The sequence below is a fragment of the Corythoichthys intestinalis genome, chromosome 11 (assembly GCF_030265065.1).
Source record: "Corythoichthys intestinalis isolate RoL2023-P3 chromosome 11, ASM3026506v1, whole genome shotgun sequence".
Taxonomy (NCBI): domain Eukaryota; kingdom Metazoa; phylum Chordata; class Actinopteri; order Syngnathiformes; family Syngnathidae; genus Corythoichthys; species Corythoichthys intestinalis.
Genome location: NC_080405.1, coordinates 5670122 through 5741246, shown reverse-complemented (window position 1 = coordinate 5741246; position 71125 = coordinate 5670122). Strand labels below are relative to the sequence as shown.

Sequence of the window (71125 nt, the reverse complement as noted above, 5' to 3'; positions counted from 1 at the left end):
CGCTTGGTCTGTGGTTTTCTTTTTGTGCCGCAAAGTCCTCCTTGCTGGTTAGAACAGGTGATCGTTTTTGAATTGGCGTGAGTCTCACCTTTTGTCTTTTCTCGACGTTTCGCCCCAACAGGCTTCCTCAGGAGAATGGTGAACGGAAGTGGTCTTGGCTCTTAAAAATGTTTGTCAAAAAGGTGGGGGCCAGGACTTGATCCGTGATTGGTCCATCAGTTTGCCATGTCATTAAGTTGATATCTATGTATGGACGAGAGATGGGGACCAGGAGAACTTCCTGGTGCGCCCTCCATTTGCAGACAGCCTCCATACCAGTGTCCAGTCCTAAAGCAGATCTAATCCTAGATTATAATATTGACAAATTACTGTGAGATTTCGGTATTATAGACCCCAATCACCAACGTCACACAATCACGTGATCGCTGTATTGTGCCGCCATATTGTCAGTCATTGTGTGTCCGTATTGTCAATGATCGTAGTTTCTAAAGGTGGATTCACTTGCAAATTATGGAAGCCCCGGTGCTTTCAGACGCTGTAAACTCATTGGATGAGTTGCATAAAAGCCGTTATTTGGAAAAGCTTCGGTCGATTCAGTCGCCAGATCCATATTTGATGCCCAAACCGATGTTTCTTCCCACCCGCTCCCATCCCGTGCGTCAGAGCTCGTCCTGAGACCACAAATACGTATCTTTACGTGGCCATGCTGATAATTACAACATTCAAAAATGTAAATAAAATATAAAAAATAAATTTATAGTAAGTAATATTTAATAATAATTAATCAGTAATAAATAATAAAGCAATCATATTGAGCCCTTAATGCCGCTATTTTTTGAGAACGGATGGCAGTTCATAGGGAAACTGCGAAAAAGCTGTGTGCTTCATCTCATAGTGCTTTTCAAATTGCTGCTTTTTACATGCGCTACCGTTGTTCGGCCATTCCTTACTATGCGGCGAAACGTCTACACAACGCTCAGAAGCAGCGAGTACTCACTATTTTTGTTATTTATTTTTTTAGAACCTTTTCGCATTTATTACCCTCTCATACTTTTAACCATTGTGGTTTTTTATGTTAGCTTTGAAGCAGTTGACCACATTAGTCACGTAGTGTATTTAAACCGTCCTTATTTGGTATAACTGCATTTAAGTATTTTCTAAAGGCATTTTTAAGACGTTCTGCCTGTATGCATTCAAACAAAACAAGTTTAGCGCGCACTGTGGTACTTTGGGTGTCAAATTCGACTAATGTAGGACGTTTCGCCGATGTAGAAGATTTTGACAGAACACAGTCTCTGAACAGATGAGGCATAGTGGTCTTGTGCTGCCGCCAGGTAAAATAACCAAAAATGTGTTGGTCTACTCCTCCTTAAACACTGTTTTCTGTATCAATCTTGTGTAGTTTTGAGCACGCCATTTGACGTACCTTTTTGCCTCTTCCTCCAACTTCATTCGGCTCAGTTTTCGGGGCAGTTTACATGGAGACTCTCCGAGAATACGAACAATTTCAAATTTGCATTTGCGTCTCCATTTGAACAATGTCGCAATTCCGCATGAAAACGATGTATTCAAGCCAGGCCCTAGGGGGCAGTGCAGATTTACTGGGCGACAGAATGATGCACTTTGACCCCACCAAGCTCCCTCAGCCCGGAAAAAAATATGTCCGCCCACTTGAAGCAATGTCATTTTTCTTTTGTTCAAAAAGGCACATAATAGGCAAATAATATGTAGACAGGAAAAGGGTAATAGGATAACATATTTACAGTTTATTCTACATTATTTACAAGTGTGTCCGCATCCAGATTTTTATGAGGGAGGGTGTCCCAGTTTTTGCTGCCGCTGCTCATTCAGCCACTCTTCTAAAAGTTTTGCTTCCAAATGAAATGGGGCAAAAAGTGGCCCCACCGAAGCAGCTGTGTCCAAACTCTTTCGTTTTGGCCTGCCATAGGGGCAACAGGAGTTAGAGCCCAGACAGTGGCAGCTGAGGTCCCACCTGCACCAGGGTATAGAACGATGACCTGGGGGAGCGAGGCAGCAGCTGGGGGAGCAGGAGGAGCTGTTGGAGTGATGAGCAGCACGGCAGTGGCACTAGCAGGTCGTCTACCCGGCCCGTCCTGTTTGGAGGAAGGACGAACTCATGCTGGGGCCCTGATGTGGAGGGAGGCTTCTCCAGCCTTTCCTGTGGAGCAGGAAGCTGTGAGCGGGTCACAGTGATGCGGTCCTCAGAAGCAAGGCCTTGGGAAAGGACACTTCGCTCCTGAGAGTTCTCCCGTCGATTAAACCTGCAGCCATAAAATGTAAACATTACAAAAGACTGCTAAACTTTTTACTTAAATGTCAATATAAAAAACATTGTGCATACCACTGATTACATGAGTTGACCCAGATTAGTTAGGCGCAAAACGGTATGCATACATATTCTGAAAAGATTAACAACACTGGTTGTTTCCTATTTTAAAAAATTGCTGTTACAAATTACTTCTCCCAAAAAGTAATTGCATTACTAACTCAGTTACCTGAATGTAAAAGTAATTAGTTACTTGGCAAAGTAACTGGTGATAAAATTTTTTTCTCTCTCTCAAAAAAAAAAAAAAAAAAAAAACAGGTCACGCAATGCAAAGTTTTTGGGACAATTGTCTCTAGCCCAATTCTTTACCCTAAACTTAACTAGACACTGGGGTATTGCGGATATTGCGATAACTAGATAGTAACTTTTGTTATGTGTGGAAGTCATTTAATGTTCTGAATCAACCGTTAAAGTTGTTAATATTGCTCCAGTTATTGAATTAGTTCCCTTCTGTCTGCTTTCTACATGTGTAAGTTTTAAAACTTTTTCATCATTTAAAGATAGATTTAAGTCGAGATTTTGCCGATTTAGGAGCATTTTAGATAAAATGTTACTTTGGTTCGCTAGGAAGGTTCTCTACAACAGAGCTTTCCTAAGAGGTCTACTGCTTTAAGATGGCGGCTGTTTACTAACGCATCCAGTTCTTTAGATATGTTGCTAATGCCACTGTCGGTCATTTGCATCTAGTTCTATAATATATGATTTCTACCGTAGCATTATGTGGGCGTAGTTTGTAGGCTAACGGCTACAGTCAGGTATTATTGGAGCCACCTAGCATCGCGTTTGCAACGGCGTCCCCACTCCTGCTCTGCTCCCTCGTCTCCATTAGTCCATCTCTCTCAGACTTTTCTCGCGTCAACCAACATAGTCACGCAGAGTAACGCACGCCTTTCCCGCCTCAGTAACAGTGTTGCCAAGATGAGAAAATTAATTTGATTACTCACCACCGAAAAAAATAACGCCATTATATTCTAACGCCATTATTAACAACACTGGAAACAACCATAAACATTTATATTCTTTGAAATCATAAATCAAAACAATTTATATTTCTCCTTTTATACTCAGCTGTCAAAGAAGTTACGAATAGGCAACATTTTACCCAAACTCGCTTGACAGTAGCAGGCCCCAGCCACAACCACCTTGTTTAAGGATGTTAGAGGTACATGAGCATGGGGGAGGGGGTCCCCAAGCAGTCAGCCGGTTGAGATGAATATTTTATTGGTGAACACGAGATAGTTGATGACGTGAGAGTCAAGGCAAAAGGTGGGTGACGTTAGGCTTGGAGTAGTTTAGCCGGGGCGAAGAGGAGGCTCGGACGGAGGCAGGCGTGGAGTGCGACAATCAGCGCTGAGGCATAAGCAAAAATAGTCATAAAAACAGTAATCAAATGGCTGAATCAAAATGTTGAGATGCAACTGACAGAGGTACGCAGACGAGTTGATCGGGCGACGAGGTGTGGCGTCCACTGGCTTTTAAAGATGGCTGATTGTTACTGCCCGCACCTGTGGCCGCTCCACCCGTCAGACATCCTAACCTGTAATCAGATAAAAACACGTGCACCTGCCCGAGGAGGGTCAGGTCTCAGGAGGGATGGGCGGAGGCCCTAACAAAGGAGGAATGGGACTATATTTCGTATATACAGTATATGTGTACATATACATGTGTGTGTATTTATGTGTTTATATGTATATATACCTTGGGGAGAACAAGTATTTGATACACTGCCAATGGGAAAACCCATTGGCAGTGTATCAAATACTTGTTCTCCCCACTGTACATATGTATGTATATTTATATATGTATGTATGTGTATATATATATATATATATATATATACACACACACAACTATATATTATATAATATATATATATATATACATATATACACACACGCACATCACACATATCGTAATATTTAGAATATGAATTCATAAAGCAATAACGTCAAGTTATAAATAAAAATGGTACTTGCTTGTATAATATCGGGTACATTTTTTTCTTTATTTTGGGTGGAATATATGATATCATAGAATTATGAGATGCACACAATAGAGCGTTGATGATAATAAAATGACAGTACTGCGATCAATGTACTGTAATCAGCGGGACACAATCTCCGGAAAGCAAGGGTTTGAATAAACTCATTATGATAGTTTATGTTAGCTGAACCGTTTGGCGCCCTGAACCATACGGAGATGTACATTCAGTGACGTGCGGTGAGGTTCGTGGTTGGTGAGGCACTGACTCCTTAAGTGTCAGATTTGCAAATATATAACCAAAAAGGGTAGCTTATTCAGTTAACTACTGGTTATTTCATATCTCATCAGCATTCTTCACAAAACACACACACACGGTACATATTACAGATACGTAAAGGTAGAAAATAACGTGCATTTGCGCTACACTCTCCATGTGTTGGAATTTCCATCGCAAGTCTTTAGTTCATACAACATAAATGAGTACAGAGTGGTGTACAAAATCACAGATTTCAATTTTGACCTTTTGTGAAATATTCAGTTGTTTTTAAAACTTGAATCTGATACTTAAATCAATTTAATACAGATTGCTCAACAAAAAGCATGAAAAGAAAAAGTATATTTTATTTAAGGCCAAAATTTAGTTTTAAAATATTAAGATTAAAATGAAAACTGTGGTCTTACCTTTATTTGTAGATGAAGTCCATGCGCCTGCCCTTCGCCACAAAAACCTCAGTTACTTTGTTGTAAAAGTCCTCCTTATTTTCCTTTAGTTTTAAAAGTCTCTCCGCCTCAATGGAGATGATCGCCAGGGAGGAAAGTTGTCCTGAATCGGTCCTATTCTGACTGTATCACATCACCGATTGCTACAATTAGATCGTTCTGTATTCTATTTGACAAGCCAGAAAACACAGTGGATGTGTCCAAATGTCTAGCTAACCTCTCATCTTTCTCAGCAAAAGCGTATAAAAGTTCGACATAATTGCCACGATTAGTAGAGCTTGCCCTCTCATCGTTACCACGAAATGCTAACTCCTGCTTAGCTAAGAAGCAGGTTGCATTAATGAGGTCTTTCAAAATCTCGCGGTTCTCCTTTACCTTAGCATGTGGGTGCTAACGTTGAGCCGCCGCTGTTCGTTCAAAGCCAAATCGATCCTTGAGTTCCCAAAAATTTTAAAGCAGTCTGGCTTTGAATGTGAGTGTACGATCTCTCATGTTTGCTGAGACTTCGTGGTAAATTTTTCATGTCACAATATCCCGTGTTAGTCCAGACATTGGCACAAGTTGAGAACAAAAGGCATGGGAAGCAGTAAAGGCAGTTTTTCGAAGGACAGCCACACAGCCAGTAGTTTTTCTTCGGGTGTACCACTCCGTTTGAAAAGAGCGAGTTATCTTAGACTGTCCCGTAGTTTGAAGCAAACCTTTTAGCTCCGGCGTTGGTCTTCCTCTGTTAATCAGGTCCACTTTTGACTGAAAGTCCAGTTTTGAGAATTTTTTAAGTTTGGATATATAATCCTCTTCCATTTTGGGAGTCCGATGTCGACGTAGTAAACAATACAAAACGGCTCGCCGCAGTGCACTTGATTCGCCTGGCGCCATTACCTGTTGGCTCACGTTCGCCCCCTTTCTGTGCGGCAGCGTACTATCTGCCGCAACCTGTGCCTTTTCACTGCGGTTTTATTTCCCATCAGCAAAACTAAATATGTCGCTAACAAACATTAAACTTTAAGGGTTAAAGACATTAGCCAGACTGTGGAAAATCAGGTCAAATAAACGTATCTGGAAACATTATAATGGCGACATGCAGATGTATGGCAACCAGCACGCTCCAATTCCATGTATCAACCCAGTTTGTTATGGATTGCGCAATCAGAGGTGAGGCTTTACTCGTTGCTGCCGCACCTCTCGTTTCATTTCGTTATTTGAACAGGAAATGGGCAAATTCAGCGATTTTGACTGTAAAAAATGTTTGAAATGAGTCATACATTAAGAGCAAAGGACAAATATTAATATAAATTTGATGCTATAATTATTTTTTTGTCATGATGACAGGTGAGTTTCTGCCTCACCTGCCTCCCCTGACCGCACGTCACTGTGTACATTATAGATATGATGAGACTGTAGTGACCACTACCTCATAACAGAATTGACCTATAGAAATTATGTGGGGAATGTTGTGTTCCGGGTGGAAACTAGAGAGTTAGAAGAGACACGAGCGGCCGAACACGAGACTCATCCAACATAATCTGCTACACATTAGTCACATAGCGTATTTAAATCATCCTAATTTGATATAACTACAGGGACACTAGAGAGTTAGAAGAGACACCAGCAGCGAACACGAAGCACGAACTCTACTCACGAGCTACGAGACTAAACGAGTTAATTAATGAGTATAACAACAAGCATTACACATTTATCTGTTAACAGAGAAAGATATTTTCAAACTTACCGTTCACTAAAGCAGTCGTCCTGACAACTTGCAATGAAGAAAAGCAGTCGTCCCGATAACTTGCAATGAAGAATGAAGCGACGTCACGACGGCAGAGACAAATATTCCCACCAGCTCTGGCCGCGATTTGCGCCTGCGCATGAGGTCTGCGCTGATTGGCTTATTTTTGGCCTTACTTTCCATGAGCCCCGCGCTGATTGGCTTATTTATGGCCTCACTTGGGCTTACTTTCCGCGAGCTCTGTGCTGATTGGCTTATTTTTGGCCTTACTTGGGCTTACTTTGCTCTAACATCAGAGTCCAACAGGCGCAAGCTACCATAATTTCCCGAATATAAGGCGCATCCATGTATAACGCGCACCCCAAATTTACTTCTAAAATATAGGGAAAATTATTGTACCCGTTTATAACGGGCACCCTAATTTTAGCACCAATGAATAGAAGAATACAAGAAAACAGAGCTCGTGTACAGATACAGAAATGTCATTTTACTGACTGGTGAAACATAGCACAAGCATAGCACATTGGTAGGTCAAAACATTACCGTAAACTGTCAATGTGTACGTAATAATATGATTTGACAACTTCTCCAACTTACCAGAATCCATGAGAAAACAAAACAGACGTGGCTTTTGTCACATCTCCGAGGAGGACGAGCGGAGATTTCAAAAGGAGCGTGAAGGTGCTGTATAACCAGGCGCTATGGCGGGAGTTATCGGCTCTGTTGGTCCTTTTGATGAGCTTGTGGAACAGTGGAGCTCGTACACGGAGCGGTTCGGCTATTTCGTGGAAGCTAACGAAATAGCGGAAGAGAAAGTGGTGCCCACGTTTTTGAGCGTTATTGGGCCAAAGACTTTAAATTTACAGAGAAACTTGCTTCAACCCGATAAACCTGTTAGTAAAACATACAGGGATATCGTGGAGACTCTTAAAGGGCAACTGAAGAGCTTTTCGGATTTCGCTCTTAAGTGTTTTACTCAGTTGAATTGTATTAAATGCATCATTCGCTGTCTCGAAAAGTCACATTAAAAAAAAAAAATAATAATTGACCGCGTAGTTTTTGAGTTATAGCCATAGCAACACCATAGCAACGAGGGACGCGCCGTCCTGCCGACCGCTACCTCATGACGCAACTTCCAGGAAGCCTCGCCACCACTCTGAACACGGAAATATAGCACCACGCTATCCTCGCCATATATTGCAAACAGTTTCTGGGTTTTACTCGCAGGATTCGTCATGCCATCTCGATGTGTACCGATGAATTGCTCACAGGAAGACTCGAGACTCTAGGAGTGGTCCCAAAAAAACTTCTCCTGCAAATGTTTGGACCGTTTTTGTGAGCATGCATACAGGTCCCCAGTCGGCTCATTGTTTTCATCATTTCAGCCACGACAGCTTTGAAAACCTACAACAATGCACCTTTTACAAAGACTAAGTAGAACATTACTGGCTTTTTTTGATAAACGAGGGGGACTCCTACTGCCTGTTTGTTGAAGTGTGACATTTTTTTGTTGTTGCTATTGGCCTTTCATAAGTAGATAGGTTGGCTGACATGTCGTCTACTCATGTGATTTTATTACTATATCAATAGGTATTATGTAAATTCAAATGTCCCCAGCACCAAATAGGTCCTTGGCTCATTGTTTTTTGGCCTGTGACAGGGTAGATATAAAGCCTATAACAATCCACCTGCCAGGCCCTAATGTATCAAATTCATCTCAATACAACAATAACTTCTTATACTTCACAATAGCATTAAATAGATGCTGCTTTGACTGGGGCATTATTATTTGATCACCAAGAAATTATTATTAAATTAAAATTAGGATTCATCCAATATTTTCATGCTGCTGTGATTTTTTTTTTCTCCAGGAAGCCAAACATAAAAAATTAAGTGGCGGAAACCCTCAACACGATGAAAAAAGCGTTGCAAGTCAGTCGCCACCCAGTTTCCCAAAATCAAGAGAGAGTGGGTCGAGTCACATGATGACCCAAGTGATGCGGTGTCCAGCGATGACGACTGAAGAGATCCTATGAGGCCTGCCAGATGCTGAATTTCTTCCGTCTACGACATCAGATGACGATGACTTAGGAGAAATAAATGTAGCAAATTTTGATGACATGAAATCATAAACTAGTCATATATACAGTACACATTTTTAAAAAGAAAAATCTAGTTACCTTCATATATAATACATATCTATCATATAAATACATATTTCCCACTGCCATTATCATTTTTCAATGTTGCGCTAGTCCGTTGCTATCCTAACTTTGTTTTGCTTACTAAATTTATGCTTACTAAATTTATGTTCTTTGATGTGTGCCATTGTGTGCTTGGTATAACTTAGCTAATATGTTGTGTCACAATCTGACAGCGAAAGCTGATGTTGATTCAACGTAAATCTGGTATCATTTATTATTGTGGCCTATTGAATATTTTTAATACAATTAAAATATATACCAATAGAATACATTAAACAGTCAACAAAATGTGTCAATGTTGTTTACAATTTATGGTTTTATTTTTTTAATGTAATTCATGCCCTTGTCAGTGCTTCAGCCTCCTCAAGTTTGGCTCTCACGTCTGGGATCTCCTGATGACACAGGCATACTCTTGGAAGGGTAATTACTTGACGGTTTACAGCAACACCTGGAAAATAAAATCGTTTTGTCATTTATTTTGAAAAATCAATAACATTCATTTAGCCACATTTGGGCTAGCTTTACCATATTTAGATCGGTAGGAGCTGTCCCATTACCTAATATCCAGTTTTAGCTATGTGGAGAACATGGAAAAATATACAACCATGTAATCGCATTCTCTCTAAAAAAAAAATCACGATGCTGGATTTAGGCTTACCACTCACTCTACCGTTCGTGAAGTGTCGAGCTGTCAAATGGCGTCATGACGCCATCTGCTGCGTCAAGTAAATCGCCGTCATCTGACGCCTCAGGTTCAAACATGTAGGGTTTATTGTAGTTGATCTTTCCTGGGAGCCTTTGCCATCGGTAGCGTCACGAAAGAGCGATCCTGAATGGTTACCTTTGGTGGAAATATCACTGACATCGTTGTTGCTGCTATTCTAGCTGTGGATAGTCTTCTCTGTTGCGTCGGAAAATCTACGTCACACTTCCGGGTTTGCGAAGGGACCATTAATGGAGTGCAAAAAAAACGCAAATTATCCTTACAATTACGTGTTGATAATGTCATGGTTGTTTTGACGAACTTGTCCAAAGTTTATATTCGTAAAATTACACCAAAATCCGGAAAGGTCTTCAGTTGCCCTTTAATGGACATTTTTCACCCATGCCCCTTGTGATTGCAGAGAGATTCCTATTTCACAGGTGAAATCAGGAAGAGGGGGAATCTGTCACTATGTTCGTATCGGTGCTGCGGGAGCTGGCAGAATATTGTGAGTTTGGTGATGTTTTAGAAGACACATTAAGAGACAGACTGAGAAATGAAGCAACACAAAAGAAGTTACCTCCAGAAAGTGGACTGACGTTAAAGAAAGCCTTTGATGTAAGTGTGGCTATGGAAATTGCTTCAAAGGAGGCTCAACAACTGAACATGACGAGCAGAATACACCAAGTGGCAAGTACCCAAAGCAATGTTGCTGGTACCTGTTTTAGGTGCGGTAAAACAGGGCACCTTTCCTCCACTTGCTGGTGCAAAGAAATGAACTGTCATAATTGTGGGAAGAAGGGTCATGTTGAGCATGCATGTCGGAAAAAAACAAGCACAAAAATAAGGAAATGAATGACATGAAGAAAACAAAGAAATATATCAAAGCAGTAGAGAGTGCCTCTACTTCCGAAGATGAAAGTGACGTGCACACCATGCATGTAATGAGCGTGGACGGGAAGTCAGGGTGTTACTGGGTCACACCAAAGTTAGAGGGTCACCCAGTCAAAATGCAAATAGACACTGGATCACAGGCATCGCTTGTGTCTTACCAAGTCTATAAACTGTGTTTGAGACACCTTCCATTAAGACCATCAGACACTGTGTTCAAAGCGTACACTGGACACAAAGTGCACAGGAAAGGAATGACTGACATTACTGTGCAATGCAATGATAAAAACTGCTAAACTTCCAGTGTATGTCACAAAGGGAATTTTGCTTCCATCATGGGACTACTGTGGATTAATGCACTTCGTGTAAATTGGCTTGAAGTCCGGCAGCTGTCAGACGGTTCTTCACAACTACAAGTCGTCCTGGACAAGAATGAAGAGGTTTTCTGTGAGGAATTGGGCAGCATGAATGACATTACAGTTAAATTGCACATTATGCCAGGAAGCAAACCTGTGTTTATGAAGGCTAGAACAGTGCCGTACTAAGTCGAGGCTGACCTGGATGCGTTGGTCAAAAGTGATGTTTTGGAACCAGTCACCACCAGCGAATGGGCAACACCAATTGTTCCGGTTCCGAAAAAGAATGTCGGAATTCGCCACATTGTGCCACTGTCATTGCGTGCTAAAATGCTTGCGCAACTGCATGCAGGTCACAGTGGTATTGTTAAAATTAAAGAAATGGCAAGAAGTTATTTTTGGTGGCCAGGATTTGATAAAAAGATCGAAGAGACGGTAAAAAGTTGTTCATCTTGCCAGAAGATTCGCAACAATCCACCTGCAGCCCCACTTCATCCCTGGGACTGTCCTCAGGACCCTTGGCACTGTTTCTGGTTGATATCGATGCCCATAGTAAGTGGCCATAGGTAGCTATCATGAAATCAACCACATCGGAAAAGGCAATTGAGAAGTTAAGAGAGATGTTTAGTCGTTTCGGAGCCCCTGCACAACTCATGTCAGACAACGGGCCCCAATTTGTGTCAAAAGAAATGGTTGAATTCCTGCAAGCCAATGGGGTTCAACACATTAAGTCGGCTCCCTATCACCCGGCAACCAACGGCTTGGCAGAGAGGTTTGTGCAGACCCTCAAACATGCTCTCACAACATCACAAGGGCAAAGTACACTCCATCAGAGACTACATAACAACACTTCTTTATTCAGTGTGCTTCTCAGCATATATGTCACCGAAACATCACAGAGATTCCTTTTATACTGTAATACCACACCTACAGGAAGTGCACACTATGGCAACAGCAGTGTGACATAAATATGTCACATCTTTTCTTTAAAAGGCTGCTCTATAACTTGCTTGTTTCATCATGATGAATAAATGTTTCTTCTATGGATAGATACGGTAAAATAAAAGAGAGGCTAGAAGTCGGAAAACCGAAAGCGCACATCGCTGTAGACTAACAAGAGGAACTATTGTTATTTGGGTTTCACTTTCCCGAGGGACAGATATAGTTGACGGACACATAAAGTCTGTGTTGTGTTACATTTGTCACGGTCCGAGTTGCGGAGCTGCAATAAACGTTGACTCAAATGAGTTCAAGCAACTAAATTATGTGCTTTATGAAGAGTGAAAAAAGCAGAATTTAACACAGACGAAATCATTCGACCAATCAGAGTGAAGTATTACCGTGTAACGAGTTATAACAGAATTCACCGGCAGAACTTATGTTGGCACGTTGTCTCGTTCCCGGGGGGTGGGGGTATTTTGTTGAGGGAACAGCCGGAAAGATAGTTATATCCCGCTTGTTGCATGTGAGACAGACCTTGCTACTTTTGTTGCAGCCTAAATGTCAACAAAGCAATGCGGATTAGCTCCGTTGTTTGATACTTCGCCTCCGACTCCTTCCCTAGCTCGCCACGACCGAAACAAAATGGTGACATCACGTACCATAATGGTCGGCAAAGGATCGCCGCATATGTTTCTTCAACACAACATGGCCGTGTCAATAAAAAAAAAAAAAAATCGGACTTATATATATATATATAATATATACATATATATATATATAATATATTTATATTTTTGTCTCCATCCCTGTACCCGTTTATAATGCGCACCATGATTTTACGAGTTGATTTTTGGGGAAAAAAACAACGTGCGTTATATTTGGGAAATTACGGTAGTTGAAGGTTCTGCGCTTGCAGAAAGAACCGCCCAAAACATTAGGGACTTTGTTAGAAAACCGGGGACTCGCTGCAAAAAGGCAAAGGGAGAATATGACGTAAGGGAGAAATCAGTTACAGTTGTGATAGAAAAAATTATTGTTACTGCTGTGATGGAACAAATTATTGTTGCTGTTGTGATATAACAAATTATTGTTACTTTTCTTGTAAGGATTTGTTACTAGTATTGTACTGTTTTTATAGTTGTTAGTTATATTGTTGTTTGGAGTGCCAGCACTTTCTCAATATATATATATATATATATATATATATATATATATATATATATATATATATATATATATATATATATATACAGTGCTGCTCAAAAGTTTGTGAACCCCCTCAACATTTTGGAATTTTCTATTATTTCAACCTGATTTCCTAATCAATCAATTCAGTAGTTTTTTTTTGTTTTTTAACAGTTGTGTTGTCGAGACTAAATTAAAAAGAGTTTTCATCAACTGATGTAGGTGCAAAATTGAACTGTTTGGTCACAACCAAAACCGCCATGTCTGGCGAAAAGTCAACACTGCATACCACCAAAAGAACCTTCTCCCAACAGTGAAGCATGGAGGTGGGAATGTCAAGATCTGGGCTTGCTTTTCATCCTCAGGACCTGGACAACTCCACATAGTCCAGGGAATCATGAATTCTGAGGAATATTGTCAAATCCTAGAACATAACCTGACGCCATCTGTTTTGAAGTTAAAGCTTGGCAGAAGGTGGATCATGCAACATGATAATGATCCAAAGCATTCCAGCAATACAACCAAGGAATGGCTGAAAAAGAAGAAGATTCGTGTTCTGGACTGGCCCAGTCAAAGTCCTGACCTAAATCCCATTGAAATGCTGTGGCGGGACCTGAAGCGAGCAGTTCATGCCAGACGCCCATCAAACCTCTCTCAACTGACTGCGTTCTGCAAGGAAGAATGGGCAAAAATCCCCCAAAGTAGATGTGAGAGGCTGATTAGTCACTACAGAAACCGTTTGGTTGAGGTCATCTCTGCAAAAGGAGGCGCAATATCCTATTAACTGAAGGGGTTCACATACTTTTGCACACATGATATCTGAGTTTTTCTTAAATCAACCACTTTTGTTAAATAAAGAATGACAATATAACTATTTCTTTTGTTTCAGTCCATTATTTGGAATGTCAGTATTGTGGATTTGGGTATAACTTAACATTTAATAAGGTTATTTTAGTTTTTTTTACAAAAAATCTGACCATCGCTGTGGGGTTCACAAACTTTCGAGCAGCACTGTATATATATATATATATTTGTTATTATTCAAAACCTGTTATTTGTTTTATGTGTACATTTAAGTAGACATTTTATTTGTTTATTTACTTATTATTTTTGTATTATTATATTATTAAGATGTGTTTTTCTTATACAACCAAATATGGTGTATTAGTCTTAATTTATTTTTTATTTTCAATTTTCTTTGCACCTGCACTATACAAAATATCATTGGTTAAACTGTTTGCGCGGTATCGGTTGGAAAAAAAAAACTGCACCCACTTGGCCCTTTATGGAGTCAGTTTGACACCAGTGCTCTAGAGGGTGTGATAACTAAGTCATTTCTGAATATTTTTTACTTGCGACCACTCAAAATGTTCACTAGCATCCATCCACTCCTATCCATACGTATATAGTTTTTATTTATTTATTTTGCCCTCTGTGTACAATAATAGCAATGTTGTGCTATGAGCAAAACTAACTATGATGTATGTAATACTATATATATAAACAAAATCCAAATTGGAATATCTCACATCATGTCATTAGAGCCTTGAATATGTTAATAAATCATAACAAAAATATTTTGTTGAAATGTTCATTTTTCTGACAATGGCAATTTCAAAATTTTTACCCCTCTCGCAGTATTGGAGCCAAGTCTGCGCCCTCTTTGTCATTTTTGAATTTTTTTTTTTTTTTTTACTTTCAACCACTGAAAATATTCACTGGCATCAGAAAAATAGTCAACAAGTCACAACAACTAGTAGAATCTTGAAAGAGTATGACAACACCTGGGAAAATGCAAATATTCCATCATTCATCCATAAACGCATGCCTTTTGGATTCATATCATGCCACTTCGTGTAATTACACACATCACAACACCAAGAAAATGATAGAAAGTTGGATCGATTGTCAAGCTAAAAGGACCCGCCCCCGAGATCCCGGAAATCTAGCATATTGTGTGCGTGACGTCCAGGGCCGGCACTAGCTATTTTGGTGCCCTAGGCATAACCCCCCCCCCCCCTCCCCCATCCACCAATACCAATACAAGACAAAACATTCAGGGATTATACGGTGAAATATTGTTTTGAACCATGGTACAAACATTTTCTAAATTAATTATAGTATAATGCAGGCCCATATTTTAAACACAGATACATGAAAACTTTAATATTATACCTTTATAGACATGGACTGATAGGGCACTATATAAACATTCTGGACATAATGTGGAAACAGTATGAAAGGGGAAATCTACATAGCTTTACATTTTTTTTTTTTTCCCAATTAGTTTCACCAGTAGATGCGCGACTGACTGCGCGTGTATGGTGGGCACCACATCTGCTTTCATCAGCAATTTCTCAGCAAAACCTGATTTCATTTGTCCATAGTTCGAATAGCTTCCAGGTGTAAAATGCGCACCACACAAAACCGTGCCGGAGGCCGGGTCTGCAAAATTAGCCCTCTTAGCATGGACGAACTTCACTCATTGTCTGCGTAGTCCAGCTCTTTTTCTCGCGTTCGGGAACTCATGGGTACTACATTGCGACAATTGGCAATTTGTAGACCACATAGCATGACAGGTTTGAACCATTTTAGCGATTTTTTGATAAAACACGAACGCAACTCTCTCGTTGATAAACAACGATGGCACCTGCCTCGACCTCTCGTTTCCTTGTTATAACGTCTCCGCCCCATTCGGCTGTTTCCGGAATACTTTCGGAAATGTTCATAATTTTCGATCTATTTTCTTTAATTGCTCATGAATGTGATTTATGTTTTTTGTTAACTTTATCAATATTTGTTATTTTGCCACATCACGGTTCTATTGATATCTCACAGCACCTTAGTGTTTTAATTCCCTTGAATTAACAGAATTTATATTACTCAAAAGCACAACAACAAACTCCTCAACTAGAACACCAAACAACTAGTGTTTTTTTTTTGTTTGTTTGTTTTTTTTAACAATTTGCAGATACTTTTTGGCCATGTTTTTGGCATAAGAAAATGCCATATTTGTTGCAAATGTTTGATGCCTGTAGCCGGTCAATGCAAAGGCCGCATTGCCCACGTTCCTGGCTTTGTGGCGTGGACACCACTGGGGCCTATGCAGCCGGCTGGGGAGCTCCTGTAGTAGCAGGTTGAATCAATGCCAAGCCAATTTCCTCCAGAAACAGACGGCACCTGTAGAGTTTACGTGAGTAAAGAGGATGAATGCATTGAAGAGAGACACATCCAGCATATGATAGAATATGCACATGGGCCATCTTGTCCTCCGGCGGCAAGAATATGTGGCACATGCCTGCAAATAACACACACACACACACACAAATCAGATGATGTCAGATGACAACACACTTTTGATGCAAAGTTTTGAAAAAGACATAACCTGTGCTTTCCTGGTCCAGGTGATCGACTGCTCCTTTACACTGATTGCAGTCCAAAATCATCTAGGGTTTTTTTTCTGGGACCATCGTCCACCTCCGGTTCCCGGTGCTTTGTGCTCAGGAGCAAAACGTTCTTCTTATTTTTTGGGATGTATGGTGGCCTGGAGGTAATTTGGAGGAGCAGTGCAGGAAGCTTTCCTTTGTTCTTTCTCACCGTTCCCACCAGTGACATTCTTCTTTTCTTCATTTCCTTTTCCAGCTGGAAGGAGGTAAAAAAAGTTATCCACTGTGATGGTATGGCCCTCCAGAAGGTTGCAGAGTTCCAGCACCACACGCATTCCTTGATTCTGCTCCCTTTGCACTCCTGCAGCTTTTGCCTGTATAGATATCCCTGTTCCATGCATATGATGTGGCAGCATCGCAGAGGGTCCATATTTATATTCCATACTTGGCTGGCTTTGATGGGATGTACTGCTTGAAAGAGCAGCGGCCCCAGAAGGAGACCAGCTGGTCATCCACATACACATCCTTCCCCAAGTTGAAACATTTTTGGTGGAGGCTGTTCCACACTGCCACAAGTCACTAATGGGTGACAATTTATTGCTGTGGTGGCGTTGTGGCCTGGAAAGTTAATCATCAAAGCGTAATGCCTGATTGATGTTATCAAAGCGCCCGTGTGCCATTGTGTCTTAAAATAGTGACCTTCCCCGTTTTTTATCCCAAAGACTCACAGTTGCTTCATGTGGAGAGCGGTGCATTCCTGCCAGGATCAGCAGCCCCTTGTAGTCCCGCAACTCCTCCACTGTGATGTTCTTCCAATATAAAGCTTTGTATACAAACCTGACCATTCACTGAACTAATGGGAGGAGGAAAAAATCAAACATTCTACCAATAAGAGTTGAGATTCAGTAAACAACTGCATTTTGAATACAAACTTGACCATTCCTGGCTGAACCAATAAGAGGAGGAAAAAATTCAAACATTCTACCAGTAAGAGTTGAGATTCAGTAAACAACTGCATTTTGAATTAATTCTCACGCTGCAGAGTCTCACATCAAATACCTTCTTGTGCCCTGCAGAAAAGGCAGAGTCCTTTGAAGTGCATGGTCAATCGCTGTCTGCAGAGGCGGCACACAAAAGTACAAGCACACACACATACGCGCACACGCTGGGTGACGTAAGAATGCGCGTGCATGTACAAACGCATACGATTGTTCCCACAGTCGTGTCATACAGTCAGTAGTCACATACGTAAACTCAATTCATACCATCCCTTTGAACAAGCAACACGCGCGCACACACACACGCTCACTCACTCACTCACTCACTCACTCACTCACTCACTCACTCACTCACTCACTCACTCACTCACTCACTCACTCACTCACTCACAAGTGTTAGTGAGTCGACACACTGGCCCGTTCGATCAATCCTCAATTGTTTTTTTTTTGCAAGTAAATTCGTTTGACAATCAGGTAGTTCAAGAAAAATGATAAATAATACTCTAGTGCCCCCTGCTGGATCTATGGTTTTTAAGATTTTCAACAAGCATCCGTTACATTCTGGCTTCAGTTGAGACCCCGCTGAAGCGATAAATCGTGTAATCTTGGGAAATGCACTATAACACATCAGGTGGCAGTGCATCAAAAAACATGAAAAATTGTGATTTATAATGGGAATCAATGGGGATGAAAAGTGGCGCTGTACTCACCGCGTCATGAAAAAACAGTAGGCCTCCCACATATAATAATTACAATACCAATTTTGAAATGGTGGTCCACTTACTGCAACTGCCTTTTCTGCTCAGACTCGATGAAAGTTCACCTTCTGGTTTAGTGGCCATATCACGAATTCATCATTTCTACCACTGTATACCGCAAGCCGTGGAGCTATCTCACCGACCCAACAGATTCCTCGTTAGTATAGTGGACAGTATCTCTGCCTGTCACGCAGAAGACCGGGGTTCGATTCCCTGACGGGGAGTGTATGTTTGATAACTTCTCGAGTGTTCATATGGGCTGTATTGCCAATAAATGCCCCACCCATGGATTACAATAATTACCTTTGTCGACTGAGAAGAAGAACACAATCCACTCATTGTGCAGCTTTGTTAACCTCCTCTTCAAGGCACACAGGTGTCAAATGATTATATTTCTTTGCTACAATAGTGGTCCTTTTACTGCAACTGCCTTTTCTGCTCAGACTCGATGAAGGCTCACCTTCTGTTGTGGTGGCCATGATCACTAATTAATCATTTCTACCACTGCATACCGCAAGCCGTGGAGCAATCTCACTCACCCAACAGCTTCTTCGTTAGTATAGTGGACAGTATCTCTGCCTGTCACGCAGAAGACCGGGGTTCGATTCCCCGATGGGGAGTGTAACTTAGATAATTTCTCCAGTGTTCATATGGGCTATAGTGCCAATAAATGCCCCACCCATGGATTACAACAATTACATTGTGAAGCTCTGTTAACCTCCTCTTCAAGGCAAACAGTTGTCAAATGATTATATTTCTTTGCTACAATGGTGGTCCACTTACTGCAACTGCCTTTTCTGCTCAGACTCGATGAAAGCTCACCTTCTGGTTTAGTGGCCATATCATGAATTCATCATTTCTACCACTGTATACCGCAAGCCGTGGAGCTATCTCACCGGCCCAACAGATTCCTCGTTAGTATAGTGGACAGTATCTCTGCCTGTCACGCAGAAGACCGGAGTTCGATTCCCTGACGGGGAGTGTATCTTTGATAACTTCTGGAGTGTTCATATGGGCTGTAGTGCCAATAAATGCCCCACCCATGGATTACAATAATTACATTTGTCGACTGAGGAGAAGAATACAATCCACTCATTGTGCAGCTTTGTTAACCTCCTCTTCAAGGCACACAGGTGTCAAATGATTATATTTCTTTGCTACAATAGTGGTCCACTTACTGCAACTGCCTTTTCTGCTCAGACTCGATGAAGGCTCACCTTCTGTTGTGGTGGCCATGATCACTAATTCATCATTTCTACCACTGCATACCGCAAGCCGTGGAGATATCTCACTTACCCAACAGCTTCCTCGTTAGTATAGTGGGCAGGATCTGCCTGTCACGCAGAAGACCGGGGTTCGATTCCCCGACAGGGAGTGTAACTTTGATAATTTCTCCAGTGTTCATATGGGCTGTAGGGCCAATAAATCCCCCACCCATGGATTACAACAATTACATGGTGAAGCTCTGTTAACCTCTTCAAGGCACACAGGTATCAAGTGATTATATTTCTTTGCTACGATAGTGGTCCACTTACTACAACTGCCTTTTCTGCTCAGACTCGATGAGGGCTCACCTTCTGGTTTGGCGGCCATTATCACTGATTCATCATTTCTACCACTGTATACCGCAAGCCGTGGAGCTATCTCACCAACCCAACAGATTCCTCGTTAGTATAGTGGACAGTATCTCTGCCTGTCACGCAGAAGACCGGGGTTCGATTGCCCGACGGGGAGTGTATCTTCGATAACTTCTCGAGTGTTCATATGGGCTGTAGTGCCAATAAATGCCCCACCCATGGATTACAATGATTACATTTGTCGACTGAGGTAAAGAACACAATCCACTCATTGTGCAGATCTGTTAACCTCCTCTTCAAGGCACACAGGTGTCAAATGATTATATTTCTTTGCTACAATAGTGGTCCACTTACTGCAACTGCCTTTTCTGCTCAGACTCGATGAAAGCTCACCTTCTGGTTTAGTGGCCATATCACGAATTCATCATTTCTACCACTGCATACCGCAAGCCGTGGAGCTATCTCACCGACCCAACAGATTCCTCGTTAGTATAGTGGACAGTATCTCTGCCTGTCACGCAGAAGACCGGGGTTCGATTCCCTGACGGGGAGTGTATGTTTGATAACTTCTCGAGTGTTCATATGGGCTGTAGTGCCAATAAATGCCCCACCCATGGATTACAATAATTACATTTGTCGACTGAGGAGAAGAACACAATCCACTCATTGTGCAGCTTTGTTAACCTCCTCTTCAAGGCACACAGGTGTCAAATGATTATATTTCTTTGCTACAATAGTGGTCCACTTACTGCAACTGCCTTTTCTGCTCAGACTCGAAGGCTCACCTTCTGTTGTGGTGGCCATGATCACTAATTCATCATTTCTACCACTGCATACCGCAAGCCGTGGAGCTATCTCACTTACCCAACAGCTTCCTCGTTAGTATAGTGGGCAGGATCTGCCTGTCACGCAGAAGACCGGGGTTCGATTCCCCGACAGGGAGTGTAACTTTGATAATATCTCCAGTGTTCATATGGGCTGTAGGGCCAATAAATGCCCCACCCACGGATTACAACACTTACATTGTGAAGCTCTGTTAACCTCTTCAAGGCACACAGGTATCAAGTGATTATATTTCTTTGCTACGATAGTGGTCCACTTACTACAACTGCCTTTTCTGCTCAGACTCGATGAGGGCTCACCTTCTGGTTTGGTGGCCATTATCACTGATTCATCATTTCTACCACTGTATACCGCAAGCCGTGGAGCTATCTCACCAACCCAACAGATTCCTCGTTAGTATAGTGGACAGTATATCTGCCTGTCACGCAGAAGACCGGGGTTCGATTCCCCGACGGGGAGTGTATCTTTGATAACTTCTCGAGTGTTCATATGGGCTGTAGTGCCAATAAATGCCCCACCCATGGATTACAATAATTACATTTGTCGACTGAGGAGAAGAACACAATCCACTCATTGTGCAGCTCTGTTAACCTCCTCTTCAAGGCACACAGGTGTCAAATGATTATATTTCTTTGCTACAATAGTGGTCCACTTACTGCAACTGCCTTTTCTGCTCAGACTCGATGAAAGCTCACCTTCTGGTTTAGTGGCCATATCACGAATTCATCATTTCTACCACTGCATACCGCAAGCCGTGGAGCTATCTCACCGACCCAACAGATTCCTCGTTAGTATAGTGGACAGTATCTTTCCCTGTCACGCAGAAGACCGGGGTTCGATTCCCTGACGGGGAGTGTATGTTTGATAACTTCTCGAGTGTTCATATGGGCTGTAGTGCCAATAAATGCCCCACCCATGGATTACAATAATTACATTTGTCGACTGAGGAGAAGAACACAATCCACTCATTGTGCAGCTTTGTTAACCTCCTCTTCAAGGCACACAGGTGTCAAATGATTATATTTCTTTGCTACAATAGTGGTCCACTTACTGCAACTGCCTTTTCTGCTCAGACTCGAAGGCTCACCTTCTGTTGTGGTGGCCATGATCACTAATTCATCATTTCTACCACTGCATACCGCAAGCCGTGGAGCTATCTCACTTACCCAACAGCTTCCTCGTTAGTATAGTGGGCAGGATCTGCCTGTCACGCAGAAGACCGGGGTTCGATTCCCCGACAGGGAGTGTAACTTTGATAATTTCTCCAGTGTTCATATGGGCTGTAGGGCCAATAAATGCCCCACCCACGGATTACAACACTTACATTGTGAAGCTCTGTTAACCTCTTCAAGGCACACAGGTATCAAGTGATTATATTTCTTTGCTACGATAGTGGTCCACTTACTACAACTGCCTTTTCTGCTCAGACTCGATGAGGGCTCACCTTCTGGTTTGGTGGCCATTATCACTGATTCATCATTTCTACCACTGTATACCGCAAGCCGTGGAGCTATCTCACCAACCCAACAGATTCCTCGTTAGTATAGTGGACAGTATATCTGCCTGTCACGCAGAAGACCGGGGTTCGATTCCCCGACGGGGAGTGTATCTTTGATAACTTCTCGAGTGTTCATATGGGCTGTAGTGCCAATAAATGCCCCACCCATGGATTACAATAATTACATTTGTCGACTGAGGAGAAGAACACAATCCACTCATTGTGCAGCTCTGTTAACCTCCTCTTCAAGGCACACAGGTGTCAAATGATTATATTTCTTTGCTACAATAGTGATCCACTTACTGAAACTGTCTTTTCTGCTCAGACTCGATGAAAGCTCACCTTCTGTCTGTCACGCAGAAGACCGGGGTTCGATTCCCCGATGGGGAGTGTAACTTATGGGCTATAGTGCCAATAAATGCCCCACCCATGGATTACAACAATTACATTGTGAAGCACTGCTAACCTCCTCTTCAAGGCAAACAGTTGTCAAATGATTATATTTCTTTGCTACAATGGTGGTCCACTTACTGCAACTGCCTTTTCTGCTCAGACTCGATGAAAGCTCACCTTCTGGTTTAGTGGCCATATCACGAATTCATCATTTCTACCACTGTATACCGCAAGCCGTGGAGCTATCTCACCTACCCAACAGATTCCTCGTTAGTATAGTGGACAGTATCTCTGCCTGTCACGCAGAAGACCGGGGTTCGATTCCCCGACGGGTAGTGTATCTTTGATAACTTCTCGAGTGTTCATATGGGCTGTAGTGCCAATAAATGCCCCACCCATGGATTACAATAATTACATTTGTCGACTGAGGAGAAGAACACAATCCACTCATTGTGCAGCTCTGTTAACCTCCTCTTCAAGGCACACAGGTGTCAAATGATTATATTTCTTTGCTACAATGGTGGTCCACTTACTGCAACTGCCTTTTCTGCTCAGACTCGATGAAAGCTCACCTTCTGGTTTAGTGGCCATATCACGAATTCATCATTTCTACCACTGCATACCGTAAGCTGTGGAGCTATCTCACTGACCCAACAGCTTCCTCGTTAGTATAGTGGACAGTATCTCTGCCTGTCACGCAGAAGACCGGGGTTCGATTCCCCGACGGGGAGTGTATCTTCGATAACTTCTCGAGTGTTCATATGGGCTGTAGTGCCAATAAATGCCCCACCCATGGATTACAATAATTACATTTGTCGACTGAGGTAAAGAACACAATCCACTCATTGTGCAGCTCTGTTAACCTCCTCTTCAAGGCACACAGGTGTCAAATGATTATATTTCTTTGCTACAATAGTGGTCCACTTACTGCAACTGCCTTTTCTGCTCAGACTCGATGAAAGCTCACCTTCTGGTTTAGTGGCCATATCACGAATTCATCAGTTCTACCACTGTATACCGCAAGCCTTGGAGCTATCTCACCAACCCAACAGATTCCTCGTTAGTATAGTGGACAGTATCTCTGCCTGTCACGCAGAAGACCGGGGTTCGATTCCCTGACGGGGAGTGTATGTTTGATAACTTCTCGAGTGTTCATATGGGCTGTAGTGCCAATAAATGCCCCACCCATGGATTACAATAATTACATTTGTCGACTGAGGAGAAGAACACAATCCACTCATTGTGCAGCTTTGTTAACCTCCTCTTCAAGGCACACAGGTGTCAAATGATTATATTTCTTTGCTACAATAGTGGTCCACTTACTGCAACTGCCTTTTCTGCTCAGACTCGAAGGCTCACCTTCTGTTGTGGTGGCCATGATCACTAATTCATCATTTCTACCACTGCATACCGCAAGCCGTGGAGCTATCTCACTTACCCAACAGCTTCCTCGTTAGTATAGTGGGCAGGATCTGCCTGTCACGCAGAAGACCGGGGTTCGATTCCCCGACAGGGAGTGTAACTTTGATAATTTCTCCAGTGTTCATATGGGCTGTAGGGCCAATAAATGCCCCACCCACGGATTACAACACTTACATTGTGAAGCTCTGTTAACCTCTTCAAGGCACACAGGTATCAAGTGATTATATTTCTTTGCTACGATAGTGGTCCACTTACTACAACTGCCTTTTCTGCTCAGACTCGATGAGGGCTCACCTTCTGGTTTGGTGGCCATTATCACTGATTCATCATTTCTACCACTGTATACCGCAAGCCGTGGAGCTATCTCACCAACCCAACAGATTCCTCGTTAGTATAGTGGACAGTATATCTGCCTGTCACGCAGAAGACCGGGGTTCGATTCCCCGACGGGGAGTGTATCTTTGATAACTTCTCGAGTGTTCATATGGGCTGTAGTGCCAATAAATGCCCCACCCATGGATTACAATAATTACATTTGTCGACTGAGGAGAAGAACACAATCCACTCATTGTGCAGCTCTGTTAACCTCCTCTTCAAGGCACACAGGTGTCAAATGATTATATTTCTTTGCTACAATAGTGATCCACTTACTGAAACTGTCTTTTCTGCTCAGACTCGATGAAAGCTCACCTTCTGTCTGTCACGCAGAAGACCTGGGTTCGATTCCCCGATGGGGAGTGTAACTTATGGGCTATAGTGCCAATAAATGCCCCACCCATGGATTACAACAATTACATTGTGAAGCACTGCTAACCTCCTCTTCAAGGCAAACAGTTGTCAAATGATTATATTTCTTTGCTACAATGGTGGTCCACTTACTGCAACTGCCTTTTCTGCTCAGACTCGATGAAAGCTCACCTTCTGGTTTAGTGGCCATATCACGAATTCATCATTTCTACCACTGTATACCGCAAGCCGTGGAGCTATCTCACCTACCCAACAGATTCCTCGTTAGTATAGTGGACAGTATCTCTGCCTGTCACGCAGAAGACCGGGGTTCGATTCCCCGACGGGGAGTGTATCTTTGATAACTTCTCGAGTGTTCATATGGGCTGTAGTGCCAATAAATGCCCCACCCATGGATTACAATAATTACATTTGTCGACTGAGGAGAAGAACACAATCCACTCATTGTGCAGCTCTGTTAACCTCCTCTTCAAGGCACACAGGTGTCAAATGATTATATTTCTTTGCTACAATGGTGGTCCACTTACTGCAACTGCCTTTTCTGCTCAGACTCGATGAAAGCTCACCTTCTGGTTTAGTGGCCATATCACGAATTCATCATTTCTACCACTGCATACCGTAAGCTGTGGAGCTATCTCACTGACCCAACAGCTTCCTCGTTAGTATAGTGGACAGTATCTCTGCCTGTCACGCAGAAGACCGGGGTTCGATTCCCCGACGGGGAGTGTATCTTCGATAACTTCTCGAGTGTTCATATGGGCTGTAGTGCCAATAAATGCCCCACCCATGGATTACAATAATTACATTTGTCGACTGAGGTAAAGAACACAATCCACTCATTGTGCAGCTCTGTTAACCTCCTCTTCAAGGCACACAGGTGTCAAATGATTATATTTCTTTGCTACAATAGTGGTCCACTTACTGCAACTGCCTTTTCTGCTCAGACTCGATGAAAGCTCACCTTCTGGTTTAGTGGCCATATCACGAATTCATCAGTTCTACCACTGTATACCGCAAGCCGTGGAGCTATCTCACCAACCCAACAGATTCCTCGTTAGTATAGTGGACAGTATCTCTGCCTGTCACGCAGAAGACCGGGGTTCGATTCCCTGACGGGGAGTGTATGTTTGATAACTTCTCGAGTGTTCATATGGGCTGTAGTGCCAATAAATGCCCCACCCATGGATTACAATAATTACATTTGTTGACTGAGGAGAAGAACACAATCCACTCATTGTGCAGCTCTGTTAACCTCCTCTTCAAGGCACACAGGTGTCAAATGATTATATTTCTTTGCTACAATAGTGATCCACTTACTGAAACTGCCTTTTCTGCTCAGACTCGATGAAAGCTCACCTTCTGCCTGTCACGCAGAAGACCGGGGTTCGATTCCCCGACGGGGAGTGTATCTTTGATAACTTCTCGAGTGTTCATATGGGCTGTAGTGCCAATAAATGCCCCACCCATGGATTACAATAATTACATTTGTCGACTGAGGAGAAGAACACAATCCACTCATTGTGCAGCTCTGTTAACCTCCTCTTCAAGGCACACTGGTGTCAAATGATTATATTTCTTTGCTACAATAGTGGTCCTCTTACTGAAACTGCCTTTTCTGCTCAGACTCGATGAAAGCTCACCTTTTGTTTTGGTGGCCATTATCACTAATTCATCATTTCTACCACTGTATACCGCAAGCCGTGGAGCTATCTCACTCACCCAACAGCTTCTTCGTTAGTATAGTGGACAATATCTCTGCCTGTCACGCAGAAGACCGGGGTTCGATTCCCCGATGTGGAGTGTAACTTAGATAATTTCTCCAGTGTTCATATGGGCTATAGTGCCAATAAATGCCCCACCCATGGATTACAACAATTACATTGTGAAGCTCTGTTAACCTCCTCTTCAAGGCAAACAGTTGTCAAATGATTATATTTCTTTGCTACAATGGTAGTCCACTTACTGCAACTGCCTTTTCTGCTCAGACTCGATGAAAGCTCACCTTCTGGTTTAGTGGCCATATCACCAATTCATCATTTCTACCACTGTATACCGCAAGCCGTGGAGCTATCTCACCGACCCAACAGATTCCTCGTTAGTATAGTGGACAGTATCTCTGCCTGTCACGCAGAAGACCGGGGTTCGATTCCCTGACGGGGAGTGTATCTTTGATAACTTCTCGAGTGTTCATATGGGCTATAGTGCCAATAAATGCCCCACCCATGGATTACAACAATTACATTGTGAAGCTCTGTTAACCTCCTCTTCAAGGCAAACAGTTGTCAAATGATTATATTTCTTTGCTACAATGGTGGTCCACTTACTGCAACTGCCTTTTCTGCTCAGACTCGATGAAAGCTCACCTTCTGGTTTAGTGGCCATATCACCAATTCATCATTTCTACCACTGTATACCGCAAGCCGTGGAGCTATCTCACCGACCCAACAGATTCCTCGTTAGTATAGTGGACAGTATCTCTGCCTGTCACGCAGAAGACCGGGGTTCGATTCCCTGACGGGGAGTGTATCTTTGATAACTTCTCGAGTGTTCATATGGGCTGTAGTGCCAATAAATGCCCCATCCATGGATTACAATAATTACATTTGTCGACTGAGGTAAAGAACACAATCCACTCATTGTGCAGCTCTGTTAACCTCCTCTTCAAGGCACACAGGTGTCAAATGATTATATTTCTTTGCTACAATAGTGGTCCACTTACTGCAACTGCCTTTTCTGCTCAGACTCGATGAAAGCTCACCTTCTGGTTTAGTGGCCATATCACGAATTCATCAGTTCTACCACTGTATACCGCAAGCCGTGGAGCTATCTCACCAACCCAACAGATTCCTCGTTAGTATAGTGGACAGTATCTCTGCCTGTCACGCAGAAGACCGGGGTTCGATTCCCCGACGGGAAGTGTATCTTTGATAACTTCTCGAGTGTTCATATGGGCTGTAGTGCCAATAAATGCCCCACCCATGGATTACAATAATTACATTTGTCGACTGAGGAGAAGAACACAATCCACTCATTGTGCAGCTCTGTTAACCTCCTCTTCAAGGCACACAGGTGTCAAATGATTATATTTCTTTGCTACAATAGTGGTCCACTTACTGCAACTGCCTTTTCTGCTCAGACTCGAAGGCTCACCTTCTGTTGTGGTGGCCATGATCACTAATTCATCATTTCTACCACTGCATACCGCAAGCCGTGGAGCTATCTCACTTACCCAACAGCTTCCTCGTTAGTATAGTGGGCAGGATCTGCCTGTCACGCAGAAGACCGGGGTTCGATTCCCCGACAGGGAGTGTAACTTTGATAATTTCTCCAGTGTTCATATGGGCTGTAGGGCCAATAAATGCCCCACCCATGGATTACAACAATTACATTGTGAAGCTCTGTTAACCTCTTCAAGGCACACAGGTATCAAGTGATTATATTTCTTTGCTACGATAGTGGTCCACTTACTACAACTGCCTTTTCTGCTCAGACTCGATGAGGGCTCACCTTCTGGTTTGGTGGCCATTATCACTGATTCATCATTTCTACCACTGTATACCGCAGGCCGTGGAGCTATCTCACCAACCCAACAGATTCCTCGTTAGTATAGTGGACAGTATCTCTGCCTGTCACGCAGAAGACCGGGGTTCGATTCCCCGACGGGGAGTGTATCTTTGATAACTTCTCGAGTGTTCATATGGGCTGTAGTGCCAATAAATGCCCCACCCATGGATTACAATAATTACATTTGTCGACTGAGGAGAAGAACACAATCCACTCATTGTGCAGCTCTGTTAACCTCCTCTTCAAGGCACACAGGTGTCAAATGATTATATTTCTTTGCTACAATAGTGATCCACTTACTGAAACTGCCTTTTCTGCTCAGACTCGATGAAAGCTCACCTTCTGCCTGTCACGCAGAAGACCGGGGTTCGATTCCCCGACGGGGAGTGTATCTTTGATAACTTCTCGAGTGTTCATATGGGCTGTAGTGCCAATAAATGCCCCACCCATGGATTACAATAATTACATTTGTCGACTGAGGAGAAGAACACAATCCACTCATTGTGCAGCTCTGTTAACCTCCTCTTCAAGGCACACAGGTGTCAAATGATTATATTTCTTTGCTACAATAGTGGTCCACTTACTGCAACTGCCTTTTCTGCTCAGACTCGATGAAAGCTCACCTTCTGGTTTAGTGGCCATATCACGAATTCATCATTTCTACCACTGCATACCGCAAGCCGTGGAGCTATCTCACCGACCCAACAGATTCCTCGTTAGTATAGTGGACAGTATCTTTCCCTGTCACGCAGAAGACCGGGGTTCGATTCCCTGACGGGGAGTGTATGTTTGATAACTTCTCGAGTGTTCATATGGGCTGTAGTGCCAATAAATGCCCCACCCATGGATTACAATAATTACATTTGTCGACTGAGGAGAAGAACACAATCCACTCATTGTGCAGCTTTGTTAACCTCCTCTTCAAGGCACACAGGTGTCAAATGATTATATTTCTTTGCTACAATAGTGGTCCACTTACTGCAACTGCCTTTTCTGCTCAGACTCGAAGGCTCACCTTCTGTTGTGGTGGCCATGATCACTAATTCATCATTTCTACCACTGCATACCGCAAGCCGTGGAGCTATCTCACTTACCCAACAGCTTCCTCGTTAGTATAGTGGGCAGGATCTGCCTGTCACGCAGAAGACCGGGGTCCGATTCCCCGACAGGGAGTGTAACTTTGATAATTTCTCCAGTGTTCATATGGGCTGTAGGGCCAATAAATGCCCCACCCACGGATTACAACACTTACATTGTGAAGCTCTGTTAACCTCTTCAAGGCACACAGGTATCAAGTGATTATATTTCTTTGCTACGATAGTGGTCCACTTACTACAACTGCCTTTTCTGCTCAGACTCGATGAGGGCTCACCTTCTGGTTTGGTGGCCATTATCACTGATTCATCATTTCTACCACTGTATACCGCAAGCCGTGGAGCTATCTCACCAACCCAACAGATTCCTCGTTAGTATAGTGGACAGTATATCTGCCTGTCACGCAGAAGACCGGGGTTCGATTCCCCGACGGGGAGTGTATCTTTGATAACTTCTCGAGTGTTCATATGGGCTGTAGTGCCAATAAATGCCCCACCCATGGATTACAATAATTACATTTGTCGACTGAGGAGAAGAACACAATCCACTCATTGTGCAGCTCTATTAACCTCCTCTTCAAGGCACACAGGTGTCAAATGATTATATTTCTTTGCTACAATAGTGATCCACTTACTGAAACTGTCTTTTCTGCTCAGACTCGATGAAAGCTCACCTTCTGTCTGTCACGCAGAAGACCGGGGTTCGATTCCCCGATGGGGAGTGTAACTTATGGGCTATAGTGCCAATAAATGCCCCACCCATGGATTACAACAATTACATTGTGAAGCACTGCTAACCTCCTCTTCAAGGCAAACAGTTGTCAAATGATTATATTTCTTTGCTACAATAGTGGTCCACTTACTGCAACTGCCTTTTCTGCTCAGACTCGATGAAAGCTCACCTTCTGGTTTAGTGGCCATATCACGAATTCATCAGTTCTACCACTGTATACCGCAAGCCGTGGAGCTATCTCACCAACCCAACAGATTCCTCGTTAGTATAGTGGACAGTATCTCTGCCTGTCACGCAGAAGACCGGGGTTCGATTCCCTGACGGGGGGTGTATGTTTGATAACTTCTCGAGTGTTCATATGGGCTGTAGGGCCAATAAATGCCCCACCCATGGATTACAATAATTACATTTGTCGACTGAGGAGAAGAACACAATCCACTCATTGTGCAGCTCTGTTAACCTCCTCTTCAAGGCACACAGGTGTCAAATGATTATATTTCTTTGCTACAATAGTGGTCCACTTACTGCAACTGCCTTTTCTGCTCAGACTCGAAGGCTCACCTTCTGTTGTGGTGGCCATGATCACTAATTCATCATTTCTACCACTGCATACCGCAAGCCGTGGAGCTATCTCACTTACCCAACAGCTTCCTCGTTAGTATAGTGGGCAGGATCTGCCTGTCACGCAGAAGACCGGGGTTCGATTCCCCGACAGGGAGTGTAACTTTGATAATTTCTCCAGTGTTCATATGGGCTGTAGGGCCAATAAATGCCCCACCCATGGATTACAACAATTACATTGTGAAGCTCTGTTAACCTCTTCAAGGCACACAGGTATCAAGTGATTATATTTCTTTGCTACGATAGTGGTCCACTTACTACAACTGCCTTTTCTGCTCAGACTCGATGAGGGCTCACCTTCTGGTTTGGTGGCCATTATCACTGATTCATCATTTCTACCACTGTATACCGCAAGCCGTGGAGCTATCTCACCAACCCAACAGATTCCTCGTTAGTATAGTGGACAGTATCTCTGCCTGTCACGCAGAAGACCGGGGTTCGATTCCCCGACGGGGAGTGTATCTTTGATAACTTCTCGAGTGTTCATATGGGCTGTAGTGCCAATAAATGCCCCACCCATGGATTACAATAATTACATTTGTCGACTGAGGAGAAGAACACAATCCACTCATTGTGCAGCTCTGTTAACCTCCTCTTCAAGGCACACAGGTGTCAAATGATTATATTTCTTTGCTACAATAGTGATCCACTTACTGAAACTGCCTTTTCTGCTCAGACTCGATGAAAGCTCACCTTCTGCCTGTCACGCAGAAGACCGGGGTTCGATTCCCCGACGGGGAGTGTATCTTTGATAACTTCTCGAGTGTTCATATGGGCTGTAGTGCCAATAAATGCCCCACCCATGGATTACAATAATTACATTTGTCGACTGAGGAGAAGAACACAATCCACTCATTGTGCAGCTCTGTTAACCTCCTCTCCAAGGCACACTGGTGTCAAATGATTATATTTCTTTGCTACAATAGTGGTCCTCTTACTGAAACTGCCTTTTCTGCTCAGACTCGATGAAAGCTCACCTTTTGTTTTGGTGGCCATTATCACTAATTCATCATTTCTACCACTGTATACCGCAAGCCGTGGAGCTATCTCACTCACCCAACAGCTTCTTCGTTAGTATAGTGGACAATATCTCTGCCTGTCACGCAGAAGACCGGGGTTCGATTCCCCGATGGGGAGTGTAACTTAGATAATTTCTCCAGTGTTCATATGGGCTATAGTGCCAATAAATGCCCCACCCATGGATTACAACAATTACATTGTGAAGCTCTGTTAACCTCCTCTTCAAGGCAAACAGTTGTCAAATGATTATATTTCTTTGCTACAATGGTGGTCCACTTACTGCAACTGCCTTTTCTGCTCAGACTCGATGAAAGCTCACCTTCTGGTTTAGTGGCCATATCACCAATTCATCATTTCTACCACTGTATACCGCAAGCCGTGGAGCTATCTCACCGACCCAACAGATTCCTCGTTAGTATAGTGGACAGTATCTCTGCCTGTCACGCAGAAGACCGGGGTTCGATTCCCTGACGGGGAGTGTATCTTTGATAACTTCTCGAGTGTTCATATGGGCTATAGTGCCAATAAATGCCCCACCCATGGATTACAACAATTACATTGTGAAGCTCTGTTAACCTCCTCTTCAAGGCAAACAGTTGTCAAATGATTATATTTCTTTGCTACAATGGTGGTCCACTTACTGCAACTGCCTTTTCTGCTCAGACTCGATGAAAGCTCACCTTCTGGTTTAGTGGCCATATCACCAATTCATCATTTCTACCACTGTATACCGCAAGCCGTGGAGCTATCTCACCAACCCAACAGATTCCTCGTTAGTATAGTGGACAGTATCTCTGCCTGTCACGCAGAAGACCGGGGTTCGATTCCCCGACGGGGAGTGTATCTTTGATAACTTCTCGAGTGTTCATATGGGCTGTAGTGCCAATAAATGCCCCACCCATGGATTACAATAATTACATTTGTCGACTGAGGAGAAGAACACAATCCACTCATTGTGCAGCTCTGTTAACCTCCTCTTCAAGGCACACAGGTGTCAAATGATTATATTTCTTTGCTACAATAGTGATCCACTTACTGAAACTGCCTTTTCTGCTCAGACTCGATGAAAGCTCACCTTCTGCCTGTCACGCAGAAGACCGGGGTTCGATTCCCTGACGGGGAGTGTATGTTTGATAACTTCTCGAGTGTTCATATGGGCTGTAGTGCCAATAAATGCCCCACCCATGGATTACAATAATTACATTTGTCGACTGAGGAGAAGAACACAATCCACTCATTGTGCAGCTCTGTTAACCTCCTCTTCAAGGCACACAGGTGTCAAATGATTATATTTCTTTGCTACAATAGTGGTCCACTTACTGCAACTGCCTTTTCTGCTCAGACTCGATGAAAGCTCACCTTTTGTTTTGGTGGCCATTATCACTAATTCATCATTTCTACCACTGCATACCGCAAGCTGTGGAGCTATCTCACTGACCCAACAGCTTCCTCGTTAGTATAGTGGACAGTATCTCTGCCTGTCACGCAGAAGACCGGGGTTCGATTACCCGACGGGGAGTGTGTCTTTGATAACTTCTCGAGTGTTCATATGGGCTGTAGTGCCAATAAATGCCCCACCCATGGATTACAATAATTACATTTGTCGACTGAGGTAAAGAACACAATCCACTCAGTGTGCAGCTCTGTTAACCTCCTCTTCAAGGCACACAGGTGTCAAATGATTATATTTCTTTGCTACAATAGTGGTCCACTTACTGCAACTGCCTTTTCTGCTCAGACTCGATGAAAGCTCACCTTCTGGTTTAGTGGCCATATCACGAATTCATCAGTTCTACCACTGCATACCGCAAGCCGTGGAGCTATCTCACTCACCCAACAGCTTCTTCGTTAGTATAGTGGACAGTATCTCTGCCTGTCACGCAGAAGACCGGGGTTCGATTCCCCGATGGGGAGTGTAACTTAGATAATTTCTCCAGTGTTCATATGGGCTATAGTGCCAATAAATGCCCCACCCATGGATTACAACAATTACATTGGGAAGCTCTGTTAACCTCCTCTTCAAGGCAAACAGTTGTCAAATGATTATATTTCTTTGCTACAATGGTGGTCCACTTACTGCAACTGCCTTTTCTGCTCAGACTCGATGAAAGCTCACCTTCTGGTTTAGTGGCCATATCACGAATTCATCAGTTCTACCACTGCATACCGCAAGCCGTGGAGCTATCTCACTCACCCAACAGCTTCTTTGTTAGTATAGTGGACAGTATCTCTGGCTGTCACGCAGAAGACCGGGGTTCGATTCCCCGATGGGGAGTGTAACTTAGATAATTTCTCCAGTGTTCATATGGGCTATAGTGCCAATAAATGCCCCACCCATGGATTACAACAATTACATTGTGAAGCTCTGTTAACCTCCTCTTCAAGGCAAACAGTTGTCAAATGATTATATTTCTTTGCTACAATGGTGGTCCACTTACTGCAACTGCCTTTTCTGCTCAGACTCGATGAAAGCTCACCTTCTGGTTTAGTGGCCATATCACGAATTCATCATTTCTACCACTGTATACCGCAAGCTGTGGAGCTATCTCACGGACCCAACAGATTCCTCGTTAGTATAGTGGACAGTATCTCTGCCTGTCACGCAGAAGACCGGGGTTCGATTCCCTGACGGGGAGTGTATCTTTGATAACTTCTCGAGTGTTCATATGGGCTGTAGTGCCAATAAATGCCCCACCCATGGATTACAATAATTACATTTGTCGACTGAGGAGAAGAACACAATCACTCATTGTGCAGCTTTGTTAACCTCCTCTTCAAGGCACACAGGTGTCAAATGATTATATTTCTTTGCTACAATAGTGGTCCACTTACTGCAACTGCCTTTTCTGCTCAGACTCGATGAAGGCTCACCTTCTGTTGTGGTGGCCATGATCACTAATTCATCATTTCTACCACTGCATACCGCAAACCGTGGAGCTATCTCACTTACCCAACAGCTTCCTCGTTAGTATAGTGGACAGTATCTCTGCCTGTCACGCAGAAGACCGGGGTTCGATTCCCTGACGGGGAGTGTAACTTTGATAATTTCTCCAGTGTTCATATGGGCTGTAGGGCCAATAAATGCCCCACCCATGGATTACAACAATTACATTGTGAAGCTCTGTTAACCTCTTCAAGGCACACAGGTATCAAGTGATTATATTTCTTTGCTACGATAGTGGTTCACTTACTACAACTGCCTTTTCTGCTCAGACTCGATGAGGGCTCACCTTCTGGTTTGGTGGCCATTATCACTGATTCATCATTTCTACCACTGTATACCGCAAGCCGTGGAGCTATCTCACCAACCCAACAGATTCCTCGTTAGTATAGTGGACAGTATCTCTGCCTGTCACGCAGAAGACCGGGGTTCGATTCCCCGACGGGGAGTGTATCTTTGATAACTTCTCGAGTGTTCATATGGGCTGTAGTGCCAATAAATGCCCCACCCATGGGTTACAATAATTACATTTGTTGGCTGAGGAGAAGAACACAATCCACTCATTGTGCAGCTCTGTTAACCTCCTCTTCAAGGCACACAGGTGTCAAATGATTATATTTCTTTGCTACAATAGTGATCCACTTACTGAAACTGGCGGTGACTGTCAGGTGTTACCCAGGGGCCAGAGTCGGTGACATCGAAGGAAACCTCAGACTCTTAAAGCAGAGTAGGAAGAGGTTCCGCCGTATCGTGATTCACGCAGGCGGTAACGACGCCCGGCGGAGACAGTCTGAGGTGCTTAAATTAAACGTAGCCTCGGTGTGTGAACTTGCTAAGTCGATGGCGGACACCGTAGTTTTCTCTGGTCCTCTGCCTAATTTGGTCAATGATGAGATGTACTCTAGATTCTCATCATTTAACCGCTGGTTGTCTAGATGGTGCCCAGAAAACGATATAGTCTTTGTTGATAACTGGCACGCGTTTTGGGGCAAGCCCGGGCTCATGCGCCGAGACGGCATTCATCCGACTTGGGACGGTGCTGCTCTCTTAACTCGAAATTTGGCCGCCAAACTAAGTCTTCCAAAGTGACACTTCAGAGTGGGGGCCCGGGCGCAGTGTTGTAGTGTAAAACACAACACTGTTAGTAGTGACCACTCGCCTCTTTCCGAGCTGTCACAAATCCAAAATTCAGGACGGAAGATAGAGACTGTGTCCGTGCCTCGTATAGTGAACAGGGGAAAACCGAGTACTATAGGAACGAGACCAAAGAATTTAATACATATAGCCCCTGATAGCAGTGAAAATAAAATAGCTCTTAATAAATATATAAGATGCGGATTATTAAACATCAGGTCAATCTCGCCCAAATCTCTGTTAGTTAATGACTTAATTGGGGATTCTAATATTCATATTTTGGCCCTGACTGAAACTTAGCTTCAGCAGGATGACTTTGTTAGACTTAATGAATCCACACCCCCAAGTCACGTGAATTTTCACACAGCTAGAAGCACGGGCCGTGGAGGGGGGGTGGCAGTAATATCACACTCTTGTTTGGGTATGAGCCCAAAAAGTAAAGCTAATTACATTTATAACTCCTTTGAAAGTCTAGCACTATCAATTATAGACGCTAACTGGAAGAACCAAAAACCAGTTCTTTTCATAGTGGTTTACCGTCCCCCTGGTCCCTACTCACAGTTTTTGTTAGATTTCTCTGACTTTTTATCTAGTATTTTGCTAAGCTGGGATAGAATTATAATTGTAGGGGATTTTAATATACATGTCGACGATGAAGGTGACTCCCTTGGTAAGGCCTTTAATGACCTACTAGATGGGACTGGCTTCATTCAAAATGTAAATAAACCAACTCATAGTCACAAGCACACCCTGGACTTGATTTTAACCTACGGTACGGAGATTAGTGATCTTAGTGTCCATCCCCACAACCCCGTACTGTCTGATCATTTTCTAATTACCTTTCAGTTTGTGCTTCAAGATAATCCGCCACTAGTGACTAGAACTCAGATGAAAAGGACATTAGGTGATCACTCTGTTTCAGAGTATAAACAGATAATTCAGCCTATATTTGCCTCCATGTCATCTAATTATGAAGGAGTGATGTCCGGCCTTGCTGTTAATGACGAGTTTGTTGATCGTGTTCTGTTTACGTTTTGTACCACCCTCGATGTCGTCGCTCCCTCCAAATTAAAGTTTGTCAAGCCGAGACGAGCCTCTCCCTGGTATAATGCTGAAACACGCTCTCTTAAACAATCAACACGTAAATTAGAAAGACTTTGGCGCCGTTCCAACACAGAGCACACCCTCTCTGCCTGGAAACACAGCTTAGTGACATATAAGCAGGCCTTGCGTACGGCTAAAACCAGATATTACTCATCCTTAATAGAGGAAAACAAAAATAATCCTAGGTTTCTGTTCAGCACTGTAGCAAGGCTGACAAACAGTCACACCTCAATAGAACCTTATATCCCAACCACCCTTAGCTGTGATGACTTCCTAAAAATTTTTAACAATAAAATCGCAACTATTAGAAATAAAATAAATGAATCACTTCCAATTATTAGGTCTGATTAAGTGCAGACAAAGAATTCGGAATCTCCTATAAACCCCTCTAAAATATTAAATAACTTTACCACTGTAGACCAAATTGATGTGACTTCAATTATAATGTCCTCCAAACCATCAATGTGCCTCCTTGACCCAATCCCAACCAAACTTTTTAAAGAGACCCTGCCTCTAACTATTGACACTATCTTAAATATAATAAATACCTCATTAGTTACTGGCTACGTGCCGCAGTCCTTTAAATATGCAGTTATTAAACCGCTCTTGAAAAAACCTACTCTTGATCCTGATATTTTGGCCAATTATAGACCTATTTCTAACTTACCATTTCTCTCCAAAGTCCTTGAAAGAGTGGTAATTAAACAGCTCTGTCAGCACCTACAGGACAATAGTTTATTTGAACAGTTCCAGTCTGGCTTTCGAGCTCATCATAGCACTGAAACCGCATTAGTTAAAGTAACTAATGACTTGTTACTTGCCGCTGACGTTGAATTAGTCTCGATCCTGGTTCTGCTGGACCTGAGCGCAGCCTTTGACACAATCGACCATAATATCTTATTGCAGAGATTAGAATGTGACATAGGCATTAGAGGAGCAGCCCTCTGCTGGTTTAAATCATATTTATCTAATAGGTACCAGTTTGTCAATGTAAACCAGCAATCATCATCGTACTCTAGAGTTAGTTATGGTGTGCCGCAAGGATCTGTCCTCGGGCCCATCTTGTTTACGCTGTATATGCTTCCTCTAGGTAATATCATCAGAAAACATAGCATTAACTTTCATTGTTACGCTGACGACACACAACTGTATTTATCAATTAAACCTGAGCAGGTCAGGCAAGTAGAAAAACTAAGCGCCTGCGTCCGAGATATAAATACCTGGATGAGCACTAACTATCTTCTACTTAACCCTGAAAAGACAGAAGTCCTTATAATAGGCCCGAAAAGTGTTAGAGACTCTTTATCTGCCCAGATAGTCACTCTGGACAATGTAAGTGTAGCCTCCAGCGCCACAGTTAAAAACCTAGGAATTTTATTTGACCCTGACTTATCGTTTAAAGCACACATTAAACAAACCTGTAGAACGGCTTTCTTTCACCTGCGCAACATCGCCAAAATTAGAAATATTTTATCTAAAAGCGATGCAGAAAAATTAATTCACGCGTTCGTTACATCGAGATTGGATTACTGTAACTCCCTACTTGCAGCTTGTCCTAAAAGCTCTCTAAAAGGTCTTCAGCTAGTCCAAAACGCAGCAGCAAGACTTTTAACAGGAACCAATAGAAGAGAGCACATCACCCCTGTGCTCCAGGCACTTCACTGGCTTCCAGTCGAGTTTAGAATTAAATTTAAAATACTCCTTCTTACATTTAAGACCATTAATGGGTTGGGGCCATCTTATCTCACCGATGCTCTGGTTCCATACCGCCCCAACAGAACACTCCGATCTCAGAATGCAGGTCTACTGGTAGTTCCCAGGGTTCATAAAAGTACTGTCGGAGCTAGAGCCTTTAGCCACCAAGCCCCTGTTTTATGGAATCAGCTTCCAGCTAGTATTAAAGAAGCTGAGACAGTCTGCACATTTAAGATTAGATTAAAAACGTTCCTATTCGACAAAGCTTATGGTTAGGCTAGTTGAAGTCGGAATAGACTCACAGCTTAGTTTAAGCTGCACTAGAAGCTATAATGCTGGGGGGCAGTACAGCCGCTGAGTTCTATCTCCTTTTCTTACTCTACCTACCACTTGTCTTACTTTATTTCTATTTTCCAATGTTAATATCTAGTTGTCTAGTCTCTTCATCACTAGTCACCCGGTGTCCCCTTTCCCCCCTCCCCTCTGGGGAGGGGCTATTTTTCAGCTGCAGCCTCCTGACTGTCCGGACCCCTGGCTGGATAGACGTCCTCGCTGCTACCCCCGTCTCATCTAACTAGAGGGACCTCTTCTTGCTCTTTTACTCCACTGTATTTTTACGGACTATAATTTCGCTTGCTAATTCCCATTAGCCGTTCTGGGGTTCCTGTCTATCCGTCCTGGGAGTGGATCTCTCCTGACAGTGGTACTCCCCAAGGTTTCTCATTTTTCTCCCAATTGACTCTGGAGTTTTTGGAGTTTTTCCTTGCCGGCATGGAGGGTCTTAAGGATAGGGGATACCCAGGACTTGAACTGTATCTATTCATCTTTGTTGCTTCATTTATAATTGTGTATCATATTGCCTCTGTAAAGTCCTTTGAGACCTCTGTTGTGATTGAGGGCTATACAAATAAAATTGAATTGAATTGAATTGAATTGAATTGAAACTGCCTTTTCTGCTCAGACTCGATGAAAGCTCACCTTCTGCCTGTCACGCATAAGACTGGGGTTCGATTCCCCGACGGGGAGTGTATCTTTGATAACTTCTCGAGTGTTCATATGGGCTGTAGTGCCAATAAATGCCCCACCCATGGATTACAATAATTACATTTGTCGACTGAGGAGAAGAACACAATCCACTCATTGTGCAGCTCTGTTAACCTCCTCTTCAAGGCACACAGGTGTCAAATGATTATATTTCTTTGCTACAATAGTGGTCCACTTACTGAAACTGCCTTTTCTGCTCAGACTCGATGAAAGCTCACCTTTTGTTTTGTTGGCCATTATCACTAATTCATCATTTCTACCACTGCATACCGCACGCTGTGGAGCTATCTCACTGACCCAACAGCTTCCTCGTTAGTATAGTGGACAGTATCTCTGCCTGTCACGCAGAAGACCGGGGTTCGATTCCCCGATGGGGAGTGTAACTTAGATAATTTCTCCAGTGTTCATATGGGCTATAGTGCCAATAAATGCCCCACCCATGGATTACAACAATTACATTGTGAAGCTCTGTTAACCTCCTCTTCAAGGCACACAGTTGTCAAAAGATTATATTTCTTTGCTACAATAGTGGTCCACTTACTGCAACTGCCTTTTCTGCTCAGACTCGATGAAAGCTCACCTTCTGGTTTAGTGGCCATATCACGAATTCATCAGTTTTACCACTGTATACCGCAAGCCGTGGAGCTATCTCACTCACCCAACAGCTTCCTCGTTAGTATAGTGGACAGTATCTCTGCCTGTCACGCAGAAGACCGGGGTTCGATTCCCCGACAGGGAGTGTATCTTTGATAACTTCTCCAGTGTTCATATGGGCTGTTGTGCCAATAAATGCCCCACCAATGGATTACAATAATTACATTTGTCGACTGAGGAGAAGAACACAATCCAGTCATTGTGCAGCAGCTAATGATTATATTTCCTTGCTACGATAGCGGTCCATTTACTGCAACTGCCTTTTCTGCTCAGACTCGATGAAAGCTCACCTTCTGTCGTGGTGGCCATGATCACTAAATCATCATTCCTATCACTGCATATCGCAAGCCGTGGAGCCATCTCTAAAACTCTATTGACTTCCTCGTTAGTATAGTGGACAGTATCTCCGCCTGTCATGCGGAAGACCGGGGTTCGATTCCCTGATGTGGAGTGTATCTTTGTTTTGACCATGGATTACAACAATTACATTTGTTGATTGAGGAGAAGAACACAATCCACTCATTGTGCAGCTCTGTCAACCTCCTCTTGAAGGCACACAGGTGACAAATGATTATTTTTCTTTGCTACGATAGTGGTCCACTTGTGTGGTCTTCAAGGCATACAAGCGCCAAATGATTATATTTCTTTGCTACAATATTGATCCACTTACTGCAACTGCCTTTTCTGCTCAGGCTCGATGAAAGCTCACCTTCTGTCGTGGTGGCCATAAAAACTGAGTCATCATTTCTACCACTGCATACCGCAAGCCTTGAAGCTGTCACGCGGAAAACAGAGGTTCGATTCCCCGACGGGGAGTATATCTTTGATAACTTTTCCAGTGTTCATATGGGCTGTAGTGCCAAAAATTGCGCCGCCCATCGGTTACAATGATTACATTTTTGACTTAGGAGAAGGACACAATCCACACATTGTGCAGCTCTATCAACCTCCTCTTCATGGCAAACAAGCGCCAAATGATTGTATTTCTTTGCTACGATAGTGGTCCACATACTCCAACTGCCTTTTCTGCTCAGACTCGATGAAAGATCACCTTCAGTCGTGGTGGTCATGATAACTAAATCATCATTTCGACCACTGCGTACCGCATAAGGTGGAGCTATCTCCCGAAAACTATTGACTTCCTCATTCGTATACTGGACAGTATCTCTGCCTGTCACGCGGAAGACCAGAGTTCGATTCCCTGATGGGGAGTCTATCGGTGATAACTTCTCCAGTGTTCATAAGGGCTATAATGCCCCACCCATGAATCGCTACGATCACATTTGTCAACTGAGAACAACACAATCCACTCATTGTGCAACTCTGTAAAACTTCTCTTGAAGGCACCCAAGTGCCAAATGATTACATTTCTTTGCAACAATATCGGTCCACTTACCGCAAAGTGGACAATATCTCTGCCTGTCACGTGGAAGACCAGAGTTCGATTCCCTGATGGGGAGTCTATCTGTGATAACTTCTCCAGTGTTCATAAGGGCTATAATGCCCCACCCATGAATCGCTACGACCACATTTGTCAACTTAGAACAACACAATCCACTCATTGTGCAACTCTGCAAAACTTCTCTTGAAGGCACCCAAGCGCCAAATGATTACATTTCTTTGCTACAATATCGGTCCACTTACTGCAAAGTGGACAATATCTCTGCCTGTCACGCGGAAGACCGGGGTTGGATTCCACGACGGGGATTTTATCTTTGGGAACTTCTACAGTGTACACAATGGCTGTAATGCAAAAAATGCCCCACCCATGGATCGCGACAACCACATTTGTCGACTGAGGAGAAGAACACAATCCTCGTTCTTTCAAGTCAAGAGCGTAAATAAACAACTGATTTTCTGACAAAGATTAATTGAAATTGACACCCAGGTAAACAAGGATAATTCCTGTACCAAATGACTGCTAATTCAGTCTATTTCAATGATTTTAAAATGAATAAATGCGTGATGATTTTGGCATATTCTTTTTGAATCAGCCTGTATAAAAAATGAACGTACAGTATTAGTTCATTTGCTCAGGCTTAACACATGTATTACAATAAAATAACTTTATGATTTAGTATGTATGTATGTATGTATATGTGTGTGTGTGTATATAACATATATTCCTTCATTTTTATCTTATTTTGCGAAATTTTGCAAGGGTTTAGGGTTAATTTAGGGTTAGGCTAACCCTAAACCCTAACTTTTCCCTTCTATAATTAGGGGCCGTGGTCAGTTTGTAACAGAAAAAGTGTGACGATTGCAGGAGTGCCTAAATGTAAAAAAAAAAAATTGTTTTTCAGATAGCCACAATCAAATAACCCTTTCTGAATTCTTCTCGGACCAAAAGTTTAAAAAAAAAATTAAATTATAATATAATATAATATAATATAATATAATATAATATAATATAATATAATATAATATAATATAATATATTAATAACACTATTAATTCCATAGATAATAACCAAAAAACCCTCTCTGAGTTCTTCACAGAAAAAGGCCAGGAAATAAATAACACTATTAAGAAAAAAAAAAAAAAATCAAAATGCTCCCTGGTATTGTTCAGAGGGCCGGACCAAATGTGGAGGCGGGCCGTATTGTTGGGACCACTGGGCTAAACGAACAATTAAAAAATAAATCTGTATTGACTTCGACAAAATTTCGTATGTATTGGTTCATGTGATACACCATTCGATTCAAACCTTTGTTTTCAAAAACTACTAGACTTTGACAAAATTTCGTATGTATTGGTTCACGTGATACACCATTCGATTCAAACCTTTGTTTTCAAAAACTACTAAAGAAACGTTTTGAAAACTTCCAGAATAAATGTCTGGATTTTATTAGCAAATTTAACTTGCAATATTTGAATATAACTTAAATTATATTAACATACACAATAAATACAAAGTTGTTAATAATCTCTTAACCAACCAGGTATGAAAAAAACGAAAGTCTTAAGACCACTCCAAATTATCTAAAAAAAGAAATTAAATATAACTGAAAGAAACCCTTAGTCAGGTAATAACAAAAATAGATCAAATGGAGCCTTCCTTCAGAGAAGACATTACTGCTTTTGTCCACAAGCACAGCCAAACTCATCAAAAAATGAAAGCTCTTTTGGGTTGCTTTAAGACCACATAGATAAAATAAAAATGAAATTTGAGGGAAGGAGGTAAACCTCAGTTCACTACATTTGTTATAGTTTAATTAAAATTAGCAGTAGAAAACACATACAGGAGGACACTTCTCTCTAAGCAGCTTCCTATCTGAGTATTGCATGTTAGCAAATTCACATTTTAATGTTATGCTAACTCTGATGCAGGTTGGACTTTTAGTAACAAAATCAGTGATGTGTTCCCCATTTCCACAACATTTACATATTTTAAATTTATTTACAGTGGCTGCTGTGGCCGGAAAAAAAAAACTAACATCTAATATCCCTCCTCTTCGATAGGGACGGAGGAGGCGGCATGTTGTGGACGTTTTGTTTATATTCAAACAAAGGCTTTCTGAGCATTTTTTAGCCTTTTAAAGTGCTTTTTTGTCGTTACTGGAACACAAGTCTGCCTTATCGCGACTGGAACTGAGGAATTCGGCTAACGGAAGCTACACTGTAAAAATTAACCTACAGAATTTACCCAATAAAGTTGAGGTAACAATTTGCATCTACTTTTTTGGGTAGATTTAATTCCATATACTGAGTATAAAGTAATTGAAATAAATAGCTATGAAATACTTAAAGAAATTGGGTAAAATTTACCTAATGTGTATGTATATATTCAACACATACCTACTCAATAAAATTGGGTGAAATTTACCTAACATTTATGTATGTATTCAACACATACCTACTTAATAAAATTGGGTAAAATTACCTAATATTTATGTGTATATTCAACAGATACTTACTCAATGAAATTGGGTAAAATTTATCTCCATTGCTAGTAGGTAATACCTGATAATTACTAATAGTTAATATTTTACAATTATAATATTACTATATAAATTAATATCCATTAATAACCATTAATTATACACATAACATAAGATTTACATCCCCAAAAAACTTTCAGATGGTTATCATCAACATTTTTAATCATAAAATCAGAGTAAAATGCGATTTCTAAAATATAAAAATATGCAGTCATACAACAAATGACTGAACCATCTTGTTAACATGCAGCAATGATCAACCAAATGATCAAAAAAATACAGAATAACGCAACATTTCAAAGAAATAAACCCGATTGATAACTCAATAAGGCTAAACTCTCACTTCAGCTTTACACAAGTGACTGACAAAATATGCAGTCCAGGTGCATTTATACAACAAATGACTGAACCACCATGTTTACATGCAGCAATGATCAACCAAATGATCAAAAAACAAAAAAAAACAAAAAAAAAACAGAATAATGCAACATTTCAAAGAAATAAACCCGTTTGATAACGCAATAAGCTTACAGCTTAAAATACAGTTTCTCAATAATTGACAAATGCACACATGCAAACTGAACCAAGTTGTTCCTGTGCATGTACAATATCGAACATCTGAATAAAGATAGAACAGATAGATGAACACCAACACTGTTTAGTGTCTGTGCTTGCTCTCACTGTCCGATATAGGATGAGAAAAAAAAAAAAAAAAAACAAATGGAGAGGGGAAAAGGAAGATAAGTTTCCCCTGCTTAGGGGACAATAAACTTGAACTAGACCTTGAACTTGAGGAAGGTCATCCTCTTGGAACTGGAAATGTATGTGTCTATTGCATTAGCTTATTTTTGAGACTGTGTACCTTTTTCAGTAGGTTTGCTCCATCAAGTTCCAAAAAAAGCTTTTGTAAAGTTTGAAACGTGTTCTTCAGCCGCTTTGGATATTCGAGGTTGAGGGCATATTATCAGTCCCATCAGCAGAACACATGCTTTTGTTCGGCTTCCACATCCTTCCATCACTTGGTTCCCCTCAATCACAATAGACACATGTGACGGATCCTCCTCAGCCATGTTACTGTGCATCACGATCACCTTAATGGTTTTATCTGTGAAGTCCTCACATTCCTAAATGTTACAGGAAGAAACAAAAAGCGTACACATTTATTTCAGTATATTATTAAATAACTGTTCAAGTTGCGGTGAAAATTTAAAGGTGTCCTATTTTGAGGAGACGAGAGGAGAGGATCCCTTGAGTTAGTCAATCATGTCTTATCAATATGACATACCTGGCAGTCATGGAAAAGATCTCGTCTTTCACCGAGGTAATCAATTAGGCAGCAGACAACTGCATCCCTCTTCTTCTCAATAATCTGTGTCTGTAGGGAGATACAATTTAGTGAAAAGACAGTGTAACTCAGAGATTTACATAAGACCGAATTCCTTCAAATCTAAAACATTTTTTTTTAACATTTCAGATTGATGTTAAATTGTAGTTTGTTAAGCTAGTAAGGAGCTCAACTTTGTGCACAGCAAAGCAACTGTTAACAAATTATATTATCACTTTTAATTCACTCAAAACTGTTATACAAGAGAAATGATCAGACATGAACGTGGGAAGAAATATATATAAGGGATTATGTATAATTCAGTTAACCCTTGAGAGTCGAAGGACGCGCCGGCGCGTCCTCAGCGCACGTCGTCTTTGAAGCGCCCTCACGTTTTAATTACGTCACCCACATGCCGTTGGTTGGTCTCGTTTTAAAGTGCGGAAGTTGCGGTTTACTCTCGTTATTATTTGAAGTCAATCGACCAACTAGAACGTGAGATAATGTCATTTAAGTTTTATAGTTTTATTGTCCTCTCAAAAAAACATTAAAACGCTGCATGGATCATTTGTTTATGTCTATATTTCCATCATTTCTAGTCCTTTTTCAAAACGGAAGCTCCATGAAAAAAACACAAATCAAACGAACCCTTTCGAAGTCACAGTGGAAGCACAAAATGCGTTTGTTTTTTTAATAAATATAACTGCGGTGCGAGGTTCAACCGAACGAGAGGGAGGAGTGTTCTGAAGCAGCGAGGTGGCGAGCGACGGCCAGTTGGATACTGCTGGATCGAGCAGCGACTTTGTGTGACTTTGACAATGAACGGAAAACTAAATTTAGCGCAAGCAATAGGGAATGGGACGTACTACGTCATTGTTTGGACGCGCCTCCATGCTGGCAATATGATTCACTTCCGGGCCGGCAGAGTCAATGCGGATTGTAACGTGTGGTAGTGCTAAGCTAACTCTTTCGGTGTTTTAGAAAGAAAATATGGGTGCTTATTGTTGCGTTACCGGGTGCAACAGCGTCTCCTACGACAAAAAAAGGGGTTAGGAAAAATGGACTCACTTTTCACCGTTTTCCTGCATGGAGGACCAAATATCAGATCACGAAGGTACGACGGATGGCTGGATTGCAGCGGTTCGTCGGAAAACCATTTATGATCATATTTCTGCTGGAATGAGAGTGTGTTCCTGTCATCTCTACTCTTGTAAGTTGAACGCTTTATCCACTTTTTGTTTCAATACGTTTTTGTTTTTTTACACCGTTGTGTAAATCTGCCTCGGTAGCAATGCTCGCCTACTACGACTCACCTACCTGTTGTGTTCCTAGGTAAACCTGCTGACAACACATCCCGATTGGTCACCATCTCTCTTGGATCATTTGACAAAGAAAATTTGTTCAATGGAGTGGTTCCATTTGTCCTGTGTCGGACTCAAACAAGCCCCTGCAGCAGACGCCATCTGGGTCTGCCCTTCTCGTCGATGAACTGCAGGCTTTTAACTTGTGAAAATGCAAGAACTTTAATGCACATATTTATTCTGCCTGGCTATTTAACTATGGCCAGTGACGTTTTTTTTTTTTTTTTTTTTTTAAACCACTTTGACAAAGACACGTTTCATTGTAATGTTGAATTTATATATTCTATTATTCATTCATTCATTCATCTTCCATGCCGCTTATTATTTTTAAATTATAATATTCTTATTTGCACTTATGTAGACTTTAGACTGTCAATTCAAATAGTGTTGGAAAAGTTGCAATACCTAAAATAGAAATGCAAGAACTGTGAAGTAATATTTATACACCTTTATTTACCTAAGGCCACTGGATGTTTTTTAACTGCTTTGAAAAATACAGGTTTTGTTGTGATCTTGTATTTATATAGTATATAGCTTTTTATAATGTATTATGTATTATAATATTTGCTGCCCCCTGCCAGAGTGTGGGCCATTTTGTACTAAAAGGATTTTAAACTGTCAGTTCAAATACTGTGTTGGAGACTAGTACTTGCAATACTTAAAATGGAAATGCAAGAACTTTAAAGCACATATTTATCCTGTCTGGCAATTTACCCAAGGCCAGTAAATAGTGTTTTAAACTGCTTTGACAAAGACACGTTTATTGTGATCTTGTATTTGTGTATTACTTATAGTTATATAATATTTGCTGCCACCGTCAGAGGGTGGGCCTTGTTTGCACTAATTTAAAGATTTTAAACTGTCAATTCAAATATCGTGTTGGAGAAATTGCATTACTTGAAATAAATCTGTTGCAACTTATCAGTCCCAGTTCTTGTCTACAACACTGTCCAAAAATGGTCAATGCATATTCCATGTCAGGACTGGACTCGAGGCAGGACTCAAATGCAGAGTTTTCTTGTTTAACAAAAATGTATTTATTTTACAATATGGCACAACAAAAGGTCACTCCACAGTGGGAGGCAAAAATCTCATCATCAACACAAAGTAACAAATTAACTCAGAAAAGCTGACAAAATATTCGCGATCAAAAGGCAGGTTCTTCAACAAAAATTCACTTCACAAGGAAGGCAAAAATACTATCAAACGCAAAGCAGCAAACAAACTCAAAAAGCCTTACTAAATTCTTCAGGACTAGGTTCACTTGGTAGCTTTGGCTGTGGACGATAGCAGGCTGGAATGACACGTCAGCGGACGAAGACACTCTGGCACAAAACAAAGGGGAGGCTGACTATATATACACACAGAAGGTAATGGGGAACAGGTGGAACTAATTGGTGATTAGGGAGCACATGAGGAAGGGCAAGTGCTCTGAAACAAGGAGGGGAAGACTTTCAAAATAAAGCAGGAAATAACCATGACACGACAAACCTCACCACGGTGTGACAGAACCCCCCCGTCTAGGACCGGCTACCAGACGGTCCAGGCAAGTTGGGATGGGCTCGGTGGAAGTCAGTGATAAGGCTGGGGTCCAAGATGAACCGAGACGGAACCCACTGCCTCTCTTCTGGACCATACCCCACACAGTCCACAAGATACTGCCGACCCCGACCCCTGGAGCGCACCGCCAGCAGCTTCTTGACTTTGTACGTGGGACCCCCATCGATGACCACTGGAGGCGGAGGAGGAGGAACAGCCGGGACCATGGGACTCCCCACAACAGGCTTGATTCGGCTGACATGAAACGTGGGATGGACCCGGAGGGAGCGAGGCAGACGAAGACGGACAGCCGCAGGACCAACAAGCTTAGAGATCGGAAAAGGGCCCACAAAACGCGGCGCAAGCTTCTTGGACGGAACCTTGAGGGGCAGATCCTTAGCACTGAGCCAAACCCTCTGACTTTGTTGGTAGGGAGGTGCTGGACGCCTCCTGCGGTCCGCGGCTTTCTTGACCCTGTCTCCTTGGCGAAGAAGAACCTGCCGGGCGGCTGTCCAAATACGCCGACAACGGCGGATCATGGCATGAGCGGATGGCACAGACACTTCCTGTTCCTGGGCTGCGAAGACAGGTGGCTCATAACCAAAAACACATTGGAATGGGGAAAATCCTGTGGCTGACGTGGGCAAAGTGTTATGGGCATACTCTACCCAGACCAGGTGTTGGCTCCATGTTGTAGGATTCTGGGAAACGAGACACCGGAGGCCAGTCTCCAGCTGCTGGTTTAGGCGTTCGGTCTGGCCATTGGACTCTGGATGGTAGCCTGAGGTCAGGCTGGCCTTGGCCCCGATTAGGCGGCAAAATTCCCTCCAGAAGCGGGAAACGAACTGAGGCCCCCGGTCAGAGACGATGTCCTTCGGGAAACCATGGACCTTGAAGACATGGTTCATCATGATTTCTGCAGTTTCTTTGGCTGTAGGGAGTGCAGGTAAGGCAATGAAGCGGGCCATTTTGGAAAAACGGTCCACCACTGTGAGGATTGTGGTATTCCCCTGGGAGACTGGGAGCCCCGTGACGAAGTCCATTGATATGTCGGCCCATGGCCTTGTGGGGATGGGCAACGGTTGCAGGAGGCCCATTCGTGATCTTGCAGAAGTCTTGTTTCTGGCACAGACCGAACACGCCCTGACGTATTCCCGGACCTCCAGTTCCATAGAAGGCCACCAGAACCTCCGGGAGATGGCGTGCATCGTTCGCCATACTCCCGGATGACAGGAAAGCAGCGAAGTGTGGGCCCAGTGAATCACCTGGGGGCGCATGGCAACAGGAACGAAAAGTCGATTCTCGGGACACCCCCTAGGTGGTGGAGCCTCACCATTAGCTTGCTTGACCTCATTTTCTATCTGCCAGGTCACCACTCCAACCACACAGGTCAGTGGAAGGATAGGTTCGGGAGCCTTGGCAGCAGGCGCAGGGTCATAGAGCCGTGACAACGCGTCGGCCTTGGTGTTCTGGGACCCTGGCCTGTAAGAAAGGGAAAAAGAAAAACGATTAAAAAACAGCGCCCACCTGGCCTGGCGGGAATTGAGGCGTTTGGCTGTGCGTAGATACTCTAGGTTCTTATGATCTGTCCAGACAATGAAGGGGTGCTCTGCCCCCTCCAGCCAGTGCCTCCACTCCTCCAGCGCAACTTTGACAGCCAGGAGCTCTCGATTGCCGACATCATAGTTGCGCTCTGCCTTGGACAGCGGCCGCGACAGGAAAGCGCAGGGATGCATCTTCCCATCTTGCTCGGAGCGTTGAGACAGGATGGCGCCAATGCCCTCGTTGGAAGCGTCCACCTCTACTACGAATTGTCGTTTGGGGTCTGGCATGGTCAGGATCGGTGCTGTAGTGAAGCGGGTCTTGAGGTCCTGGAAAGCGGCCTTCGCCTCTGATGTCCAGGCAAACCGCACCTTGGAGGAAGTAAGAGCATGCAATGGTGCCGCTATTGCGCTGAAGCCTCTGATAAACCGCCTGTAGAAGTTTGCAAATCCAAGGAATTGCTGTAACTTCTTGCGGCTATCTGGAGTGGGCCATTCGACCACAGCGCTCACTTTAGCCGGGTCCATCTGCACACTTCCAGGGGCTACAATGAAGCCCAGGAAGGAGATGGTTGTGGCATGAAATTCACTTTTCTCTGCCTTGACGTAAAGATTATTCTCCAATAGTCGCTGCAAAACTGTTGCTACATGTCTCTTATGAGTGCGAAGGTCGGGTGAGTAAATGAGAATGTCATCTAGGTACACGTAGACAAAGTGATCTAAGAAGTCTCTTAATACATCATTGATCATTGCCTGAAAGACTGCTGGGGCATTGGTGAGCCCAAACGGCATAACTAAGTACTCATAATGACCACTAGGTGTGTTAAAACCCGTTTTCCATTCGTCCCCCTCCCTGATTCTAATAAGGTGGTATGCGTTACGAAGATCTAACTTTGTGAATATTGCCGCCTGTTGGAGTTGATCGAACACAGACGACATGAGAGGCAATGGATATCGGTTCTTGACAGTAATAGCATTTAGAGGGCTATAGTCAATACAAGGCCTTAATGACCCGTCTTTCTTGGCCACAAAAAAGAAACCAGCTCCAGCCGCGGAAGAAGAAGGACGAATAAGCCCGGCCTTTAGTGAAGTTTCTATATATTCCGTCATGGCTGCTTTCTCTGGACCGGAGACTGAGTAAAGGCGACCCCTGGGAATGGTGGAACCAGGTATCAGGTCTATGGCGCAGTCGTATGGTCTATGTGGTGGCAGTGACATGGCTTTGGATTTACTGAAAACTTCCTGAAGATGGTGGTAGCAAGAGGGCACAGCTCTCAAGTTGACCTCAGTGTCTGTGGCAACACGGAGAGAAACATTATTAACAGACGCGGCAGATGGCCCAGCTTCAGAGTGGAGCACACAATGTTTAGAACAGTCTTTTCCCCAACCCAGAATTGCCCCTGACCCCCAGTCTATGTGGGGTCTGTGCCTGCACAGCCATGAGTGGCCCAGAATTAGCATCCGGGCTGGTGACTGAAAAGGATGGAAGGTTATGTGTTCTTTGTGACCATGAGTATAAAGTTCTACTGGTTCTGTAGAGTGTGTAATGGTGAACAGTTTCTCGCCATTCAGGGCTCTGGCTTCAAGAGGCTTGGCTAAGCGTACGGATTCAAGCCCCAAGTCTGCAAGCAAGCCCCAGTCCATTAAGTTCTCATCTGCCCCTGAATCAATGAGAGCCCTTAAGTCAGTAGTGGTTGCACGGTGGGTTACCTTAACTGGCGTGAAGGGTCGTGGAGCAAGCTCTGATGTTTTGGCTTGATTACCAGTCTTTGGTCTTTTGACTGGGCAGGAAGCAACGAGGTGACCCGATTCCCCGCAGTAGAAGCAACGGCCTTCTTGCTGTCGTCGCCGTCGCTCCTCTGGCGTCAACCGTGCCCGGCCGAGTTGCATGGGCTCAGTCTCTTCCACAGGGGGTAAAAGGTCCGCTTTGGACGACGAGTTGCGGTGCTCCAGCCACTGTTGCTCCCGGGATTGCGGTGACACCTCCCTCTGCCGCTGCTGGAGTTCATGAAGGCGGTTGTCCGTCCGGATGGCCAAGGCAGTCCAGGTCAGACGGGAGGTCCAATGGCACCAGTCGCTCTTGGATGGGGACTGACAGCCCTTTCAGGAATACATCGTAGAGAGCAGTAGGGCACCACCCACTCTCTGCCGCTAATGTGCGAAATCGGATGGAATAATCAAAGACTGTGCCATTGCCTTGCTTTATTGCGCTCAGCTCCCTTGCTCTTTCTCTTTCTGTGGAAACCGGGTCAAAAATTGTCATGAGGGCGGTTTTAAACTCCTCAAGAGAGTGGCACAGCAAGGAATTTCGGCCCCACTCAGCCATGGCCCATGTTCTCGCCCTGCCGGCCAAGTGGGAAATCATGAAGGCAATTTTGGATCGGTCTGTGGTAAATGCTTGGGGGGAATACTCAAAATGAATTGAGCAGTCAATCAGGAAATGTTTGCATTTCCCCGGCTCACCGGAGAACAGTTCCGGGGGGGCCAGCTTGGCCCCGGTCCCTAGGGCAGGAATTGCCGGGACTGGAACAGCCACAGGTGGGGTGGGCTCAGCTGATGGTCTGGCCGTCGAATGCAGGCTGCTGGTGAGGTCCTTAAGCTGGGATATTAACCCAACCAACTGAGCCGCCATGGCAGTCTGGAACTCCTCCTGTCGAGCAATACGGGTCTCTTGGGAACGCATGGCTGCAGACAGCTGGTTAAACTCTGCTGAGTCCATACTGGCCAGAGTGTACTGTCAGGACTGGACTCGAGGCAGGACTCAAATGCAGAGTTTTCTTGTTTAACAAAAATGTATTTATTTTACAATATGGCACAACAAAAGGTCACTCCACAGTGGGAGGCAAAAATCTCATCATCAACACAAAGTAACAAATTAACTCAGAAAAGCTGACAAAATATTCGCGATCAAAAGGCAGGTTCTTCAACAAAAATTCACTTCACAAGGAAGGCAAAAATACTATCAAACGCAAAGCAGCAAACAAACTCAAAAAGCCTTACTAAATTCTTCAGGACTAGGTTCACGTGGTAGCTTTGGCTGTGGACGATAGCAGGCTGGAATGACACGTCAGCGGACGAAGACACTCTGGCACAAAACAAAGGGGAGGCTGACTAAATATACACACAGAAGGTAATGAGGAACAGGTGGAACTAATTGGTGATTAGGGAGCACATGAGGAAGGGCAAGTGCTCTGAAACAAGGAGGGGAAGACTTTCAAAATAAAGCAGGAAATAACCATGACACGACAAACCTCACCACGGTGTGACATTCCAAATAGAATAACAAAATTAAGTCACCTGACTTTGTAATTATTACACCTGTTTATTATGAAGAACTGAAGTAAACAACAAGCAGTTATAGTTTGTCAAGAAGTTGTTCAAGTCATGTTTTGGTATTCATATTTTATTGACTTTTCACAACAACACTTGGGATCGTGTTTGTAAGAGCAGAGCAAACTGAAGTTTCAGCGTGCACTCTTCGCCTTTCCAACCTCTCATAACGCTCCGATGTGGTGCGCTTGACCTCAGAATAACCCAAGAAGAGATATGGTGACTAATCGGGATGTGTTGTCAGCATTTCATATGCAGGTTTTCCTAGTAACACAACAGGTAGGTGAGGAGGAGGAGAAGGTTAGCATTGCTACCGAGGCAGATTTACACAACAGTAAAAAAAAACAAAAAAAAAACGTATTGAAACCAAAACGGATAAATCGTTCAACTTACAAGAGTAGAGATGAGGGGAATACACTCTCATTCCAGCAGAAATATGATCAAGAGAAATGCTTTTCCAACGAACCGCTGCGCCCCAGCCATCCGTCGTGCCTTCGTGATCTGATATTTGGTCCTCCATGCAGGAAAACGGTGGAAAAGTGAGTCCAGTTTTCCTCGCCCTTTTTTTAGTCGTAGGAGAAGCTGTTGCACCCGGTAACACAACAATACACACCCATAATTTCTTTCTAAAACACCGAAAGAGTTAGCTTAGCACGACCACACGTTACAATCCGCATTGAGTCTGCCGGCCCGGAAGTGAATCATATTGCCAGCATGGAGGCGCGTCCAAACAATGACGTAGTACGTCCCATTCCCTATTGTGCTTCTGATCAACTTGAGGAACAGGATGGTCCAAATTCGTCATCATCGTCTTCTTCGGAAGAGTCCTCGAGTGAAGATAGTGACGGATTTGAACACGTGGGTGACGCCATCGACGAGCAGAGGTAAACCAACTCACTCTTTTTTTTCATGCTGAAAACGTTTCTTTTGAAAGTTTCTTTTGATATTGCAAGACAAAGTTAATTTTGATGCAATATAAGTGTGTGTTTGTGTATATAATAATAAAATGTGCATATCAGATCAAAGTCGTACGTGCACTGTGGGTATCCCAGGCAGGAATTTATCATTTGTGGTGTTCTTCTTTCTATATGAAGATTAGGGATGTAGCACATATTCAGCTATGGTATTCTTTCTATTGTCATACATATAGATTTCCATTATTATTTATTGCTGTATATATTTTTATTTTATACTTTATTATTTTCATAAATACTGACTTATTTTCATGTACATTTATAGTGACAATGAAAGTAAAGTGAAATGAAAATGGAAGGGTGGAAAGAGGACCGACACCCCATGGAAGTGTGAGCTGTGTGATGTAGCCGTGTCTAATTCCAGAACGAAACTGCTTTTCGGAGTGGCATGACTGAAAAAAATGTAACTTGTTTATTGTAAATATTGAAAATGCTTTTTTCCCCCCCCCAATGTTATATATATATATTTTTCCCACATCAATCTTCTCAATTTGTGTATATAAATGTGTGTTCAAGAAGCTTGATTGTGTGTACATAGTTTTCATCAGGCGATGGGCAGCAATACCTAAATTCATAAAGAGATGGCCTCTAAACACTTTTTGTGTTAGATGGTATATATTTTTTCACTGTTCTTCACTGTTAGGTCTGCTGTATATAACCTGTTTTGACTGGAGCATGTATAAAGGCAAAAAACGCCTATGGCTATACCTGTTGTTTATGTTGAATTGTCAAATATAAGACTATTTATTCTAAATTTTTTTGGTTGAATGTTCATCCTAACATGTTGAATAAATATTACAAAGTTTCAAAACGGTTCGTTACGCATGTTTGGTTGTCAATTGGACATCAATATTAAAAATTTTGACAAAATGATTTTGGAGTTTTTGGTCTTTTTGGGCCCAAAATGATGATTTATAATTGATCAGTGAAGGAAACAATAATTTGGACATGAAGTTCAAGGTGTCACAAAAAAAGGGACCAAACCAGGCCATCGTAAACAATTCTTTCTTTGAAATATAAAGGCAACTTCAAAGGCATGCAAAATCAGACAAAATAGGCCCAGACCTTAAAGGGTTAACAACCTAATAAACAAAAACCGGAAAAAAAGACATGAGTCAAGGCCGAGTTATACTTCCGCGTCAGACCTACGCCGTCAAGGAAGAATCGAGTTACGACCCTACGCCGTAGCCTGACGCGCACCTCTCAATTTTTCTAACCTTCGCGTCGCGTAGACACGTTGACGTAGCGAAAACGGACTGTGATTGGTCCGCTCAGACTGTTGTTTCCGGGCGAAAACACCGCCATTGTAGAATAGAATCAAACATTATTTTCTACACGCAAAAATGCACCAAGCCAACGGGAGTATCATCGAAGAGCAAGTCTCGTCAAGAAATTATTATTGTGACTGCCAAATGGCAAGGTCGGCGATCGAAAAAATAAATAAATGGAAGAACCACCGAGACGTGGGTGGTCGGAATCGAGTGGCCACACGAAGCGGTGACACAGTCGGCCAAAAACTGCCAACTTTTTATCACTTTATGTCGTATTTTTGGTTGGTGCACTTCATCATTTACTGTGTACATATGTTTCAAGTATATGAAGAATAAAGCACAGATTTGGTGTCAAAAGAGTTGTTTTGATCTTTAATTTTCAATAACAGACAGTTCACACACACAATACATCATCACTGATTGAGAGTGCCTCGGTGCTTTTTATGATAACCTTAAAATCAAGCCTCCCAACGCAGTTTGGGAAGTTCCCTAGACGCCAGAAATCTGCTATGGCTTCCCACTGGCTGGTTGTAGGACACGGCAAACAAATCAGGCTGGAGGGCTTTGCAGACCTTGAACGCAGTGCTCGACGCCAGTTTGAAGCTAGCCGCCACAGCTGGCTCTCTCCACCCGAGTCTAAAACTCTCTGTGCGGCATCAAAAGTCGGCCAGACCGCCTCGAAACCGTCTTCTGCGTCGCCTGCCCGTCAACATTTGTATGTTCAATATTTGTTCAGTGTTGATGAGCAGAATATTTACTTTCAAGAGTTCCATCTTGCATTGTTTATTTTTTCTCCGACTAGCGGAAGTAGTCAACAATCATGCCCCAAAACCGTACAAACATAACGCCACATCCCTCTAGTGGCTTGGCGGTAAATTACAGAGCAACGCGTTCCCTCACCGCAGAACTATCGAATGTCGAATGACGCCGTAGTCGCTACGCCGTCACCGTAACGCGGGAGTATAACTCAGGCTTAACGGTACTTTGTAAAACTCTTAAAGTACTATCTGACCCAGGTTTGCTGCCGCTGCCTTTTTTAAAGGACTCCACGAATAGAAAGACATGTAGTTCTTTAAAGATAAATGTTAATACAATTTATAATAATTTGATATTAAAAGCCCTCTTAATGTTTTCGTTTCAATAATATTTGTAAAATTTTAACAAGTAGGTTGCCATTGTTGTTGACGTTGCTAGGCGGTGACATCATATGGACACATTACTAAGTCAAAGAATCAGAAAGCGGAAAGAATAATTCATGTTTGTGAAAAACAAACTTTTTTTGTGAATACTTGCTTACTGTATTATTGTTTTCTTTTTTTTCCCTGATGTGAAATATTTGGAATTTTACACCCCTTAGCATATGTGTTTATTTTCTTTTATTTTTTTGGTTTGTGTTGTGGCTTCTTGTTGTCAAAATTATTATTATTATTTTTAAAGTAGACAGGCATTCAGATTCGAAGTGCGGACCACACCGTTTATTGTCATTAGCTTCGACAACTCTTTCACAACAAACATAAGTATCATTGTGAAAATACTATAAAACTAATACCCATACCTCTCAAAAAATGTCACCAAGAAGAAAGGTGCTTCATTCTGTATTACTGAGGCCCTATTCTTACAGTTAACACAACAATGCAAAGAGAACCTGCATTCCCAATCAAAATAGGTGCGCGAAATACACATAAAACTTACTAAGACTTCGGTCAAACTACATTTAAACATTTTAACAACTCGTTCAGCGCAATATTTAGTCACAATATACAAACTATGATGCTGGAAGCCGTTATCAGGAGTCTTGTGAATACAACTCAAATGAACGTATACCATACTAGACCCTTGTTATGGAAAAGTGACATGGAAAATGTCTACATGAATTAAAAAAAAAGTGAGAAATTGAAAAAAAAAAAAACTACATTGGATAACATTGAGAGTCCAACTGAATGTAAAGGAGGGCGTTTTAACGGCCACAAAAGTTTTGCTAGCAAAATTTTATAAGGGAGCAAAATTTGACAGAACAACGGGCCTTCGACGTCAACAACAATGGCAAGCTATTTTGTCTGTGTTACAAAAATAGCACCCAAAAATGATAATGTACGTTTTAATACAGAGCGCCATATGTAAAAATAGCTTACCCTCACTTCTGCCAGTATTCTTTTCTGTATGCTCCGAACTGGGGCAAAAGGAAAACGCAGAGCAGAAGTTTCCTTTTTCGCCCGCTCAAACGTCTGACGCATGCGCAGTCCAGCAGTTTCCTGTTCCATCCGCCCGCTCAAATGTCTGACGCATGCGCAGTTTGGAGCACAGTACAAATGGCTTTGGTACAGTGGTTGAGAGGTGTCAGGCGAAATGCTAAGTCCAAACATTTGGCAACTAGACAAAAGCACGAATCCCAATTGCAACACCAGACGCATTTTTTTAAATGAAAATGATGTAAATCGTTTGCGCTACAACGGTTTTTTAGATACAGTATTAAGGTTTTTATTGAGATATTAGTTTCCTTAGCTTAGCTCTCGCGGCTAATGGAGCGTACCAACCCACTCATTAACAGAGGGGTGTCCTAAAAACTAGCATGGACGTAGCACACACGAATGGCACCACTTCAGAACCATTTTGCAGTAAATGAGGGGCTTAGAGGAACATCATCACTCGATATTAATATCTGAACCCCACGCCCCCAATTAACTGCAAAACTGACACGAATTTGTGTTGTAATCGTGCTAGTTGTTAAGACAACCCTCTGTTCTTGAGAGGGTTGGTACGCTCCATTAGCCGCGAAAGCTCAGCTAAGGAAACTAATATCTCAATAAAAACCATAATACTGTATCTAAAAAACCGTTGTAGCACAAACGATTTACATCATTTTCATAAAAAAAAAAAAAAAATGCGTCTGGTGTTGCAATTGGGAATTGTGCTATTTTTTTCTAGTTGAAAAGGTTTTGGACTTTGCATTTCGCCTGACACCTCTCGACCACCGTTCTAACTTCTTTGGGGTATATGTTACCCTATTTTTCCATGTGATAGTTGTTACTGTTATCGAAGAGGTAGTATGTGAGATATTTACCCATTATTTTATAATTCCTTGGGTGACAAGGAAGATTAGGCAAATTTTATACAGTTTGGATAGATTATATTTACCACTCTCCAAAATCGCTTTTTTCAGTGTAAGTAGCAACATGCCTCCCCTGTCAATGGATGATTACCACAAACTGCTCCAGAAGATAGCAGTACTGGAAACAAAAATCTACCGGCTTGAAGTGAATATGGAGGTAAATGGACAGCTCGGGAATGAAACCACTCTGCCGATCTCCCAAAACAGCGAGTGGGAGCGGACCCACAGAATGCAAACAAACACCATCGAGACTCAACGGGACCCTGGCAGAACCCAGCACTGGCAGATTTACGATGAAAAGGAATGGCCACCTCTGCAGAAGACTGCGTCATCTACTCCGGCACCAGAAAAGAAATTATCACAGATCAAGGCAACAACAAAGGGTCAAAGCAAAGTGCCTCAAGCTGCTGGAATTCTACTGGAAAATAGATTCACGCCACTCTCTGAGACTCCTGAACCCGGGAAAGTTGGAACACCCAGCTCGAAAGAGAGGTACGATGCTAATGCATGTGCTAACAGGCTACAGAGAAAGCGACCCACTGGGCCCCGCACTCTGATAGTGGGCGACATTGCTGTGAATGGGATAAAACACTTTTGTAGCAACAATACCAAAGTATGTTGTTTTAATAAAGCAACTGTGTCTGATATCACAGCTAGTATCCTGAGCATTGCTGCTCAGCATCCAACAGCTACTACTCTGATAATACACACAGGAGCACTCGATATTGCGAAGCAAAAATCAGAGCTTTTAAAGCAAGACTTCACTGAACTGATAAACAAAGTCAGTACTTTAAATACTGAGGTGTTTTTCAGTGGACCCATACCCGTGCCCAGGCTGGGGGATGAAAGTTTCAGCAGAGTGATGATGCTCAACAAATGGCTCAAAGCTACATGCGCTGGACAATCGATGTACTTCATTGACAATTTCAACATATTTTCAGGGCGCAGGCATCTCTTTAAAAACGATGGCCTTCACCTAAATAAGTCAGGAGTGCGGTTACTAAGCAGCAGCATGTTTTATCTCTTGAGGCACAGAGAGTCTGCTTATCTCGAGGAAAGGAGGCAAGCTGTCCCAAAACATCTGATAAACATTGAGGCTGGTGAGCGCGCAGGATCGTCTCCTCCAAAAATGGAGCCTACAATCGCTGAAGGAGAAGTGACTAAGCCAGCCCTGCCAGGCTGTGACCAACCCTCTGCTGAGGCTCTACTGCCTCAACGGGAGGAGACCCTGGTAGCAGGTGATCGACCTCCTGCAGACGAGACCCAAGAAGCGGCTCCATCAGCTCAACAGGAGGAGAACCACCTGACCGTGCAATCCTCTGCTGACGAGGCCCCATCCAGCCTCAAATCCTCACACTCCAAGACGCCAACACGCCGCCGACTCCAAGCTAAAGCCCCATCCAGCCCCAAATCCTCACACTCCAAGACGCCAACACGCCGCCGACTCCAGGATAAGGCCCCATCCAGCCCCAAATCCTCACACTCCAAGACGCCACCACTCCGCCGACTCAGTCAGGCTAAGGCCTCATCAAGGCCTAAATCGCCACAGTCCCAGAAGCCACCCCGCCGACGACTTAGTTTGGATGGAATAATGAGTCAACCTGGTCTGGACTCCATGGATCTAAATAGCAAGGTTAACCCGTCTCTTGATCTCCTCAAGTTCATGTCTTCGCTTCCACCCTGTACCTGTCACACCCGACAGGTGCCAGGGGAAGATGGCAACAAACCAACAAGCCTCCCCTGGAATTCTCTCGGGGCAAAGCCAAAGCACTACAACTCTGGAACTACACGGTATTATCCTTCTATGGAGGAAGCCATGTTTGCGACACCAATATGATATGCACCGGGTCCAGGCTGTGACAACATTACAAAGACTGTTCTGTCCCAGCAAAAGCCGGGGCCCTATGGAGTACAGTCTGTATGCTCAACAATCCCAGTGGTGATAAACAACACAAAAAGGGCTAGATTGGTGAGAAATAAAAAACGTTCAATCAACTCTGCCAACCTGTTAAGCATTGTATGTCATTCCCAAAACTCACCAGTGAATCCAGTCTGGCATCTCCAATTGGCTCTGCTAAATATAAGATCTTTAGCTGGCAAATCTTTCTTAATTAATGATTTTATCAGCAAACATAACCTTGACATGATGTTCCTAACAGAAACTTGGTTAGATAAAGATAAGAGCTCGACAGTTCTGATTGAGGCAACCCCCACAAACTTCAATTTCTTTAGTGCGCCAAGAACCCATAAGAAAGGAGGTGGGGTTGCCAGTCTGATCAGGGACAGTTTCCAATGCACAAATATTTCATGTGGTCAGTTTGATTCCTTTGAATATATTGTCATTCAGCTAAAAAGCCCTTGCAGAGCTGCCTTGGTAACACTTTACAGACCACCAAAGTATAACACAATGTTTTTTGATGAGTTTACCAAAATGCTGTCTTCTGTCTGCATGGACTTTGATTGTGTTGTTCTAGTGGGTGACTTTAACATTCATGTTGATAATCCTGAAGAAGGATGTGCTTTAGAGCTTTTAAATATTTTGGATACATTTGGTTTATCTCAGCATGTCACAGTTCCAACACATAACAGAGGGCACATACTGGATTTAATAATATCCAAAGGTCTTAACATCTCTGAGGTCACAGTGAATGATGTTGCTCTGTCTGATCACTACTGCATTATGTTTAAAATGACCACCCCTGTCCATCCTCTGAAAAGGGAAACAGAGGTGATTAGGAAGCGTTACATAAGTGATAACACATGTGCGTTATTCACACAGGCCTATGCCTCACCATTAACCCCTACAATAGCTCCAGTGGAAGAACTTGTAAATAGTTTCAGTTCCAGTGTGATGACTGTAATTGACACTATTGCCCCGATTAAGACAAAATCTTTGTCAAGAAAGAAGAGGTCACCCTGGAGAAATGCCATACTAGCTATAAAACAAAAGCAAGTTTGTAGACGAGCAGAACGCAGATGGCGAAAAAACAAACTCCTAGTTTTTTATGATATCTACAAAGACAGTCTTCGCAAATACAACCAGGAACTGAAAAATGCTAGACAGTCATATTTTTCAGAGATCATTAGTAGAAACACTAACAATACCCGCACACTATTTTCTGTTGTTGACAAACTGACAAACCCACAAGCATCAATACCTCAGGAATTGGCATCTGAGGTGTCCTGTAATAATTTCGCAGCATTCTTTACACACAAAGTACTAAAGATTAGACAGACTGTGTGCAACTCCAGATTAACAAATGTTACACTAAATGCCTCCCAAAATGTCCCCCACGTCAATCTTAGACAGTTTAGCCTCCTGGACTATGCCACTTTAACAGAAATTGTGTCGAAATTAAAGCCCACAACATGCTGCCTTGACATCCTTCCTTCAAACTTTTTCAAAACTGTTTTTCATTGCATAGCCCCAGACATACTTCAGATTATAAATACTTCTCTCCAAACAGGAGAGTTTCCTCAGACTTTAAAAACTGCAGTAATAAAACCTCTCCTAAAAAAACCTAATCTGGATGCCTCAACCATTAGTAATTACAGGCCAATATCAAATCTGACATTCCTGGGGAAAATTATCGAAAGGGTTGTGTTCGAACAGATCCAGAATTATATGATGCAAAACAATCTTTTTAACTCATTTCAGTCTGGATTTCGACCACAACACAGCACCGAGACTGTGCTTATCCAAGTCCTAAATGATATTCGTCGGAATACCGATGCAGGCAAATCATCTGTTCTGCTACTATTGGATCTCAGCGCCGCATTTGACACGGTTGATCACAACATACTACTCAGCAGATTGGAACAGTGGGTAGGGCTTACTGACACAATTCTTCAGTGGTTCACATCCTATTTACATGATAGGGATTTCTTTGTGTCAATCGGAAACCATCAGTCAGAACGAACCAAATTCACGTGTGGAGTCCCTCAAGGGTCAATTCTTGGACCACTCTTATTTAACATCTATATGCTTCCGTTAGCTCAGATAATGGAACAGTATGACATCTCCTATCACGCCTATGCAGATGACACACAACTGTACATTTCTGTGTCCCCACATGATTATAGTCCCTTAGTCACCCTGAGCAAATGCATTCATCAAATCAATGAATGGATGTGCCAGAATTTTCTCCAGTTAAATGTGCAGAAGACAGAGGTGATCATTTTTGGGCCAAAAAAGGACAATGCACAATGTCACTTACAGCTACAAATCAAGTCAGAAACCTTGGCGTAATTATTGACTCAGACCTAAAATTTGATAGCCATTTAAAGTCCGTCACTAAATTCGCTTATTACCACCTAAAAAATATAACCAGAATTAAGGGGCTTCTGACTCAACAAGACATGGAAAAACTTATGCATGCATTCATTTTCAGCAGATTGGACTATTGCAACGGTATATTTACAGGTCTTGATAAAAAATCAGTCAGGAAGTTGCAGCTGGTACAGAATGCTGCAGCCAGAGTCCTCACAAATACAAGGAAGCTAGACCACATTACACCAGTTTTGAAATCGCTACACTGGCTTCCAGTAAGTCAAAGGATAGACTATAAAATACTACTGCTCGTCTACAAAATACTTAATGGCCTTGGACCAAAATACATGCTTGACTTGTTAGAGTCCTATGAGACATCTAGACCCCTAAGGTCGTCTGGAACCGATCTTCTGCATGTTCCAAGAACAAGAACCAAGCAGGGTGAGGCAGCATTTAGTTATTATGCTCCTCACCTCTGGAACAAGTTACCTGAACGTCTGAAGTATGCTCAAACTGTTAGCTCTTTTAAATCAGGGCTAAAAACGCTTTTGTTTAGCACTGCATATCTATAACTGTCTATATATTTCAATCTACCTGCTTTCTATTCCTCTTGTTTTTATCTCCATTGCTGATTTCAATTATTATTATTAGTAGTAGTTTTTGTTTTATTTTTATTTTATTTATTTATTTTTATTCTGTGATTAAATGCGATCTTTTGTCTTCGTTTCTACGTTGTGTTGATTTAAATGTGATTTTCATGATCTTCATGTGATGTAAAGCACTTTGAATTGCCTTGTGTTGAATTGTGCTATATAAATAAATTTGCCTTGCCTTGCCTTCTATTTCTGTCGGGCTTGTCAGTGCGTGTGTGTGTGTGTGTGTGTGGTGGTAGTGGGGTGGTTTGGGGTTCAAGTCATCAGCCAATCGAACGTACCTTCGAGGGAAAAAAATGGACAGGTACATTCAGCAAGTGAAAAGGGGTAAATGTAAGTCTGAACACAATGAAAATTAAAAAAAAAAAAAAAAAAAGCACTTTGTAATGGTATTGGGATTTCTATCCGTACAACATAGGGGAAGACAACCTAAACTTCCTATATAATTGAGGTCATTATAAAATGCAAATAAGTTTGCTTAAAAGTTGGTGTGGACAATTTGAGCATCCTGAAAAGTTGGTAGTGTTATGTCCCTACCATCCCTATGCAAACCTACACCTCTGAGTAGGCAGTAGAATTTGGTTTAGGTCTAGAGACTGGCTATGCCCCTCCAGAACCTTGAAATGCTTTATACGAAGCTACTCCTTGGTTATTCTAGCTCTCTGTTTTGGGCCATTGTCATGTTGGAAGACCCAGTCACGACCCATTTTCAATGCTCTTACTGAGGGAAGGAGGTTATTCCCCAAAATCTCACAATTAATTTCAAACCCGCCCATCATTGCTAAGTGGGAGAACTTGCAAAATCGCAGGGTGTTCAAATACTTATTTTCCTCATTGTATCTGCCAGTGTAGATTAAAGATTCCTGGACTGATATTGCAGTCTCAACTGTGCTCCGAGCTTTGAGAAAGGCAGGAAAACAGCTGCGACACTGACTCAATTTATGGCGACTTGGATGCCATACTCGCCCAGGGTCATTATCAATATAAAGTGCCTTTTGGTGTCCTCATCAGAAACACCCAGTTATCATGAAAATGTATACAAATAATTAAAATCTTATGTCTTATTATGGGAGAACAAAGATTTTCACACATATCTGGACAACAATATGTCTCTTAAAATCTGTTTCCTTTATTTTATGTGTACGTTTTCCATTTGATATACTCCATTTTGGCATGTCCCACACACTGCACTGCTAACTTCAGTGTGTGTAATAAATGGTTAAATGATAAAAAATGAAACATTTTTACATATTAACTTATTGCCACAGCAAGTTATTTGATAGAATTGGTCATTTTGACCATGCATATCCTTACTTTCATGAAAATATTTAACATTTTCCCCCAAAAATACAATGTCCCTGAAAAAATTGTCCTCCCTGTCATTTAGGGAAAACTGCCTCTTTAGAAAACCTGCTGATTTTTTCAGTGATGTCACAAGACCAATTTTGTCTTCCTTTATCGGTGACTAAAACAGAGGCTAGTTGCTGAGTATGTATTTACACTTATGTTTCGCAATTTTTGTCATATTAGGTGTGTAGTCAGATGTTGTCAAGCTTAACCTGTCCACTCTGTCATTATAAAATATCAATTATTATAAAAACATTTGATATATTTGAAAGCTGTATGTAAATACGTCCACAGTCTGCTTGCTAATTTAACCATTTTGCGCACTGAAGGTCCACCATGTGGTTAATAAATACCAATATTAGACAAAAATCTCCACCCTGTCATTGTCCTCCCTGTCAGCAAAGCTTCCATGACAGGGTGGAAAGGGTTCTTAAAAGTTTAAGCCACATACTGATAATGTCAACGTGCTAATATGATAAGAGTTATTACGTACATTTTATAATGGGTCATGCTAGACATGGTAAAAATGGATCAGAGCAGCACTACAGAAAGCCTAGTTTGATTGGGCAAGGCAGATTTACTCCCCATTAAATTGGTTAAGTTACACTTTTTGTGTTGAAATTTTCAAGGTACGAGATCAAAAGGAGCTAAGACAGTAAGGAGATAATCAAGAAAGTCGTGGTGCTGACACTGAAAGAAGAAGAGAATATCTGGAAAAAGAAATGGCTTCCAAATGACCCTCCGAAAGACATGATCCCTTGTCAGTCTGGGCCCACCTCGATCCAGTTTTGAAGGTAGTGAGAGAACGACACCTACACGTCACAATAATTTTATCAGTTATGGGCCTGCTATGCGGTATCGACAAAGGACATATAACTTCCCTCTCAGCAAAGCCCTACTAGTATGGATTCAACGAAATGACATGGAATTACTTTGCGGCAAGTCATGGCAAAGGGGCACCAGATGCTGTGGGTGGGGTCCTCAAGAGCTCAGCAGATACAGATGCTCAGACCTAGTATGACAAGCTGAAAAGCCTTGACACATCTGTCAAGTTGTTCTTCATCTCAGAAAAGGATATTGTATCCAAAAGTGAAGTACCTGCAATAGCTGCCATAAAGGACACCATGAGAATCCACCAAGCATTTAAGAGGTCACTCCTGCTGATTCATCTAACGAGTCCCCATCATGTGGAAAGACATCAGAAAATACTTGGAGACCAAATATGATTGCGGTAAAACACATTGGAAACTGGTGTGTCGTTAATAATGACAATGAAGCATATTCAGATGTCATCAGAGAGGTCTAAGGGCACAGTGTGAAAGTTCAGTGCATGCACCGCCATGGCATAAACAAGTTCTATTGGCCAAGTACCTGGGATGACATTTGTTGGTACCATGACTGGCAGGTAGTTTGCCGAATACCAGAACCACAGGGTGTGAACAAGCGCTCTGTACAGATTGAACCATCTTAAGCCATGCCTCTGCAGAAATAAAATTTGTTTATAGATGTGCCTCATTGGTGTTCAGTTATGTTCATTTGTTTCTCTTCAGGTCAATCATTATTCAGCAATTTACCATCTCATTGTACAGTTCAATGTTTGGCTGATTCAGCAGAATCATCCATGGAGTTAAGTTGTAGAATGCCACAATTATGGCTCATTTTGGTGTTTTGGTAGGTTCTGGTAGTTCCATCTGAAGGGGATAGGACCTCTGGTATATATATTTACATTTAAATTATTTGATTCATTCAACGATCTTTCACAATTTGTCCACTCTGTCATGCTAGGTCAACCCTGTCAGTTTACTGTCCACTCTGTTATTTTTTATATTCTAGGAAAATAATGCATTTTTTTTCACAAGTTAGCAAACTTTTTGTGCGATTTCTGCATGAACAAGTAAGGGCCTTATAGTATCAGCTGAAAATTTGACCACATATCTTTGTTGACAGATTTTATTAAGAAAAGAATGTAGCATTTTTGCTGATTTTCAGGAAAATCAAATAATTTCCCCTAATTTAATTATTATCCAAATACTTTTCCAATTAAACAAAACGTAGGCTGTAGATAAGGACAAAAAACCTTCCTGAAAATATACATTTTATAATCACTATGCAATTAGAATATATTTATTCTGCTTTGAATTTGTCCATGACAGAGTTGACATAATTTGCTGTTTACGTGTACTTTGTCTGCTTGTAGTTATTATTAAAAAAGTGTGGGAGCTTGACCGACGTGCATTCCTAACAGTACAACAGGGAATTGATACTATAAATGTGAAGTTGAATGGAAAATCTCAGGTTTTTTTTGGGCAAGTTGGAAGTTCTCAAAGGCACCGTACTGTATATTGATAATGACCCCCCAGCTGTTCAAATTCGGACATTGAAGAAAAAAAATTTAAGGGATTCGTCAATGATTAATGAACAGATAGGTGAGCATTATATTGAGGTGCACTGCACATTGTAATGAGAAGCGCAATATAGTGCGGACAGTAAGGTAGTCTGAAATTATTGTAACCAGTTGTGTTAAAACCTTTTGACCCCAACTGAAATCAATCTGAAAGTGGCGCATCTCGTGTATGATGCTTCAAAGTACACTCAGTCAACACAAGATAGGTCATCACTGCTTTGAAGCCTTTAACAGCGGCCTTGATTTTTACATTGTTATATCACTGAGTAGGCTTTCCTTAGACAGTCTAAGGCTTTGAGGAGCAGAATATACACCAGCAGATGGATTTGGCCCCAGAGAAGGGTAAGTTCATCCTACAATTTCAGTAAAAAACAAACAACTCCCAGACAATAGTTATAGATTGTTTTAATTACCTGACAACTACATTCAGAACCACTACAGTCAGTGCCTCTAAGAATATTTTTACAGTCACAGATGATATTTGCATTTTACTTTACGATTTCTTTAATTTGTTTAAATGCAAAGGTATGCTTTAAACATGAAAAAAAAAATCTAGTTATACTTTAAATATGACATGTTCATCAAATATACTAGTCCTTCTCAAAAAATGTGCATATTGTGATAAAGTTAATTATTTTCTGTAATGTAATGATATACAGTAGACTTTCATATATTTTAGATTCATTACACACAGCTGAAGTAGTTCAAGCCTTTTATTGTTTTAATATAGATGATTTCGGCAAAAAAGTCCAGAAAAACCAAAAGGTTAATACTGCAAGTCTTAATGCACGAACCCGATTTTTTCGTGTTTTTCCGACTCAAGTGAGGCATTACCTTGATGGTCTGAACGAGACAAGTCGCATAGATGTGGACCATTTCAAATCCGATCTGGGTCACTTTCGTATGTGGTTCAAATCCGATCTTGGCCACATTTTACCAGAATGTGGCTGGCGGTCTGAACTTTCAAGTCTCCCAAATAGGAATTCGTGCAGCAATGATGTAGGCAAAGCGAAAGCGGCAGGCAGGACGGCAGCGATGTAGCTGTGCATTAGCTTCCAGCTTGAACTCTGCTTTTAAGAATGAAGCGGGCTTCTTGACCACAGTCATAAAAAAATAAAATGAAGAAAAGGAAAAGCCTGACAATTTTCTATTTCCATTCTGTGCGCCGAATGAGCAATATTTCATCACTGCTTACATGGCCGATTCGGGGCAAACAGACGCACCCACTTCATTTTACGCACACAAGTCAAGGCTTATGTGTGTGCGTGTATGCGTTCTATCAGTCCATATAAACTTAGAACATTAGAAAAGCAGGGATTATTAGTCTGGTATTTGTGTCTTTTTTGGAAATCAAAATATGATTACCTTGGAATGACATACAGCTAGCATGACATACAGCTAGCATGTGTAATTTGTCATGATGCTTCTGCGCATGCAGGTCACTTTGCTGAGCGCATGTCGGACTGCGAATCAGTGCGCATACGTGATACTTGAACGGGCTCAGTGGACAAAGGCAATCTGAACCGGCACGCCCAAAAACTAGATATGACAAAAAATCGGATTTGTGGATTAAGACGGTATGAACATAGCCTTAGTTAGACATCAAACACATCTCTATATCAAAGTAAAAGATTATTTGAACGCTACACAACACAGTTCAGTCCCACCTGTAGCAGCGTATCTGGTTTGTGATTCTTTTTCATAATTTTAAGTTGTGAATCAAAGCTGTTTTAATGCATACTAACCAGATTTCTTCTGTAAAAGATTTTAACTAAATGTGAGGTTCAAAGACTATTAACAGAGTTAAGATCTTAGGGTTACATGTTTTAGATGAGCACCTTTGTGATGGCTGTGTGATTGTTAAGTGTTCATTCAGTGTCAGTTGGAAACATTTAAAAGAAAAAATATCTTCGATACAGCTGTGAAAAAAAGGATTTACAAACAAAACATGATCAGTATACGTATATACTGTATGCCTAAATACTGTTAGTATCTGTGGATGGATTCTTGGTACAGTGTCTATTAAGTAGAGCCGCACAAGATCCTGCATGTGAAAGTGTAAGATATGTCAAACATTGTTAATGGTATGTTGTTCTACATCAAAGCCATTCCAAAGGATTTAATATGTTTGTGTGTTTTTTTAATTTATTTAATAAAGTCAATCACTAAAGAATTAAAAAACAGTGAGATGACAATAACGTGTGAGACAATGACCCACATCAATCATTCAAAGTACAACACTTTAATTGTTGTGTCAAAAGACAACCATCCTTATAAAATTACCCATTTGAATAATGAAAAGTGCTATGAACAGGTGATTGATGACCTCATTCTTATACAGTAAAATACTTACTTTTTTTTTTTTTAATGAGCTGAACATGTATTTTATTCATATTAAATGTACAGCATATAAGAGTAAATGGTGGCATCCAATAACTCAACCTTAACTCCGAAAACTGTTGATGGACCATTAAACAAGGGCATGTGTATTTTATGTTGCAGGGACATGGAAATGTCTTGTTTCATATCAAATTGTCACCCTCAAAATGCTGCTCAATCTTCACGACCTGAGGGGGCAAGATACAACAACAACCGTCAAGCAGTAGATAGCCAGCACAGGGGCTATAATGGCATTGTTCCCTTACAAAACAGTTACAGTACATGCAGCCTAGTCCGGTGATGCCTGCTCCCAGCATGCACCTTTTCCCCACGTATGATTGGAATCTCCAGCAAAGTTCAGGTCGTGCAACACCACGGACAATGGAGAGTTTTACACCCCTATCCTGGCTGAAGAGGTGATGAAAAATCTATCCAGGATGTCAAATGGCACTACCCCGCGAACAGACAGGTTCAGCAAACAGGCCTTGCTAGACTGGAACCCACGGGATGAGCAACTGGCGAGGCTGTACACGGTATGGCTGGCTCACAGGGTCATTCCCCATGTCTTCAAGGAGTATAGGACTTAATACCAGGTTGAAACAACATTTCAAATGCCAGGCTGACGTTCAGACATTTCAAACGAGTCGGTTAACAACCCACCAAAGTAGATAGACGCCAGAATGCTGTCATCGTTAACTAGAAACTCTCTTGCGAATGATAAAGTACGCTGGACATGTCGACTACAACGGACTTTCCAAAGGACGCCCCTCAACCTTTCTGCCAATACTGGGCTTCAGTCTCCCCGCCTCTTACTGAGCAAATAGTGGCAGCTGGATTGGAGCTGACGGGCAAAAGTGACCTGCGATTCTCTGACATTTTATAAGGTTCTGTGGGATATCTTCCGTTATTGTCTTCAGGCAACAGTTCCTGCAGAGTGGTTTCGCACAAAGATTTCCACCCTTTGTGACATCATTGGCTTGGTTCCGAAGAGACACAATGAACTGAAAAAACCCAGAGTTAGAAATCCTGTGTCGCACAAGGACACCAGAAAGGAAGACCATCCAAATCTGACTAAGTCAGATACCGTTTGTGACAAGCCTTTTGGAGTGCATCACATGCAAATAGACCACTCCTTGTCATGTCAGAGTGTAGTACAGGCCTTGCATGATGAATTACACTCAAATAGGAAGCATACTGAAAATGGAAATGCAAATGAGACAGACAAGAAGCAAGAGGAGACTTACAAAATAGGGCAAAGGCTTTCTGTAATGGAATCTCAAATTGTAAGTCTTCTGAGTGGTTTTCAAAAGCTCAGTGTCTTGAAAGACCATCTGGAGGAGCTAGTGAGATGGAGCAACACAAAAGAAGCAAAGGAAGAAGAAATGATCATAATATC

At 42.3% G+C, this 71125-nt stretch overlaps 26 non-coding genes and 1 pseudogene across 26 annotated transcripts; all 27 read left to right on the top strand.

Moving 5' to 3' along the window:
• The first annotated feature begins 18354 nt into the window (after positions 1-18354).
• Positions 18355-18426, top strand: trnad-guc (transfer RNA aspartic acid (anticodon GUC)). Its single transcript has one exon. It is a non-coding gene; the product is annotated as a tRNA-Asp (tRNA).
• A 324-nt stretch (positions 18427-18750) lies between these two features.
• On the top strand, positions 18751-18822 carry trnad-guc (transfer RNA aspartic acid (anticodon GUC)). Its single transcript has one exon. It is a non-coding gene; the product is annotated as a tRNA-Asp (tRNA).
• A 1437-nt stretch (positions 18823-20259) lies between these two features.
• On the top strand, positions 20260-20331 carry trnad-guc (transfer RNA aspartic acid (anticodon GUC)). Its single transcript has one exon. It is a non-coding gene; the product is annotated as a tRNA-Asp (tRNA).
• Positions 20332-21009: 678 nt separating this feature from the next.
• On the top strand, positions 21010-21081 carry trnad-guc (transfer RNA aspartic acid (anticodon GUC)). The gene has a single exon. It is a non-coding gene; the product is annotated as a tRNA-Asp (tRNA).
• Positions 21082-22154: 1073 nt separating this feature from the next.
• trnad-guc (transfer RNA aspartic acid (anticodon GUC)) lies at positions 22155-22226 on the top strand. The gene has a single exon. It is a non-coding gene; the product is annotated as a tRNA-Asp (tRNA).
• Positions 22227-23172: 946 nt separating this feature from the next.
• On the top strand, positions 23173-23244 carry trnad-guc (transfer RNA aspartic acid (anticodon GUC)). The gene has a single exon. It is a non-coding gene; the product is annotated as a tRNA-Asp (tRNA).
• A 323-nt stretch (positions 23245-23567) lies between these two features.
• Positions 23568-23639, top strand: trnad-guc (transfer RNA aspartic acid (anticodon GUC)). The gene has a single exon. It is a non-coding gene; the product is annotated as a tRNA-Asp (tRNA).
• A 678-nt stretch (positions 23640-24317) lies between these two features.
• On the top strand, positions 24318-24389 carry trnad-guc (transfer RNA aspartic acid (anticodon GUC)). The gene has a single exon. It is a non-coding gene; the product is annotated as a tRNA-Asp (tRNA).
• Positions 24390-24940: 551 nt separating this feature from the next.
• Positions 24941-25012, top strand: trnad-guc (transfer RNA aspartic acid (anticodon GUC)). The gene has a single exon. It is a non-coding gene; the product is annotated as a tRNA-Asp (tRNA).
• Positions 25013-25335: 323 nt separating this feature from the next.
• trnad-guc (transfer RNA aspartic acid (anticodon GUC)) lies at positions 25336-25407 on the top strand. The gene has a single exon. It is a non-coding gene; the product is annotated as a tRNA-Asp (tRNA).
• A 323-nt stretch (positions 25408-25730) lies between these two features.
• On the top strand, positions 25731-25802 carry trnad-guc (transfer RNA aspartic acid (anticodon GUC)). Its single transcript has one exon. It is a non-coding gene; the product is annotated as a tRNA-Asp (tRNA).
• A 969-nt stretch (positions 25803-26771) lies between these two features.
• On the top strand, positions 26772-26843 carry trnad-guc (transfer RNA aspartic acid (anticodon GUC)). The gene has a single exon. It is a non-coding gene; the product is annotated as a tRNA-Asp (tRNA).
• A 289-nt stretch (positions 26844-27132) lies between these two features.
• On the top strand, positions 27133-27204 carry trnad-guc (transfer RNA aspartic acid (anticodon GUC)). Its single transcript has one exon. It is a non-coding gene; the product is annotated as a tRNA-Asp (tRNA).
• A 323-nt stretch (positions 27205-27527) lies between these two features.
• trnad-guc (transfer RNA aspartic acid (anticodon GUC)) lies at positions 27528-27599 on the top strand. The gene has a single exon. It is a non-coding gene; the product is annotated as a tRNA-Asp (tRNA).
• A 678-nt stretch (positions 27600-28277) lies between these two features.
• trnad-guc (transfer RNA aspartic acid (anticodon GUC)) lies at positions 28278-28349 on the top strand. The gene has a single exon. It is a non-coding gene; the product is annotated as a tRNA-Asp (tRNA).
• Positions 28350-29706: 1357 nt separating this feature from the next.
• On the top strand, positions 29707-29778 carry trnad-guc (transfer RNA aspartic acid (anticodon GUC)). The gene has a single exon. It is a non-coding gene; the product is annotated as a tRNA-Asp (tRNA).
• Positions 29779-31079: 1301 nt separating this feature from the next.
• On the top strand, positions 31080-31151 carry trnad-guc (transfer RNA aspartic acid (anticodon GUC)). The gene has a single exon. It is a non-coding gene; the product is annotated as a tRNA-Asp (tRNA).
• A 608-nt stretch (positions 31152-31759) lies between these two features.
• trnad-guc (transfer RNA aspartic acid (anticodon GUC)) lies at positions 31760-31831 on the top strand. Its single transcript has one exon. It is a non-coding gene; the product is annotated as a tRNA-Asp (tRNA).
• A 289-nt stretch (positions 31832-32120) lies between these two features.
• On the top strand, positions 32121-32192 carry trnad-guc (transfer RNA aspartic acid (anticodon GUC)). The gene has a single exon. It is a non-coding gene; the product is annotated as a tRNA-Asp (tRNA).
• Positions 32193-32481: 289 nt separating this feature from the next.
• Positions 32482-32553, top strand: trnad-guc (transfer RNA aspartic acid (anticodon GUC)). The gene has a single exon. It is a non-coding gene; the product is annotated as a tRNA-Asp (tRNA).
• Positions 32554-33556: 1003 nt separating this feature from the next.
• Positions 33557-33628, top strand: trnad-guc (transfer RNA aspartic acid (anticodon GUC)). Its single transcript has one exon. It is a non-coding gene; the product is annotated as a tRNA-Asp (tRNA).
• Positions 33629-34278: 650 nt separating this feature from the next.
• On the top strand, positions 34279-34350 carry trnad-guc (transfer RNA aspartic acid (anticodon GUC)). Its single transcript has one exon. It is a non-coding gene; the product is annotated as a tRNA-Asp (tRNA).
• A 323-nt stretch (positions 34351-34673) lies between these two features.
• Positions 34674-34745, top strand: trnad-guc (transfer RNA aspartic acid (anticodon GUC)). Its single transcript has one exon. It is a non-coding gene; the product is annotated as a tRNA-Asp (tRNA).
• Positions 34746-35032: 287 nt separating this feature from the next.
• On the top strand, positions 35033-35104 carry trnad-guc (transfer RNA aspartic acid (anticodon GUC)). Its single transcript has one exon. It is a non-coding gene; the product is annotated as a tRNA-Asp (tRNA).
• Positions 35105-39938: 4834 nt separating this feature from the next.
• Positions 39939-40010, top strand: trnad-guc (transfer RNA aspartic acid (anticodon GUC)). Its single transcript has one exon. It is a non-coding gene; the product is annotated as a tRNA-Asp (tRNA).
• Positions 40011-40299: 289 nt separating this feature from the next.
• On the top strand, positions 40300-40371 carry trnad-guc (transfer RNA aspartic acid (anticodon GUC)). The gene has a single exon. It is a non-coding gene; the product is annotated as a tRNA-Asp (tRNA).
• A 27241-nt stretch (positions 40372-67612) lies between these two features.
• LOC130924079 (centrosomal protein of 44 kDa-like) overlaps positions 67613-71125 on the top strand; it is a 4429-nt pseudogene continuing 916 nt past the window's right edge.